Here is a 72,089-nt window from a genome sequence, read left to right as displayed (position 1 = left end):
CCCAGAAATAATAAAAACACTATAGGCTAGTCTCCTCCTCTCTGGTTTTCTGTTTTCTGCTAGCCACATTAGGTGAGGGGTGGCGGAAGATACAGATTTTATATGTAGAGAACAATATGCTTAGTATTATTTTCATTCAATAGTTGAATTTTAAAAAACATTTATGGATTCCTACTTGATACGTTCTGTGAGAATTTGATAGCACAACTCTCTTCCATTTGGGGAAACATTTCTCTTTATTGCTTTAAAATGAGAATGCACTGAGTGACCCCATGTTTTTCTGTCTCACAGTCATGCACACAGAAAGCTCACTGTCCTGGTGTTCACTGAATCCTCTGTAATTTTATTTCTTCTATCTATTTCCATTCTCCGGCCCCAAACAGATGAGTTTTAAGGCCAAGGAAGCCTAGGTTGTGCGTATAGAGCCTGTTTATGCTCTTATTTTTAGTTATGGGATTCCCCCCCGCCTCTTTCTCTCTCTCTTTTACCGTACAGGGGGAAAACAAAACCCTCCTTTATGGCCTGGTGGGTATTTATAGCACCTCTGTTCCAATAGCTACAGCTGGTTTTGTTTTACCTCTTTAAAAAGATATGTGGACGAGGGCTTTTTTTTTCTTTTCTTCTTTTTTTTTTAAACTCTTCAAATAGAGCAAATGCCAAACTCTGCAAAAATGCTCAGTCTTGTGAGAAATCAAAGCTTGCTCTCTGTGGCCATGAAATGCATTCTCTTTGCCTCTCGTAAGTTGGGGGGGCCATTGGTACATCTCTTTATGGGGCTTCATTCCAGAGAGGGCAAAAGTGTGAAAAGTGAGAAGGTCTAAATGATGAGAGGAAAGATAAAATCCTAGACTTTCCCCCTCCATGCCATAAAACAGACAGAAGAGAAAGCATCTCTTAAACAGAGGTTCCACGGAGGTGGCCTTGGGTTGGGGACTTAGCTGCCCGCCATGACTCTGTCTGGTAGAACCTGGCAAAGTTACCTCACGATTTGGGGTTTGGGATATGAAATGTAAACTGAATTCAGACTTACTGCCAAGATGGGAATACGGGTTATCATCACAGCTCTGACATGTAACCACCTACGACATCACGGTAGACTAATTACTTCACCTCTATGAGCCCCCCATCCTCCAACAGGTGGAAATAATAATAATAATAATAATAATAATAATAATAAAAAACATTTATATAGTATAACTAAGTGCCAGGCACTATGCTAAGCACCTTACAAATAGTTCCTTTGGTCCTCAGGACAACTTTGAGAAATACTATTGTTAAGCCCATTTTACAGATAAGGAAATGGGGACAAATAAAGCTTTCCTGACCTGCCCAAGGCCACAAAGAGAGTAAGTGTCTAAGGCTAGATTTAAACCAGTCTTTCTGATTCCACGCACCAGGACACACAGTTTTTGCATTATCTGAATAGAGGACAAGATTGTATTTATACTTCTGCATCTTTGCAGTAGCTCAAAGTTCTCTAATAGAAATTGACCATCTAAAAACTTTGCCTGTGGCCAATTAATGCAGTCCATCAGGACCTAAAGCCAATGAGGTCATTCGTTATCAATTTCATTCCACAACTGTACATTATTGGATTCTCAATTCAAGTCAATTGTTTTGCAAGTACATCTGATGTGGAAAATAGGGCAAGACTATTGTCAACAACACAAAAATTACATACAACTAAATAGAGTTTTCCCAACATTTTAAAGGTTATAAGAAGAGAGCTGAGGGGTAAGGATTGTCCTCTACAGTATATCCATAAAGTTTGGGCTCATTAGACAACTAAAAGAGTCCTCAGGGGTTCAGTCAGGTGGCTCAGTGGATTGAGAGCCAGATTTATAATCTGTTTTTATTTTATTTGTAGATTATTAACATTCAAACCAATCCTCTCCCCTCACATTAGTATTTCAAATTTACCTAGTTTTTTAAAAATATTATTTAAGTAGCAGTGACAATTGTTTGTGGCATTTTCCCTTTCTATTCTCTCTCTATTACAACTGAGTAAGGGATTAACGATAACTTTCTCAATTCTTGAAATAAAGAATATCTTTTATGGAAGGTTTTCTTTTTTGTTTTGTTTTGTTTTGTTTTTAATCAGCAGTTTGTCCTTGTGTGTAAAATAGCTCATCTTTTTTTTTTAAACCCTTACTTTTCCTCTTGGAATCAATGCTGTGTACTGGTTCCAAGGCAGAAAATCAGTAAGGACTAAGAAATGGGAGTTAAGGGACTTGCCCAGGGTCACACAGTTGGGAAGTGTCTGAGGTCAGATTATAACCTAGAACCTCCCATCTCTAGGCCTGTTTTTCAACCCACTGAGCTACTCAGATGCCCCCTAAAATAATTTATCTTTAAAAATCTAAAGTTACTTCCTTGTCCCCTTTTGCCCATGCACATCAATAAAAACCTGGAGAAGAAAATTTGTTAAAATAGAACTGTATCAATTGAAATTGAGCTATATCTTTCAGGGTTATGCTAGAGTTGGCTCGAACCAGCTCTCTAAAGATGATTTTTAAATTTTCAGACAATGTGAAAGCAATGGAGAAAACTTTAATAATGTAAATTAAACTTTAAAATGTGCCATGGGTCTTCTTTTTCTTCTCAGAGAGCTGACTGTTAAACATTTACCATTATATCCCTTATTATTACCTTAGTGGGTCAAAAATAGAAGCATCTAATTGTCACTAAAACATTTATAGCAATGCCCCATCAACTCATCTCTGGCCATTGAACCCCTTTTGTCAAAAGGGTATAAGAATGCCAAACTCATCTCTTCTAGGAGGCAGTGTCTCCACCTGCACCTACCTTCCAGTCATTCAACTCAATAAACCAACTTACATTCAACTGAATTTTTTTTTTCTATTCTTAAGCTACCCATTGGAGTCAGTCATTCCTGAGGGAGTCTCCCTTCCTGGCCCCAGGTTTTCTCTCTAGCTCCCCCAAAACACAATGACCTAGATGACAAGCAAAAACACACTGTTTAGAGAGTTGCTAAATAAATTGGCATACATAAGGGTAATATGATATTTCTGTAACTTAGGAAATGAAAAGTATGAAGAATTCATAGAAAACCATGAAAACTTACATGAATTAATGAAAATGAAGAAATCAGAACCAGGAAAACAATTGTTACAATGACCACAAAATTGTCAATGGGAAGAAACCATAGATTGAATGCATTATAATTCCTAACCCTGACTTCAGAGAAGAGATGAAAAAATTCATTTTCTTACTTTTTTTGCAGAAGTGGAAAATGATATATCTGAAATATTACATCGAGTGTTGAACTTGGCTCATGTGTTGGTTACTTTTGCAGAGCTGTTTTTTCTTTCCACTATATTTTGTTGCTAAGGATAACTTAACAGCAAAAGAGAAGAGTGGATATATTCAGAACTAAAGGTGATCTAAAAACACAAGTTATAAATATTTTTAAAACCGATGTCTTAAATTTTGTTAATTAATTAAGGCATAGTCCATTTATGGAACATGTGAACATTTGTATTATGTAGGCATAAGTAATATGAAAGCATTTTTGCATTAAATGACAACTTTTTCCCTGTATTCAATAAGCATTGCAAGAGCAAGTCATGACTCCTCCTACACCTACCAGAAACAAATCGTAATCTAAAAATCCTTTTGCTTGCTTGTTTATCTTGTTGAAGAAACTGTTCTTTGTTCAGTTTATCTAAATTCCAAATGTGAGGTAAATAAAACTGAAAACTTCTCTCCCTTACTTAGAGATATGTTTGAGCAGAGATTTCTAAAAGTAACTAAATAGAATCCTATCCAAGTACAATTTCAATAGGTTTAATATATCATAAATCTATATATGTGTGCTTTATTATTTGTATGATTTCAGTTGGGAAAAAAACTTGCATTAGAATACGTAGAGTCTCCCTTCCCTCTTTTTCTTTTCTGTGTCTCTGTGCCTCCATCTCTAGATTTTCAAAATGCTCCAATGGCTTTTGGTTCTTCCTTTTGAAATCTTAAGATTGACAAGGTCTCTTTCTGGTTTCAATGATTGAAAAAACTTATGAGCTAATAAGTAAATTTATCCCTTCTTCTTGGGGCCCCTCAGCAGATGTCCTGTCCATTTAAGACCAAGGAGCAGTTGGTTGTATCCCAAAATTCTGTCTTTAAATTTGGCTTGGTATGATTGGGGATATACAACAAAACGAGCCCATTTAGAGAGTATTGTTTCTAAATGACAGGAAGACCAACTCGTAAGCCCTACTTCCTCAGTTCAGAAACCGTTAGTGGATCCCCATTGCATCTAGGATAAAATACAAATTCCTTGGCCATGCCTTGAAGCTAGTAGTGATTTTTCCTTTACTTCATCTGTGTTTTATTCCTGGCTCATCATAATGTCTTAGGCAAGTTACAATGGCTATGCATTGGCACAATTATTATGGCCATGTTCATACTAGGTTCCCACTCTTTGCAGAGCCTCGTTACCAAGGTATTGGGATTGTTTAGAGAAAATCTTTCAGCTCTGTTCTTATTTGCCTTAGTTATAGAATCTCAGCCCATGGGTATAAAGGAGCTTCTTGGGCAATTACACATGGGACAGTATGGCCTCTCATGAAGTCACTTCCAGCCCTGAGATCCTGGGGTTCCACACATGGATGATAAACTGTGGTGCATTCATTTGTGCTAAGAAACATGGAAGCTGGGCACATTTCTTTTCTAAAGCCTCCACTTCCGTCACCAGCAGAGGAAGAAGCAAAGTTTCTAGTCTTGCAGGCCAAAAGGAAAAAGCTTCCAGTCATGCATGAAATGGGGCTCTATGGAGCCTATGAACTTGCAGTTCTGATGGCAGACAGTCTAAGCTTTTGAAAACATATTGGCCTCTTGCGATCCCTTCCTTTTGACCCTGAAGGGCACCACATTCCACTGGTAAAATATGAGCTTCCTCGAGGCATTTGTAGAGGTGCAAAATATATTACTAAAAGCAATATTCAAATGGTTATTCTGGGTAAGAAAAACAAACTGAGTTTAAAGGTGAACAAAAAAAATCTCTTTTGTATATGTATATTTGTAATCTTGGAAGCATTACTGAGGTTCATATTTATTTACTTCTCCCTGTAATTAAAAGAAGAGATTGAAAAGTCATTCAGGGAATGCTTAAGATCAACTTCGGTCCTGAAAACCAGACTTGCATGGTCACATAAAAGTTGAGGGTGAGGCAACATTCTGGTCAGCTCATAACACTGAGATGGCCTAATAGTGATCAGCCTACCTAGAGTCTGGGAGCAAAATAGTTGATACCTTGAAGGTTTTTCCAGGCCAAAGTTTCTAGTAATCACTCCTTCATTCCTATGACAATGACCAAATTATGACAAGCCATCAGATAGTCTGTTAAATTAGACTACTATAATCCCATGGCCATGGGGTGTATGGGGTGCTCAGGGAGGTGTAATATCTCTGGTATGGAGGGCTTGTCGTGCCCTTCTAGGGCAGCTCTCCAGCCACTGACCCTCACCTGACACCCAGCTCTCACTTGTGGCTCCTAGTAGCTGCTAGCATGCAGCAGCGGCCACACCCTGGGCAACGGCTTGGACAGGCCGGCTAAACCTTGTGAGGGTAGCCGTCGGGTCGATGTCGACCCCTGGTGAACTAAGGCTTTGCTCACCCAGCATGTGAAGACTGCTTCGGCGGAACAGGCGGAAGAAACCAACAAGAAGGTTCAACGGCTGAGATGGCGATGCAGCAAGGCACTGTGGAGTGCTTAGGGCATGATGGAGCACAAAAGACAACACAGTCATCCAATGCAGCTGAGGAAGTCTCCAGGTGTAATGACTTTTCGTGCCAATGGACCCAGGCTTCCAACGCCAAGAGAGTGGGACTGTCTCTGTGCATCGAATTTTCCACTTAAATCTTCATGCACAGGTGTCTTTGTGCACAAAAACGCACAAAGACAATCGTCATCCTCGGTTTGAGAGACAACCAACAACAATGGCCATGTAATAGAAAAAGAAAAGACCTGGAGCTGGAAGTGAGTAGGAAGAGTAGAAAAAATTGATTTGCATATAGAAAATGATACAGTACTTTCTATGACCTCCAACTGTTGGTTATTCAAAAGTCTACCTCCTTATGACTACCACCTATGGAACTTCACAATTCCAGAATAATGAAAACTGTAAATATTCCAAAGAAAAATAGAAAGACACCTAATGGGCAGAAGCCAGCTACCACATTTTTCCAATGATAAATTCCATGCCTAAATTTGCCTAAGAAATGTACAAATGGAACACAGGTTGTGTCAATCAACATATAAATGAAGTACCTACTATGTGCCATGAATTACCATGTATTTATTAAGCACTTACTCTGTGCCATGCATTATGATGGACTATTTACCTTACTCTGCAGCATTGAGCCTCAACAGAAGATGGCTTTCACAAACAAAACCCTCCTTGACAGTTTTGGAATTTATGAGGATCAGAAAGAAATGGGGTATGCAAAATAGAAAGGTCTCCAAGTAGACTCTGGAATTGAGGTCTCTATTCTCAGAGACATGCGTCTAACCTGCAGAAATGGTAGTAGCCCAAGCTTTGTCATTTCATGGCCTGGATGGGTCAAATTTCAACTCTCTTCCATGTCTTCTTGATTACATAATTCTTTTATAGGTTTATAGAAATCATTGATGATAAAAAAGAAAGGTAGCACATTATAGTAGACAGAGCATTGGTCTTGCCATCAGAAAGTCCTAGGTTCAAGTCCTGACTCAGAAAATTCTCTCTGATACTATGAGTTACTCAACAGTTGCCCATCATCATTGGCAGATTCTTTCATGGAACTCTTTAGGTGAGTGAAATCATAGGTCTAGGCAATAAGAGCAGATAAACCAGTTATGTAATGAGATAGAGAACCAATGGGTTAACAGTTTGAGTGGAACACATAAAGTCTCAGTGCTCAGGGGTAAAGCTTCTATGGATAAATTAAGAGAAAACATGGAAAAGAATCATATAAACAAGAAGATTTGGAGGAGATTTGAACCTGAATTGATGAAGATAATAATTCTTCCTAGGAAAGCATGAAGCCTTCAATGTGTCAAAGTAAATGCTCCTGAATTATCCAAGTAATTTGATCTATGCAGCCCATGTAATGGCAAAGTTTGGGCTGCTACCATTTCTGCAGGTTAGGTGCATATGTGTGAAAATGGAGACCTCAACTCCTCCAGAGTCATCTTGGAGACCTTGCTATTTTGCACAGCCCATTTCTTTCTGATCCTCATAAATTCCAAGGTTGTCAAGAAGGGTTTTGTTTGGGAAAGCCAGCTTCTGGTGAGGCCTCAGTGCTGTAGACCAAAGTAAATAGCTCATCATAATATATTTAGCATATGATAATATGCACTATGGAAACCATGAGACAGGAAAGAAAAAGAGATGCCCTGGTGGAAACCTGCTAAACGTTGTAGACATTTGGAAGGGAGATTTCCCTGCCTTCTGTGGTGACCAATAAATCACAACTGGGCTCCAGCTCATATGGAGATACTTCATCCATTGAAAATTCAGGCAGGCAAAATAGTAGTGTGGAATTAGGAGGGTGGTAAGATCAAATCTAGACATCTATGGTGAACACAAATGCATCTTTAGGGTATTTTAGCCTAGCCCTTATTTTACTCATCCCACTAATAAGCTCAGAAACTCAATGTCTTCCCCATAAATCACTCCCAATTCACTGCTGAGTAATTAAGTTCTTATGGAACACTTAGATCCCTTCTATCAGAATCATATTTCCCTTCTCTGCTATGGACCCACATAGGTGTTCTATGGACTATTCTGCTGGCTAGACTAAGTGAGAAACTGGCCAACTTTGCAGAATCGTTCAACAGAGAAACATAAACACACACACACACACACATTCCCGACAAATGCCAGGTGAACTAGTCCTGATGTAGCTAGAATGGCAGTCCATCTTTCACCATAGTGAGGGTCTATGACTTCTCAAACCCAAGCCTAGGCATTATGTTAGGTTATTTGGGTTTCAAGATCAGTTCTATTAAATAAATAATAATTAAATGGATTTTTATGTACAAGGCACCTTACAAGATGCTTTTAAGGTATTTCTTGAAATGAATAGATCCCCAATTCCATGCCTATAACTGTGTGGTAAATTGGAAAGTGTGGTAAATTGTTGAATTTGATGTTGCAAGACCCAAGTTCAAATTTCTATTAAAAATAATTGTCTATGGGACCTTGGATGAATAACTTCAACTAGCCCTTAGTTTCCTCATCTGTAAAATTCATGGGTAGGAGTGGATGACCTTTGAGATGTCTTCCACATCTAGGACTGTAAACCTATGATCCTTGCTGCCTTCATTCCTGGAAAAAAAAGTAAGATGATATGAATAGCTCTACTTACAGAGTTTATTCACATTTCCACTACTTTGCTATTTATTCATTCATTCATTTATTCATACACTATAATTTTCTATTAGTCCTTATAGTCCCTATATATATATATATATATGTATATATATATATATATAAATCACCTAAATTCTTTGGACTGTAGTTTCCTTATCTATAAAATACCTGAGTTAGACTAGAACCCCAGAGGCCCTTCTCATTCTAGAGTCTATGATCTGATGGCCAATTGAGATTCAATTAATTTCAATAAATATTTATTAAGAGTCAGATACTCAGGAGGACCTGAGTTCATATTATATCTAGACACTTCCTAATCATGTGACCATGAGCAAATCACTTCTGCTTACCTGTTTCCTCATCTGTAAAAATAGAAATAATAATAACATCTACCTCTCCAGATTGTTGTAAGGATAAAATAACTCTTTGCAAACCTTAAATTACTACATAAATGCTAACTATTGTTTTTATTAAATACAAAGAATAATTAGTATGGGATAGATAACAAATGTGAGGATCAAGAAAGGCCTCATGTAGGAGATGGCCTTTGAGATGGCCACATCTTTTTTTTAAACCCTTACCTTCCATTGAAGAATCAATACTGTGTATTGGCTCCAAGGCAGAAGAGTAGTAAGGGCTAGGCAATGGGGGTCAAGTGATTTGCCCAGAGTCACACAGCTAGGAAGTAGCTGAGGCCAGATTTGAACCTAGAACCTCCCGTCTCTAGGTCTGGTTCTCAATCCACTGAGCTATCCAGATGCCCTCAAGATGGCTAAATCTTGAAAAATGATATAGCCCCAAATAGATCCATGGATGGAGTTAGACATGAGCTAGGGCTAAGGATGCCTCATAACACAGGATGAAGTTAATTAAATTAGTCTCTTCTAAGAGAGAAAACATTTTCAGGCTGGGCATGGTGTGTCAAGGGTCATTAACTAGAGATGGGAAAATAAGCAAAACACACAGATGTGAAAGGCTAGCTCCAAATCAGAAGCTGGATTCAGTATCAGAAGAAATCTTGAGTCAACCTTACAATCAACAAAGACTACTAGCATTTATTAGGGCTTTATCATGTGGCCAATGGCAAAGTGGCACAGTGGACAGAATGTCAAGTTTGAAATAAGAAAGACTCATCTTCCTGAGTTTAAATCTGACTTCACACACTAACTAGCTGGATGATCCTGGGCAAGTCACTTAATCCTGCTTGCCTCAGTTTCCCACACCTATAAAATTATCTGGAGAAGTAATACAATCTAGTATCTTTGCTAAGAAATCCCCAAATGGGGTCATGAAGAATTGGATGTGCCCCCAAATAACTGAACAATAACAATAAATATACACCAAAAACAATACTGATTTGAGCCATACTTATAGTTTATAATCAACATATTCAATGTGGTATTCTCTTTTTTTCCCCCATGGACATAAATTCAGTAAGAAATGCAGCCAAGAGAGATTACTTTTGCCAAGCAAATTTAAGCAGGCATACTTGATGTCCTTTGCTCAAACTTCAACTGGTTCAAATATGAAGGAAATCCAGGTCTTGACTACAGCCCAAGGTATTGGATATACGGTCTTGGGTGTTCCCTCTGTTTTCCTTTGGCTTTGTTTTTCTAGCTGTGGATAAAAGTCCTGGAACTTGGCTAGCAAATTATGTTCTAGTTAACATGAAAATATTGATTCAGAGATAAGATAGACAAAGTACCCTCTTCTTCCTATGATGTGACAAAGGTGGTGCCTGATTATAAGTAAGAATTAACTTGCCATGAAATTACATTAATAAGCAAAGAAGCTGTCATTTCATGGCCTTGGGGAACTCCCAACATGAGAAATCTCTTTAACAACACAGATGACAACCTATATATTCAGTGGAGAACCAACAGCCTAATGTTTAGAGTTTAAACTATCTTGTTTAGGAATATATAGCTAATGCAACATATAGACAGCAGTTATATGACTTGTATAAAAATATATACCCAAGTAGTAAGTATTAAATTTGAAGTAGGATACTTCTAGATCTATGCTCCATGCCAGACTCCTATTGTCTTTGACTTAAGGCAATGAATGTGCTCAAGAGATGGAAGGCAAAATGTGTAAAGGTATATTCAAAAAGTCAGGAAAATTCAATTTGCAAAGAAAAACTTAGATGATGTGGCAAAATTTGGAGACAAAAACAATGTGGCTATCATTTGCGCACTAGTTCTCTCCATACCCTCACTTTGTCATATGGCCTTGAGCAAACTTTCCAAGTCTTTTCCCTCATCTTTCAAATAAAAGTGTTAAATTAAGTGATTTTTTAAGTTTCTCTCTAGGTCCAACAGGTCTATGAGGAATCTAACTGATACTTATGATAGGTTTTCTTGATAGATTCCTGAAAAATGGAAGATAAACTTTGGGTAGCATGGGGGGAAAAAGTAGATGGAAAATTTGCCCTTATGTTTTGTTTTTACATTTAAAATGATGTGATGCTTTAGAATGCTAACAGCATAAAATTCAAATCTCTAAGATATTTATTTTTTGCCTTCTATGAATTAAATAAAAATAATATAACATCAGTGGAGCTAACAGTCCTGTCTTTTTATGAAATGAAGGAAAAGTGACTGGATTCTCTACTGTTATCCAATTCCTATCATACAATGAGACTTCCAGGACTTCTGATACCCCCACATAATGGAGAGGAAATCATTCAGTAGCAGTGGGAATAACCTGTTGATGTAGACAAGGCTTCCTGTGGCATGGTCCGCTGTCAGCAATAATTTTCTCTCATCTACTGAAGGAGACAGATCCATAAGAGTGAGGAATTATGCCTTGGCATTTCTTTAATTCAGATCTGTCTTCCTATGTCATACAACTCATTTCTGTTGTCTCTCCCATCAATTATGTGGGTATGTATTTAAGGAATGACAATTCCTCTTGAAAGTGGATTTAGAGGGGGCACCTATGTGACTCAGTGGATGGATAGCCAGGCCCAAAGATGGGAGGTCCTGGGTTCAAAATTGGCCTTAGACACTTACTAGCTGTGTGACCCTGCGCAAATCATTTAACCCCCATTGACTAGCCCTTACTGCTCTTCTGCCTTAGAACCAAGACATAGTCCAGATTCTAAGATGGAAGGTGAGGGTGTTTTAAAAAGTGGATTTAGTAGCATGTAATTAGAAAGGTGAACTAGTATCCCCAAATCAAGTAATGTAGTATATTACAAGGAAAAACGTTAATGACTCCATTAGGTTTTGGCTACTAATTTACTGTTGCTAGAAACTACTTACATCTACTGCTTAGATTTTAATTCTCACATTGAGTACAATGCTTGTACCAGATAACAAGAAAGAACTTCAGCAAACCCTCTTTCTTCATTATCTTTCAGTTCATTTAATATTTTTTTATTTTCTTTTTTAAAATATTTTTTAAATTTCTTGTCTAGTTTAGATTGACTTTTAGAATAATGGATGGAATTCGATTAGAAAGTGAAGCCATTAACTAAAGCAAGACATACTGGAGGCCCACAGTGGAAAATTCAGAAGGTACAAATCCTGCCATCTTTGGGATCCTTCCTTGGCTGTCTGTCCTCCCCCCATAATAGCAATGGTAGTGACTTCATTCTAAGGGTACTTCCTATCCTCTTGTAGCTTGGAAATTTCATGATGCTGATGGATATGCTTTCTTCTTCTAATAGCCTCTCCCAAAATAAGTTTCCTCCTCTCTTCCACTCCCATTATCCTGTTGCTCTCTCACCCCAGGAATAGAACTATCAAAGAATGGCTATTATACAATATAAGGATTTTTTCCCACCACAAAGATCAGGTGTGCTCAATGGAGAAATGCATGAAGAATGGATCCTGACTTTGTAGTGTGAGAGGAAAAAGAAATATGTATTAGCACTAAATGAATCTCTACCTTCTTGAGGTTCTTACAAGAATAACACATCAGTTGAAATCATAGTGGGAGTATAAGCATTCTTTGCAGACTGGAGAGGCAGACTATGGAATATTTCAAGCAGTATAATTATAAAAGTCTATTGATTTATTTCTCCTTTGTCTTGAGGTCTTCCCAAGACACTTCATCTATTTCAAGAAAACTTCTGAAGCAAGAAACTATAAAGACCGTGGCCTCCTTGAAGGGGACCTTCTGATTCAATAACTGCCAAACTCTTTGGAGGGAAGGTCTGTTCTTTAGGAAGATTTGGTGGCTGGGAAGTTCTACAGACATACATGCAGGCAGATATGGAATAGGTCTCTTGGCTCCTCTGAACATTAAATTGCATGGTGTGTGGTTTCTGCAACACCCTAGGTGTAGAAGAACACATATTATTTGTCCTTAATAATGAGAAACATCCCATGCTTGATTTGTTCTTGGCAAGGTCTCCTGGACATTACAAGGAGATCAGAATTAAGGCCTGAAACATGACAGCAATTCTTCATGTCTATGTCCCTTACATCAAGTGCCTTGACCAAGAAAATTTTCCTTAATGTTTAATAGGACACAGAATAAGAACTGTGGGTCAAATCTTAGTGACTTAATTATGTTCTGTGCTTAGAAGCATGTCAGTGTCTCAGGGGAGAAATATTGGGTCAAGTTTGGGATGAATGACAACATTCTTTTGGCATCCAAACACCAAAAGAAAAAAATCAATCAACAATCATTTATTATGTACTGATTATGTGCCAGTCACTGTACTAGACATTGAAGATACAAAGAATGAGATGATATCTATAAGAGTAGAAGATGTTTATACAGCTCCTTAAAGTTTACAAAGTACTTTATATATATTATCTCCTTTGACTCTCATGATGAGCCTATCAATATTGCAAGCATTATTATATCCATTTCAGAGCTGAGGAAACTGAGATCTATACAAATCCATTGATTTGCCCATAATCAGACTAAGAAGTAGAGATGGAATTCAAACAGAGCCCTGTCATGATCCCAAGTCTAGCATTCTTTCCATTATACCACACAATCTGATTCTAACCTACCTTTTCAGCCAGAACTCAAAATATTTCCTTTTGTGCTCCATCCAGATTGGACTAGAATACTCTTCCACAACTTATCTTCTATTTTTCTTCTCATGCTTGCAAATCACAGGAAGCTTCCTAAATGTTTGTGGAATTGGACTGCACTATAATGGGTTGAATGCCAAGTTCTGGCATCTGAGAAGATGGGAGCGTGGGTTATAATTTGAAAGAGCAAGGAGAGCCAAAATCTGGGGCAAAGGAGATTCCTCAATTAAAGCAAAGCTCCAAGCTACATTAGATTCAGAGAGCTTGTACATCATCAAAGTCATCAATAGCATGTAAGTTCTCATATATATATATATATATATATATGTATATATATATATATATATATATATATATATATATACCAAAATATTTATAGGAATGATTATCTCAGAGGAGAATAGTCATTGTGTGACAAGGCATCATCTTGCAATAAATCTGATGGTAAGTTGGCACATGCTGGCTACATTGACCCTTCATCTTAAAAGGACTAGATGCCTGTCCAAAAGCCAAAAAAGGCCATAGGCCTGAGGCCAATAAATTGTTTCTGAATGTAGCACTTCAAATTCAGTGAGTGAGCAGAGAGTGCAGACCTTGGGAAAGTGCCTGAATAAATAGTATTCAGTAGATTCTAGCTAAGGGCAGCAAGCTGGTGCAGTGGATAGAGTGAAGGACATGAAGTCAGGAAAACTCATCTTCCTGAGTTCAAATCTAGCCTCTGACACTTATAGCTATGTGACCCTGAGAAAGACACTTAATATGATTTGCCTCAGTTTCCTCATCTGTAAAAGTAATCTAAAGAAGGAAATGGTGAGCAACTCCAGTCTCCTTGCCAAGAAAACCTCAAAGAGTTGTGAATGGTTGACTGTGACTGAAACAATTGAGCAGACTCTAGCAGGACAGGAAATACTTGGTAGTTAACTAGAAGGAATATAGCCCTTTCTTGTTCTTTAAATTGCTGATACCTCATAAAATGTGGACATTGAACATAAATTTGCCAAGCCACTATATGGAAAAGTAAAATGAGATGCAAACTAGTTACCAATATGACCTCCTCATCATGACTTCACCAAAAGCAGACCTCATGAGTCAATGGTATATAACTGCTAGATGCACCTGTGTTGGCACGACTCTCCTTTATTCTCTCTTCCTAATCCAGCCAACTGACAGCCCAAAGAATTTTAAAGTTAAATTACAGAAGTTATTTTCCAATGGCCTCAAGCAGATACTCTGAGTACAAAAATGGCTTCAGGTTAGGCATGGAGGAGGTTGCAGGTTGATTACTTAATGTAAATTCACTGATCTTCCAGAAAGTAAAATATTTTTAGACCATTCAAGAATGTATAATAAATTGTGTCCATAGAGGAGGTGAGACCCATAGGGTCTTGTAAAAGGGGTATTCAGGAAGTTGGAAAAGGCTGGGCACCCTGCCTGACCAGGGATTAACTCTAGAGGGTTTCAGAAGACTACTGTAAATGATGACATAAGCTTCTCTGTCCCACCTTCCTAGAGACACCATAATTAAAATACACAGCCTAACCTTGCTGTCAGAAAAGACATCATCCCCAGCCAAAATTCTTTCAAGGGATTTGGACGTATCCCAAAATACCTCCTAGGGAAAGGGGGAGGGAACTTCTATAACATTTTTCCATAGCCCCATTCATTTGAGAAGCCCAATGGGGCTGTTTATTGGGAAAGGAGGAGGGGAAGAGAAGATGTATAGGGCTTCTCTATGAAGGCAGGAAGAATAATGTCAGCATAGCCACCTCCTCTTGGGTTTACTTAACCAGAAGAGTCATATGAAAAATGGCATCTTGTACTTAATCCATTACGGGAATCTGGATGAGACATTGCCTTTATCATGCCCCAGAAGGTCTAAACATGAACAATTGGGTTATATATTGTAGAGTTATGGAACATGGGAATTGAACTGGTGGGCATTAGAGAAATTGTATTCAGATCATGCCAGATGCTTTGCAGATTGTTATGAAACTAAATAAAAATATCCTTGGCATGTAATCCAACTGAACTCTCTCCACATTCCTTTCCAAACAACTTTTAAAATAGAGTCTGAAATCAAATTTTGAAATTGCAGAGCGAACAAAAGATCAAAGTGATACATTTTTCCAGACTAAGGCAATATAAGAAGACTAGAGAAGAGATCTGTGACATCCAGGTGAAAGCTGGCCTGAGCATGGCAGCAGGACTAGTGGTGGGATTTGGAAGTGGCTGCAATAAGGGCAATATCAACAGCAACACTGGGAGCTCTCAACCCAGAGAAAGGAAGAGGATTAGACAATTGGTCAGAAAAATATTAAGGAGGATGTTTTGTTGAAACTGGTATAGCTGGTACTAACTGGCAACTCTACTGCCATATGTGTTGTAGTTCTATGGTGGAGAGAAACACTTGTGGTCAGTCACAAGGGAGAAGAAGTCATGGTCACAGTTCCAAGGCAGAGCAGAGTGCTAGTGCTTATGTTTATAGGAAAGCAGGGAACTTTGCCACAGTTTCAGTTCCAAGTGCACTAACACTTGTGGCTATAGGGGATCAGGGGCCTTTCCTGGATAAATATCAGATCTCAGACCAGGAGAGCAATAACCACATCTCTCCCTATATCATTCCATCTTGGAAGCACTGAAAACTAGAAGAATCTCAGAACTAGCTCTAAAAACAGCAATGTGAATAAGCCTGAAGTTTGGTACAGTGTCTCTTAATTCCCAGATAAGCAGAGCCCAACATTAACATAAAGTTCAAAGTCAAGAAATAGTTTGGAAATGAGCAAACAATATAAAACAACTTGACCAGAAAAAGTTACTACAGTGTCAAGGAAGATCAAGATGTAAATGCAGAAGATAATGTGAAAAGAACTTCAAGAAAAGCCTCAAAAAAGACAATTGGATTTAAGCCCAATGAGACTTCCTGAGGATTTTAAGAGATGTATGGTAGAGGGAAAATTGCAAAGAGAAATGAGAATTAACAATTTTGTAAAATAAGCTCAAAATACAAAAGGAAATAACATGTTAAAAATACAAAATTGAATAGTTAAAAATGGTACAAAATTCACTGAAGAAAAGAACTTAAATGACAGAATTGGCCAAATGAGAAAAAAGACACAAAAACCTTATTGAATAAAATAATTTCTTAAAAATTAAAATTGGGCAAATGGAAACTTATTCCAGGAGAAAGCAAGGAAAAATAAAACAAAGTCAAAAATAGAAGAAATTTTGAAATATCCCATTAGAAAAACAATTGATATGGAAAATAAATCAAGGAGAAATAACTTGAGAATTATTGGAAAACTGGCAGCAGTCATAAAAAAATGGCTAGATATCATGTCAAGAAATTATGAAGGAGAATTGATCCAATGTCATAGATCTAAAAGGTAAAATAAAAACTGAAAAAATCTACTATAGTAGTCCAAGATGGCAGATTAGTGGCAATTAAGGTGGACTGTTTCAACATTATACTGTAACTAACTTTAAAATAAGTGGTCAAATCAAATTATGGAGCAGGAAAGCAAACAAAAGTCCAAGGTGAGCCATTTTTCTACCCAACAAAAACTTAGGAGATCAGTAGAAGTTTACGATGCCAAGGTGGAGGACTATCCAGAGCAAACACATGGTGGCAGCAGCTTCAGAAACTCTTGGCCCAGAGACAGTAAAGGGGACAAAAATTATTAGAAAGGGATAGCAACAGAGATTGATTAGCAAATCTATTGAGCATACACAGTTCTGAATCTCAGCTTCAAGACAGAAAAGAAAGCTAGGGGTCAATCACAAAGAAATAGGAGCATTGGTCTCTGTTCTAAGGCAAATAGATACAGTCCTGTATCTTCAGTGGAGCAAGGATTATTGTCTGGGTAAAGACCAGAGCATAGAAGAACAGTGACCAAACCTTTCCCTACATCATGCCACCTTGGAGGCTCCAAAAATTTATAGACTCTCAAAACAAGTTCTGAAAAACAGCAGCATCAAGTCTGAAACTTAGGATAGTAACTCTCCAACCTAATGTAAGCAGAGCTCAACTTTAACAAATGATCAAATTCAAAATGAAATAGAAAAAATGATCAAACAGCAACAAAGAATTTAACCATTAATGGCAGTGGCAGGGAATAAGAAGACATAAACTCAGGAGTCGATGGGAATGTGAAGACATCTGCAAAGAAAACCTTAAAGAAAAATGCTACTTGGAAAAAGCACAAAAAGAATTCTTAGAAGAGTTAAAGAAAGAGATAAGAGTGGTAGATGAAAAATTAGGAAAAGAAATGATAATAATGAAAGAAAATTATGAAAAGAAAATTAACAGTTTGGTATAAAAAATAAAAAATACTAAAGAAAATAACACCTAAAAAAAGCAGAATTGGCCTTCTGGTAAAATTGGCATAAAAACTCACTGAAGAAAGAACTTCTTAAAAGTAGAATAGGCAAATGGGGTAGGAGGGGAAGGGCAGAACCCTCACTGAAGAAAATAAATCATTAAAAATTAGAATTGGTCAAATGGAAGCTAGTGATTTTATGAAAGAATGGTAAACAATAAAACAAAGTAAAATGAATAGAAAAATAATAAAATGTGAAATATTTCATCAGCAAAATAACTGACCTGAAAAATAAGTTAAGGAAAGATCATTTTAACATTATTGGACTAAACTGAAAGTCATGATTTAAAAAAGAAGTTTATTCATCATATTTCAAAAGATTCAAAAACTGTCTTGATATCTTAGAACCAGATTTTAAAATAAAAACTTTAGGAATCCACTGATTATCTTCTGAAATAGATCCTAATTCCATAGATCACAGGTCAAAGAGAAAATACTTCAAGCAGTAAGAAACAATCCACATATTATGAAGCTACATACAGGATCACACAAGATTGAGTGGCCTCCATTTTAAGGAGTAGAGGACTTGGAATATGATATTCTGCAACATAAACAAGTTGTGATTACAACCAAGAATCACTACCAAACATAACTGAGTCTAATGGCTTAAGAGAAAATATGAGTATTTAATGATGTGGTGGATGTTCAAACATTCCTGATGAAAACATCAGAAATAACATAATTTTTTACATTCAAACAGAAGACTCAAGTGTTGCTTATTTTAAAAATGTAAGCATTAAATAGTCACTATACAGATCTCAATATGGTTAATCTATTTACATTCCTCTATAGAAAGATGATACATATTGTGCTAAAAGGAATAATAAAGTGGAGGAATTCCATGGAGACTGGAACGACCTCCAGGAAGTGATGCAGAGCGAGAGGAGCAGAACCAGGAGAACATTGTACACAGAGACTAATACACTGTGGTATAATCGAACGTAATGGACTTCTCCATTAGTGGCAGTGTAATGTCCCTGAACAATTTGCAGGGATCTAGGAGAAAAAAACACCATTCATAAGCAGAGGATAAACTGTGGGAGTAGAAACACCGAGGAAAAGCAACTGCCTGACTACAGCGGTTGAGGGGGCATGACAGAGGAGAGACTCTAAACAAACACTCTAATGCAAATATTAACAACATGGGAATGGGTTCGAATCAAGAACACATGTGAAACCCAGTGGAATCACGTGTCGGCTATGAGAGGTGGGGGGAAGGAAAAGAAAATGATCTTTGTCTTTAATGAATAATGCTTGGAAATGATCAAATAAAATATTATAAAATTAATTAAAAAAAAGAAAGATGATACATATAACTGCTAAGTTAAAATGAGTTTCCATAAACAGAGAGTATGGAAGTGAATTGAACATATCAGAATGATCTCAAAAAAAGGAAGGAGAGAGAAAAAGAATGCATTGGGAGAAAAGGGAAGGGAGAGGTAGAAGAGAGAATTTTTTCTAACAAAAAAGTGGGGCACTACCAAAAGCTTTTACACTGTAGTATAAATGGGGAGTGGGTAGGCAATGCTTGAACTTCACTGATCAGAATTACTTAAAAGAAAGAATTTTTATATATGTAATATACATACTCATGAGTATACACATACACACTGAAATAGAAAAGTAAACTGAGGGAAACTATTTCTTGTTGAAATAGAGAAGGTAAACTGAGGGGAACGGTTTCTTCTGCAATGACTGCTGTCCTCTGGATGGCTGTGACTAGAGAGAGCTGATAAGGGAACCTGAAGCTGCTTATTTGTAATGGAGGTAGGAATGAGAAATGCTGAGGGATGCTGGTACACAGGGATGCTTCCACACAGGGGAATTGCTACACAAGGGAACTGCTCTAGGGTTTGCCTACTGATCCCTACTGATGGCTGATGGATCAATATATCCTTCTAACCTCCTCCCCCCCCCCCCACTCCCACCTGTTTCCAACCCTCTCCTCCCAGTTCTTCTTGAAGCCTTTGGCTTCTTCCCTCCCTCCCCCCCCCCCTGCCCCGAGTCAACTATAAAGATACTCTTTTCTTTTACTTTTTCAAGTCACGGGGTTTATTGGGATAACAGGATGGGAAACTGACGTAAGAGGGATGAGGATTTTCCCTAAACTACAAGGAGAAATTTAGGAGGGTTTGAGGAAGTAATCCAGTCACAAACTGTGACTCTAAGACAGTTAGGGAGATGGAGTACAACAGCAGTTCAAAATCTTCTTTCTTCTTCTTCACAAAAAATCAACAAGGTCTCTCAGCTTAATTTCTGAAGCACCCCCAAGGGTCAATCTGAGACAACTTCTCAAGAGCAAAAACAAAGTCCAAAATGTCTCCTTCAACCTGGCTTGTCTCCTTTCTCAGCTTCAACCCCAGAGAGAAAAACAAAGTTCAAAGTCTCTCAGTTTCTCCTGGCCAGCTCAACTCTCAAATAGACCACCAACTCAAAATCCAAATTTCTCCTTCTTGTCAACTTCAACTGTCCAAAACCAGAGAACCCCAAAATCAAGCCAGTACCACCAGGGTCTTTCAGCTAGGTTTTCCAACTTCCAGAGAGAGAGTGAACCCAAGTCCATACCCGTCCCTCTGGTCATCTCAACTGCCAACTCCTGGGAACATTCCGTTTTGGAAACTCCTTCTTTTGATTGACAAATTGTTATGTCCCCAGCCTTGGTTCTTGCATCTTGGCTTACAAGCTCTCTCTGCCTCTACCACAATCCCCCCCCCTTTTATTAGAAAAAAATGCAACATACATCCTCACTTGTGTATAGAAACTTAATTCACCCAACAGGGAAATAGAGGAATAACAGAAAAGGGTGAGGGATAATAAAAAAAGGAGAAAAAGTTAAGTCAGGCAGTAGTTGAAAACAAGATTTTTGAGAAGGGATAGATAAAAAGAGAGGAAGAGATGAAGGGAAAATACAATTAATAATAATAACTGTTAATATTAATAGGATGAATCCACCCATAAAATGGGAGAGGATAGCAAAATGAATTAGAAACCAGAATCCAACAATATATTATTTATAAGAGATACAAAAACAACACAACACAAAGATTTAAAACAAAGGACTGGAACAGAATTTAATACTGTAAAAGAGGAAGAAATGAAAGGATATTCTTCTCTTACTAATGGAGAGGGATGAAGAGGTTTTACCCCGCTGGATAGATATGTTTCTCCAGTGAGAGGTTGAAGGGAGATGTAAAAGAAAAGGGATATGGGGAAGACTGAAGACCTGAGGAAAATGGCTATGTCTCTCTTTCCCCAAGTTTAGCTAACCTTAGAGTTGTGGCTTACTCTAAGAGACAGAAGAAATCTGTCTGCCTCTCTGCCCAAAGATACACTACAAACTATATCTTTGAACTTTGAAATGTAGGCTCAGCTGCTGAATTCCAGACAGTCCTTTCAAAGGGTAAGGACTTTTGTTTTTGAAACCTTCCCTATAAACTCTGTGGCAAGCTGGATTTTTGCTTGTCCCAGATGAAACAAGATTTTACCCTCGATCTTGTTCCCTACACACCCAACCTCTAACTTCTCAAGAAATCCCCAAATGGACATAAACTGAAATTTATTTGGAGAGCTGGGAATAAAGGGTTTGGAGGGTTAAGGCAGCAGGATGGAGGAATTAGGGATGCCCTAATATCTATATCCAACAGTTGTTGGAAATCAAAGGTCCTGAGCCAGAGGCTGTGCCTCAAGCCTTTTTCCCAACACCCTGTTCCTTATCACTTAACTCTACAGTAATTTATACTAATATCTCAATTATTTAAGCAGGGAAAGGTAAGAAAGGGAGAGACCCAAAGGAAAGGACAGTTTGGCTCTGGCCGAAGAGTCCAACTGCCTCCTTGTAAGTCTTGAGTGGCAGGAGACCAGTGAAAGGAGGTTGTGGAGGATTTTCTAGCTGGAGACAGGTATATAACAAAGTGGAAATCAGGTTCTTTGTCCTCCTGGCTTCAGATATTTCTCTGACCCTCAGAAAATGCTCCTCACAGTATCCTTCTAAGGTTGGAAGTGAGTCTGTTGCTCAGAATTCTCTACGCTGTCAGTTCTCTTTCTCAGAATCCTCAGCTGACTCTTCCCTGCCCCAGGCTAGTCTCTCCATCAGACTGCAGGATCCTATTAGGATCTTTTCTCAAACCTTACATTATGCCTCAGTTAAACTAAAAAAAAAAGTCAAGGGTAGGAATCATGACCTCAGACAAAGCAAAAGCAAAAACAGAGCTAATGAAAGGGAATAATCAGGGGGAAAGTTTTGATATTTTGATAAAAGTTAATATAGACTCACTTTTCAAATATATACTTGTAGGACTGAGACAAATTTATAAAAATATTTCTTCATTGTACCAAATCATAGTCTTCCTCTCCCTTAAAAACTCTGCACTCATCCTTAGGAATTTCAATATATGCCTTGCATCAGCATAATTCTTGATGTCTCCTCATTCTGGCCTCTTAGTTCATCACCTTTGGTGTCCATGACTTTCATCTTTTTCATTCATGTGACTGTTAACTGTTTCAGCCATACATTCATGCTATCTAATTTCAACTGGGCTCTCACTGCTACAAAGTAATTCTTTTATTCTTTCCCTATTGATTTTCCATTTAAAGGCTCCACAGAGACCGATTATTTAGATGAAAGTTCTGCAATCATTTGAAATCACCAAGAGAGAATGTGCAGGCAGGTGAAGAGGAAAAAGCCCAATATTGATTCATAAAGCACAATTATACATAAAGAGCAGGACATGGATGAAAATCTAGCTTTGAAGATTGAAGTTGAGCAGTCAGATGGAAATTAAGAAAACTGAAGAAGGAAGAAGAAGGAGGAGAAGGAGAAGAAAGAGGAGAAGGAGGAGGAAGAGGAGGAGAAGGAGATGAGGAGGAGGAGGAAGAGGAGAAGGAGAAGGAAAGGGAAGAGTAGAAGAAGGAGGAGGAGAAGGAGAAGTAGGAGGAGGAGGAGAAGGAAAAGGAAGAGTAGAAGAAGGAGGAGGAGAAGAAGGAGGAGGAGAAGAAGGAGGAGGAGGAAGAGGAGCAGGAGGGGGAGAAGGAGAAGTAGAAGGAGGAGAAGGAGAAGGAGAAGGAGAAGGAGAAGGAGAAGGAGAAGGAGGAGGAGGAGGAGGAGGAGGAGGAGGTGGAGGAGGAGGAGGAGGTGGAGGAGGAGGAGGAGGAGGAGGAGGAGAAGGAGAAGAAGGAGAAGGAGAAGGAGAAGAAGAAGAAGAAGAAGAAGAAGAAGAAGAAGAAGAAGAAGAAGAAGAAGAAGAAGAAGAAGAAGAAGAAGAAGAAGAAGAAGAAGAAGAAGAAGAAGAAGAAGAAGAAGAAGAAGAAGAAGAAGAAGAAGAAGAAGAAGAAGAAGAAGAAGAAGAAGAAGAAGAAGAAGAAGAAGAAGAAGAAGAAGAAGAAGAAGAAGAAGAAGAAGAAGAAGAAGAAGAAGAAGAACCACCGACAATAATACCCCAGAGAAAAGAATATCAAGGAGCAGAGGATGGTCAAAAGCATACTATACTTCAGAAAGATAAAACCAATGAGGTCTAAGAAAAAGGCCATTGGGTTTAGCAGTTTAAAGATTGTTGTTACTACCTGAGAAAGTTACAGTTGAGGAATAAAGTCAGAAGTTAGGTTGCAAGGTAATGAAAAGAGAACAAGAAGCTAAAAAGAGGAGGCAGCAAATGTAAATTTCTTTTTTAAGTGTTTAGCTATTTAAAAAATAAAGATAGGGTGATAGCTTGACAGGATCATAAAAGGGTGGGAAAGAACTGGGCATTTTTCAAAGAGGGTCAACAAATGGACTTAAAGAGCTGCAATCCAAGAGGAAGCAGAAAAGAGATGCTCAGTGGCTATGACATTTACAGGAATGCCCAATAGAGACAACATGTTGCTCAGCAGACATCATCTAAGAGAGGTAACATGATTAGAAAACAGAAGGATTGTCCAAGAGGATTCTGACAGCCCTGAAGCACTGGGGTTTGAATTACTCTAGACACACATTATACTGGACTGGTCATACTTCTACCCCACATGTGTCATTGCATATATGGGTTCCTGGCATATATACCCCTAATATTTTCACTGTTCTTATGTATTCTTTATATGATTGCCCTCTCTAGTAGTTTTCTGATGATGTGTGTGTTTTTGCCCTGCCTGTCTTTCCCCACTGGTGGTATGAAAATCCATGTGAGATTTGACCCCACATGTGAATGTGAGAATCTTTTCTTGTCATTTTATTTGAAATGCTATTTGAAAAATGTCTTTTGTTTTGAATTAACATGTCTTCCAGATGGCTGTTGAAAATAAATACACTGGGTATAACCTTGTAAGAGAGGGCATGCCTCAGAGGCTATAATTAGATGACCTCTAAGGTCTCTTCTATCTCTAAATTTAAATGTTGTAATATTCTATTTCCCAATTTATAGTGTCTAAGTTTAAAGATTTAGAGACAGAAGGAATGTTGAAGGTCAGTTATTCCTATCCCCTCTTCTTGCAAATGAAGAAAATGAGGCTCAGAGATGTTAAATAAGTTGTCCAGGATCACTGTTTGGTTGATATCAAAGATATTTTTTTATTTTGATAATAAATGCTAAGGTTTTGAGTAGATGCTGCTGCACAACTTATTTCCACTCTTGGGAAGGTAAACTTGTAAGAGAGGGCATGGCCCAGAAATTATAATTAGATGGCCTTCTAGCTCCAAATCTATATGCTGTCATCTATTTCCCAACTTACAGCATCTAAGATGAATGATTTAGAGAGATTTAGAGATTTAGAAAGAAGTGTTGGAGTAGACTAAAGATGTTTAGTAAGTTCCCCAAGATCATGCATCTTGTAGATAACTGAGGGACATCTTTCTGGCTCCACTTCCAACATGATCCACTATTCAAATCTTGCTTTATATTCAATAAATACTTAAAGGGCTGTTTGATAGAGCCTCTGAAAACTTAAGAAAATCAGCCATCTCTGTCTATTCAATATTGTCTGTAGAAAGGTTCTAGAAGCAGGGAGCATTGTCTAATTGTCTTTTTTTTCTTCTTCTTTTAACATTCTCCCCAGGGAATAGTCCCTCTTCATTCATGTCAGGATTAGTATATACCTTCATGCACCAGTTGAAAATGCCCTTTGTTCAGTATGAGCCTGGTAATAATTATTGCAAGTAAATTGGACAAGAATAGTAGTTAAAAGATGCTGCTGACAAGGGGATTGTCTGGTTGATGTCAGAGTTTTGTTGGTGGTGGTGGTGGTGGTTTTCTTTTGCTTTGATGACAAATGCTAAAGGTTGAGGAATATAACTGAGGAGCTGAGGATATAAGCTGCCCTACTACAAGCATAATGGCTGAAATTCACATGAAATTTTATTCTATTAAGGCTGATTTCTTCTGCCACTTGATTTTGTCATTTGAAAGTGATTATTAGACTGTAGCTTTCATTTAATCAAAGTGATATCCAGCTCCCTAAGATGACAACCTTTAGAATTCTGGGGTATTTTTAAAAGACTCACACTCAATTTCCTATAGTACGAATCTGACCATGTCAACCTCCCCCCCCCCCAACACACACACACACACACACACACACACACACACACACACACACACAAATAACTTCTAGATTCAGATATAAAATCCTGTTTGTCATTGGAAGCCCTTATAACCTAGCCACTTCACACATCTTTCAAGTCTTCTTACACCATAAGCCACCCCTTCCCCATACCTCCTGTATTCTTCAATCTGGTGACATTGACTTCCTTACTGTCTTGCTGTTTCTCAAGCAATGCATTCCATTTCTTGGCTTCGTGCCTTTGCACTGTTCAATGTCAGTCCCTGAAACATTTGCTTTTCTCATCTCTATCTCCTTGTTTCTCTGGCTTCCTTCAAGTTTCAGATAAAATTTCACCTTCTTCTGGACGCCTTTTGCAACCCCTCTTAATTCTAATGCCTTCATTCTATTGATTATTTACTAAGTATCCTGTCTCTAACCTTAATTGTACATTGTTATTTGCATCTTTTCTCCCCCCATTAGATTGTGAGCTTCTTGAGGGCAATGCCTGTCTTTTGTATTTCTTTGTGTCCAAAGCACTTAATACATGTTCATTAACTAACGGACCCAGGTTGAAAGAAATCCCCCCAAAAAGTCAGATCTTTGGCCAACTTGTCCCAACACCTATCTCTCTATCCATACACACTATAGCATAACCTATGGTTTCATTACACAAAGGTTACCAGTAAGCTGAATTCTGTATCAACCACAAAGAGGATAAGATATACATACACACACAAGTGCATACATGTATATAGACATGTATATATGTTTATGTATGTATGTACATATATCCACATGGATGTATGCCAAATATATTTACATACATACACACGTGTATTAAAATATATGTGTAAATATGTAAAGATTACATAGAGAACCCAATCTTTGTCTACACGGTAGGATTTTCCTAAACTGGAAGAATTTTTCAGTCTCCCAGACATAGAGGACACACCAAAATTTATTTTTTATGTTGTCATTCCCTTATGTCTGAAGAGAATTGAGGTCTATTGAACACTATGGTAGATGATGAACATACAAAAAAAATGAAATATCCCTGCCCTCAAGAAGATGGATTTTTAAGGGGACAACTGGGTAGCTCAGTGGATTGAGAGCCAGAACTAGAGACGGGAGGTCCTGGGTTCAAATCTGGACTCAGACACTTTCTAGCTGTGTGACCCTGGGCAAGTCATTTGACCCCCATTGCCCAGCCCTTACCAATACACAGTATTGATTCCAAGATGGAAGGTAAGGGTTTTTAAAAAAAAAGAAGATGGACTTTTACTGAGAGGACATAACATGTCTATAGATGCATAATACAAAGTAACATGAATTAATTTCAGGAGAAGAATACTACTAACTTGTTGAGAATGGTTATTGAAGGACTTTTTAGAAAAGCTGTGGTTTTTTTGTTTTTTTTGTTTTTTTCCTCAGCAAAAGTCACTCATTTTTTTTCTTCACCAAACCTGAAAAGTAATATATTTACAATAAATTCTGGACACTTTAAAAAGTAAACATAATTTAAAATTGATCATTATCCTTATTATTAACAATAATCTAGACCATTATTATTTCTTAGCCATGCAGTGGATGACCCCGAGCTCCTATTGTCTTGCTGAGGTCACTTGCCCCAAGTCTATTCCACTGATCCTCCTTTCTGTCTTTCAGCCAGTACCAAATTGTTTTGATGACTGCTGCTTTGTAGTATAGTTTGAGATCTGGGACTGCAAGGCCCCCTTCCTTTGTATTTTTTTTTCATTATTTCCCTGGATATCCTTGATCCTTTGTTCTTCCAAATGAACTTTGTTATGGTTTTTTCTAAATCAGTAAAGAAATTTTTTGGAAGTTCCATGGGTACGGCACTAAATAGATAGATAAGTTTGGGTAGGATGGCCATTTTTACGTACTATATTGGCTCATCCTACCCATGAGCAGTTAATGTTTTTCCAATTGCTCAAGTCTAGTTTTAGTTGTGTGGCGGGTGTTTTGTAGTTGAGTTCATATAGTTCCTGTGTTTGTCTCTGGAGATAGATTCCTAGGTATTTTATTTTGTCTAAGGTGATTTTGAATGGGATTTCTCTTTCTAGTTTTTGCTGCTGAGCTGTGTTGGAAAAGCTGTGGTTTTCAAGGATACTAGGGAGTCTAAAAGGTGAGAAAGGAATCCATTCTAAATGGTAAGCCACCTCTTGTTTAGACTACAGTTTCATCAAAGATAGTTATTATTTCTTTTTTTGTATTTTGTGTCGATAGCACTTTCTCACAGTGTCATACATAAAATGAGCATTCAACAAATTATGAACACAATCACCATCATTAAATAGTAGGTTCATAGATTTAGATTTGGAAGGAACGTATATGCTAAATAAAGCCTTCTAGAATAACCATTCATTTTATAGATAAAGAAACTGAAGCCCAGAATAGTTAAGTAACTTGCCCAAAATCACAGAGATAATAAATATTTGAGGTAAGATTTGAAACCATGTTTTTCCTGATTCCAAATTCAACATTTACTACACCACAATACCAAGTATTAATTAGAAGTCACTACATACTCAGAATCATGGAATCTCAGTGTAAGGGATCTCAGAAACCATCTGTTATTCCATCCAAAGTTGAAAAAAGAATTCAGTCCCCAATATACTTAAAGCAATCATTCAACCTTCAACTGTAGACCTTTTGACAGGGAATTCACTACATATTCCGGCCGTCCATTCTATTCTTGGGTAGTTTTATTTATTGGGGAAAATTTCCTTAAATTGAGGCAATATCTGTCTCACTATAACTAACACCCATTTTCTCTAGTTTTGCCCTTTGAACCAAGTAGAGCCCAATAGATCCCCCTTCCATATAAACTTTCACATGCTTGACAGAAGCTATCACATCATCCCACCAAACCTTTTCTTCCAGTCTGGATACCCCTAGCTCATTTAACTCTTCCTCATAGTGCACTGTCATACAAAGACTCATTGTCAGAGTGAACTTCCTCTGGATTCATCCTCATCCTCATCCAGCCTACTAAAATGCTGTGCTCAAAACTGAATGAGATATTCCAGTGAATTCTGCCCAAAGCAGAGGATGTCAGCACTCTTCTTGGATCAAGCACTATGAAAAGTAAGTTAAAGGCTCGGTCATGATCCTCAAAGGAATGGCTGTATATGATAGCTCTACTTTGATCCTAAAGATGAATGAAAATTTCCGACCCTCCTATTGTGGGTGATCAGGAACTTTATTGTTACCCACTCTGGTAAAGCTGTGTTTGCTGCCCTTTCCCACTGTCAAAGAAAGTCGAGTGTTTTAGAGACTCTTACAAGAATTCCTGTGTTAGCAAGGGGAGTGAACTAGATGACCTCTATGGTCCCTCCCACCTCCAGAATTCTATTATGTGCAAAAGAAATACACTTGGATCCTTTTTGGTCCATTAATTCAGCTTTGGCTCAATTGCACCCACTGGAGGGAAAGCCAGGAATTATAAGACTCGACAGGATGCAATAAAAGTTCGTATTAATCTCTCACTGGGTGTTTGGGGAGTATAGTCCTTGATTGCTTGAAATGTAGAGACATTCTTAAAATGGTGATTTATTAACTCTTTGACTAAATTTGGATAAATCCTGAGCAGCTGAGGGACAAGGAATGCTGTTGCTGCTTCTGCTAGATATTGAATCCATCCACAGGCAACCAGAAAAACCTATTGTAGGAAATGGAGTTGATCATGAGTGAAATTTATCAAAGCATGGTTGGGCCATGTGGGAATCTAAAGAAAAATCATGATTTATTCATAGGAGGGAATCAGGAACATTTATACTTTCAAACTCGCTATTTTCTGGTCAGCAATTTTCTATTAGAAATGCTATTGGAGAGATGGATTTTTCCCTCATCCTCAGCATGATGGGTGAAGTATGGTAACATTTCCTCCATATCTACCAATTCAAAGTGTTTCAATTTGCCTGAAATGTTGAGTGTATAATTATATCCATGTCTCAAGACAAATTCTAAGACAGAATTCAAATGGATGATTTCTCAGTTGGTTTCTCCTTCAGGTAATGCTGGTCTATGAAGGCAGCCTGGCACCATGGAACAATAAATGGACTGGGAATCCGAATAGTTGAATCCAAACACTTCCTTGGATATTTTCTATTTGTTTGACTTCGGGAAAGTCAGTTCACTTATCTCAATGTCAATTTTCTCATCTATGAAATGAGATAGTTGAGCTACGTCATCGCCGAGGTCCCTTCCAATGCTACATTTATAATCCCTACCCAGGTTTCTCACTGTTTTGATCTAGATCAACCCGACTCTCTAAATTCAGAGAAAATGCAACACAAACTAGGAAACTAAGGCTACGAAGGGGAATGGCACACTAAGCAACAGCAATGCCCACTCAGAAGTTCACTCTTGGGGCCAATGCTTTCAGCCTAATGTTTTGGAAAATCTCCAGAATGCTAAAATATGCATCTTGCTACCAGCATGGGGCTTAGTCAAACAGAGAGATGGGAGTAACTTCTGGATAACTCTTAGTTATTGCCTAACCACAAGACAGAATACACAACCAGCCCTGGAGCGGACAAACATTAACACAGACTTCTGCTGATTTCTCCTGAGAAGCCTTTATGGGCACATTTACAAAAAGTCCTTTCCCAGTACTTTCATAAACACGATGCTGTATTTTTTTTAGCATTTCATACAGGTTAATGGCCTATAAACATTGATTTTTTTAAAATGCAGAAGACTGAAGCCTTGGACGTGTTAAAAAAAAAAGAACTCATAACCACAGATTTTTGACTGGGTGGAAACCTGTTCTGCGTCTCTTTAAGTCAACCAAGTGCTCCAGGAGTTGAGATGTAACTAAGGAAAAACATTGTTCTTTCCTCTTAATTTCTGCTGTTCATTGTAGAAGCAAAGTCCAGGAAATGGAGACATATTTTCAAATAAACAATAGCAGTAAGTAAATTCATCTTCTGTCCAGGAAACTCATATTTCAATATTTGGAAGGAATTAAAACCTCGACACTGTGAACACTCCTAACATAGATGCAAGTTATACATCCTCACCTTGGTTAATGACTAAAAACCTTAGACAAGTCACTTTTATTCTTTTTATCTCAATTTACTCACTGGTAAATGACAAGCCTGAAGTCATGGGATCACAGCATTTGGAGTTGGAAAGGACTTCAGAAGAGTGCTAGTCCAGTCCCTTCTTTTTACAGAAGAGTAAATTGAAATCCATAGAGATTAGTGACTTGCCCAAGGCGACATGGATATCCCCAAAGATTCATTTAGCTCTATGATTCTAACAGTTGGTTAACTTTGGAGATTCCAAGAATGTCCTGTTTCAGGCTAAATATTATTTGTATTTGGTGTATCAGGGAGTCTCTGTTTCAAATGGCAAGAAGTTACACCCAAAAAAGAAAGAGTCACAAGAGAGATGTATTTAAAAAAGAACCAGAAAGGGAAGCAAGTCATTCTGTATATTAAAAATGGTTGCTGTCAACCTTGGCTTTGTCTGACCTTTTCTTCTAGTTCCAAGTAAAGCCACATTGCACAAGGAGGAAAAAAATCCCTCTAGGTTGCAAATTCTCAATGTGTAACATATTTTGAGTGGTCCTGGATACCTGATTCTAAACTGTAAATAACTGAGACTTGGACATGTTTTAGACCTAATTAAAACTCAACTTTTCTTTGGGGAGCCAGTCTTTAACAAAGACACGTATGCATTAGATTCAGTAACAGAATGTCAGAGTTGAGCATCTGAACAACCATCATGTTTTGTTTCAAAGTGCAAATAACTCTGACCCCGAGAGAAGGAAAGAACAAAAATCACTTTATTTATTATGGAACCATCTTGGCGGAGAGACTGGAAAACAGTGCATGGGTCTAAAAATCATGTTCCATTAGCCTTTATCTCTGAGGAATAGGGATACTGCCAAAATCTACAAAGAGCAGTTTGGAGAGCAACAACAAAGAGGTGTGATGAAAAGTATACTGGCTCTCGAGTCAGGGGACCTGTGTTAGAATTCCACCTCCACCACTTACTACCTCTGTGACTTTGGCCAAGTCATTCAATCTCTGTGCCTCAGTTTCCTCATCTATAAATTGAGGTACTTATACTAGAACAGTCTCTAAAAGTTCTTTTTGATAATATATTTCCTGTCCTTTGAGTCTTGTCCTATCTTGAAACTACAACAAGAAATATTTATGAACTATCTCCAGCAATTAGAGTGGACAGTGGACAGAGGACTAAACATGAAATCAGAAAGACTCACCTTCATGCATTCAAATCAGATCTCAGGCACTTACTAGCTATGTAACCCTGGGCAAGTCACTTAACCCTGTCAGCCTCAGTTTCCTCATGTGTAGAATAAACTAAAGAACTAACTAGCCAGCCACACAAGTAACTCAGCCAAGAAATCACAAATGGGGTCAACAACCACAACAACACAACAAAAAACATTTACCTTTAACAGAGAATGGCATTAGACTCTGAGGATTATTACATTTAGACAAACTATGGTTTCTGCCCTCAATGAGCTTACATTCTAGAATGAGGATTTAGGGGCAGAGAGCAGTTTGATTGAAACACAGGGTGCATAGAGAGAAGCAATGAAATATGGCTGCCAAAAAAAGAATATTACCACATCATGAAAGACTTTGAATATCAGATTAAGGAGTACAACCTCCCTAAAGAGGGTCATACAAAGTCAATAAATATTTGGGAATAAAGAAGTGACATGACTAAATCTATGCATAAGAACGATTGTTCTGTTGAGAGGAAAGAACAGAGATATAAGACTTTTAAGAAAGCTATTGTAATATAAATATAATATAGTATAACATAAATATAATAAAACCCAGAAGGTGGGAATGAAGGTCTGTACTAGATTGACTAATAGGCAAATGAAGAGCACTAAATGGATACCAGAGATATTGGAGAGATGGAATTAAGGGAAGACAGAAAGGAAAAAGTTGCAAATGGAAGCAGGAACATTAGAGGAGAGGGAAAGGGGAGATGCCAAGTTTAGTCAAATGCTTTAAATGTGAATAACTGGGAAGTGCTATGAAAAGAAAGAGCAAAGTTAGAAGGAAGTGCAAGGAGAAAACTGATAAACTCAATTTGGACATGTTGGGTTTCAGATGACATTGTGAAATCCAGGGAGATATTTCTGGAGGCAACAGGAGGAATGGCTCTGGAACTCAGAAGGACATCAAAAGATGTGTTAATTATTTTTATAGACATGGCAGGTCAAGTGGTGGTAATGAAAGAGACTGCAAAGGAAGAGAGAAGAGAGAAAAGGGTAGATCCCTGAAGCTTACTCACTTGAAGGAGCTGGGAAGAAGATAAGGACTTAGTGAAAGAAGCAGACAGAGTAATTGGTGAGAAGAACAGAATCAGTGGTAGATGATGCTCCCAAAGTCAAGTGAGGATAAAGTATCCCCCAGGCAGGGAGAAGGAGTCAAGGGTCTAAAACTAGAGAAAGCTCCAAGAATTTTTGATTCAGTCTTTGAATGTAGTTTTTTTCTTTATATTGAGCATCCTAAACCTGCCTAACTTAAGCTTCTAGCCATTTCTTTAATTCTTGTATATCTCAATCAGTAAATGTTTATTATTTATTTATTTATTATTTATTTCATGCCGAGAATTTTGCTAGGTGCTATGAATACAAAGACAATAATGAAGTGGTCTTTACTGTCAATGAGTTTACATCATTTAAGGAAGAATAGAGAAAATATATCTAACTATATAAAATAAATAATAGATGATTTATATGTGGCAGCATGAAAGAGGAATAGAGATCACATATACAAGGTAGCACATGAACAGAGTTGAGGACCAGAAAAATGAGCCTAATCACTTACACCAATGACAATCCTCCAAATGTTTGAAGGTAGCTTCATGGCTCCTTTAAGATTTTTCTTCCTATTTTAAATAATAATAATAATTTATTTATTTTAGCCTTTTTTCTTTTTAAATTTTGAGTTCCAAATTCTCTCCTTTACTGCCACCTCTTCCCCACCCATTTAAATGGCATGCAAAATGACAGCAGTCATACAAGTGACAATCATGCAAAACATTTTAATATAAGCCACAACACCAAAAATCAAGAAAGATATTTAAAAGGTGAAAAATTATACTCAAAATTCCACTCAGAGTTAATCATTTTTTTCTCTAGGATTGGGTTGGATTTTTTTTTTTCATCCTGGGTCCTGTCTTGGATCATTGTACTGCTCAGGGTAACTAAGTCTTTCACAGTTGATCATCATTGTAATATTGCTATTACCGTGTACAATGATCTCCTTGTTCTATTCACGCCACTTTGCAGTAGTTCATCTAGATTTTCACATGTATTTTTCTGAAACTCTCCCTATTGTCATTTCTTATAGGACAACGGTACTCCAGCAAAATATATGCCACATCTTGTTTAACCACTCCTTGATTGATGATTCCTCAATTTCCAATTCTTTGGCACCACCAAAATATCTCCTATAAATATTTTTATACACCTGAATCATTTTCCCTTTTCTATGATCTCTTTGGAATATACACCTAGTAGAGGTATTGCCGTGTCAAAAGGTATGCACAAGTATAGTCCTTTAGGCAGTTGTTCTCCAGAATGATCGGACTAGTTCAGATCTCCACCATTAGTATATCTATTTTCCCTCTTCCCCATTAGTCATTTCTGATAGATGTGAAGTGATACTTCTAGAGTTGTTTTAATCTGCATTTCATAAATCAATAGTGACACAGAGCATTTTTTCATATAAAATAGATCATTTTGGTTTCCTCTTCTGAACACTTCATGTTTATATCCTTTGACCATTTATCATTTGGGGAATGGCTCTGATTTTATAAAAATATGACTCGGTAACATATATATCAGAGATGAACCTTCATTAAAACTTGTACCTAAAATGGAGCTATTGCTTCATTGACTATGTTACCTATTAGCAAATATAGTTTCACAGATTCTCTCTTAATTAGGTTTACCTTTGCTTTTACTTTGTCTGAAATCATGGTTGCTATCCCTGCCTTTTTTAACTTTAGCTAAAGCATAGTAGATTCTGCCCTGGCCCCTTATTTGAACTCTCTGTGTGTTCACTTACATTTTGAGGGTGTCTCTTTTGAACACGTTGTTGGATTCTGGTTTCTAATGTGTTACATTTCTTACTCTCACCACATATCCCTCTATTGCTTTTGGATGCTATATCATTTCATTTCATCAGAGGTAGTAGTAGTCTATGCCTCTCAATCAGAAAATTTATTGGTAGATATTTGTGTTAAAATGGATATCTATTTCAGAGAGACTTTGGGAGACAAATGCATTGATTCATAGGATAATAATAAATAATATTTATGTACTTAAAGGTTTTCAAAATATTTTTCATATGTGCTATTATTACACCTATATTATAGATGAAGAAACAGACTGCAAAGGCTTAAGCAACTCACCTAGGATCACACAGGTAGAAAATGAATGATCAGGATTTGAATCCAAGTCTTCATAACTCCAAGTCAAAGACTGTTCACCAAACCACCTAACTTCCTCTTCACAAATTATAAATTTTAGATGTAGGAAGGACTTTTCCTCTAGTTCAAATTGCCCAGTTAATTAAACCATAAGATACAAAGAAGTTGCAGGTAAATGTTTTCACAATGAAGAGAGTTATAAATAATAAAGAAATAGAGAAATTCTATGAAAAGCTAAATGAGTCATAGCCTTGAAGATAAACTAATATGGCACATAATTTCATGCTTGGTGAATTACAGTTAGAGGTGAGCCAAGAAGAGGATGGAAATGAATATATCAGAAATGATGAAAAGTTTCTTTCAGAGTAAGAAAAGGAGGCTGATATTGTAATCACTAAGAAATATTTTTCTGATGATGATATGTAGCATTTATATTGCACTATAAAGTTTACCAAGTGCCTTATAATATTATTTCATTTGATCCTTGCAACAATTCTGAGAGATAGCTGCTATTATTATCCTCATTTTATAAATGAAGAAACTAGCTAAAAAAACAAACAAGTGACTAGCCAAGGATCACACAGTTAATTGTCTGAGGCTGGATTTGAACTCATATCTTCCTGACTGCAATACAGTAATTTATGATGTATATCATACAATAACATATTTAAAGCCAGAGGTCCAGAGACCTAAGAAGCAAACTAGTCTAAACCCTTCATTTAATAAATGAGGAAACCAAAGCACTACTTACAAAGGACATACAAGAAGTAGATAGTAAAGCTGGGATTCAAAATAAGACCTCTTGATCCAAATTCCATCTTTTCCTCATAATAATGCCATGCTCACATTCTTTAAGAAGAAAGTTGGAAGGGTTAGAGGCATGATGAGCACTGATCAGCACTGCAAAAAAGGAGGAAGGAATTTTATTCTAATTGATAAAATAATTATTTCTTGATTTATGGGTAATTTCTGGATAAGTTATCTATTTTAACTGTCATCATTGGTACAGGCAATGGTAACATCAACACCAAATTGGTAAATTGGATAAAGATCAGGGGAAAGTGTTGCATTTTTTTGTAATCATTTCAAACTGCCTATAATTAACTAATTGTATTTTTGGTTTGGAACAAAAACTAGACCTATTAGTTAAAGAAACAATTAGTTTTTATTCATTATAAAGGAAAGACAACTCATCAATTTTCAAATCATTCCTCCTTCTTTGGGCATTAGCCAATATTTTCTGACATTTATGCAACTTGTGTTCTCTCAGGACAGAGCTATATTAATAATAACTGACACTTTTATTGTGCTTTAAAATTTGAAAACCTCTTTATATACAGTATGTTATCTCATTTCTTTTCTCGGACTTTGACTTCAGTGGTGGAGGGAATGATCAGTGAGATGATGCCTTCTGACTAGTGTAGATCAGCATCCTGCCAGCCATTTACAAAATTAAAGAGTTGCTTAAAGCACCGAGATATCAGGGGAATTGCACGAGTCCCATGCCTAGTATTTGTAAGAGATAGGATTTGAGCATAGAACTACCAGGTTTCAAAGCTAAGATCTCTGTCTACTCCGCCATGTTACTTCTTCTAATTACATTATGGGTGAAAAATTATACACTATTCATGTTAAACAATACCTAATCATATCAAGTTACTTGTAACCTCAATCAGCAATAATTTCATGCATAACTTGAATGTAATTGTTACATTTCGAGGCTGAAAATCCATATGTGTGAATTTGTTTCTAGTTAATTTGGTTAGAAGTAACCTAAGCATTAAAGCTCTAAGAAATCTCCTTGAGATTTTCTCCTTCAACTACTAATAACCCTTAATTCTCCTTGTGTGGATAGATGATACTAAACTATGGAGTTCAGTAGTTTTGTTCCCACATACTGAGCAGCCCAATCATGAAGTGTGGCTAGGGTGCTGTTAATAAACCCAAGGTCCCTGGATTCCTCTGACACTTTGAAATTGTCCACAAGTCTGATTTTACGAGGAGAGAAATCTTCCAGATTTCAGTTATTGCAGCAAACTTCCTCGTAGATTTGTGGAGAATGTTGCCAAAATGTTCAGTTACGATGAAATGCTATCCTTTGGGGTTCCAAATTTGCTTTGGGAAAATTTCCATTGGAAGGATGAGCTGAAAAGAATTCAGACATCTTCAGATCTCTGGATCTGGTCCAAGTTGTACACAGGTCCATTTGGCACCATTTGGACTCTGTCTTTCCCACCAGTTTTTGGAGGGACTCCAGCACCTCATTTAGACCTTACTTCCACGATGGCTTCACTTCAACTTCATCACTAAAAAAGAAGCATTTCCAAAGCATACAGAAAAAAAATAGTAGCAGAAAACCAAGTGAGAAAACAGGCTGGATGTGAAGGCATTATGCAAAGTGACTAGGTGAGGCAGGCATGTGGCCAGAGATGTCAAAATGTATTGTCAGTCTAATACCAAATAAAGTCATCGTTCTAGAGGGAAAATCTGCTGTGATACATGCTTTCAGTGGGAGCACAGTAGTGGGGAATTCTTCATGTTCTGTGCCAGCACAGTCACATAAGTCTATTTGGTGAATTAAGGTAGGTGTGGCTTCTGATAAATGATGACACTGATCTCGAAATGGCCAAATCAGCAACTTCTGCTCCATCCACAGAGTATATTCATTGTATCTCAGAATCCCCAGAACACAAAATAGAGATGGATACTTGTGGTCACCTAATCCAATCAATGGTATCACACTCAAGTAGAAATGAAGCTAATAAACCATATCAGGATCTCTGCAGGCCACGTAGGGATATAGAAAATGATACATTATTATTATTTCATTCTATTCTGACCTGGATTTTATTTTTATTTATTTTGTTAAAATTTTCCCAATTATATTTCAATGTGGTTTAGCTGTAGGTACTAGTGTTGTACTTGATAGGGTAATGATCTTGGAAACCAGGAAGATCTCTGTTCAAGCCCAACCTTAAACTCTTTTTTGAGACCAAATGTCTTTCACCAATGCTGGGAATATAGCGACCATTCATGGGCCAAAACCACTAATGACCATTTCAAAAGTTTTCATCTGTTTCATTTCAACCTGACGTTATTCAATTCTCTTTAGGCCACCTGGTGTACTTCTACTTTCCTAAAGCTCACCATATTGAAAGCAGACTTATTGTGGACATTCAACTGGCCAAGCCCACAATAGGTTAGAACTCTTAAGCTCAAACAATCCATCAGCTTCAGAGTCCTCAGTGACATCATTTACAGACATAAGCTACCACTTCTAGCTTTAGGCACTTACTTTGTTCAAAGCTTTCTCAGTATTGAAGTCATTTTTTTCTTCTTTATGGCACTAATCTCATCACAGGATCATCGATCTAAGGCTGATAAGGGTTTAACAGACCATCTAGTTCCATCCCCTTTTTTTTACCAAGGCTGACTTTGACCAAGGCTACAACAATAACAGCCATCAGAGGTGAGATTAAAAACCAAATTCTCTGAATCCAGAATTAGTTCATTTTTACTCATGGGTATTTGGTTTCCATTAGTTTGGGAGACCCTTTGGGGCCACTAAAATCTCATCACCTATGCTTCATGTATTCTCCAAGCTTCATTCCCAACTCTGGACATTTCCACCTCTGCCTCAGCAACCTGATCACTTTGAAAATGCCTCTACTCTTAAGGCCCCTTCCTCTGATGGGTCAGTCCCTGACAAGAACTACGCTTCAAAAAAGTGCTTGTGATGACAGCCTGAGGTCTCCATCAGGCAAAGCTCTGGAAAGCCTAAAAATCCCCCCAGCAACAATGCTCTGGGGTAGCCATAGTTCAGTTAAAGCCAGACATGTAGCTCACTCTTCACCTGAGGCTTCAACCTCTCTTTCTCTTCCCCTTTGCTGAAACTCTATGTTCTTACCAAAACTCAGTGATGTGTGAATTCTCTGGGAATCTGGGTTAGATGGGTTAGACATATTGATTTTTCAGCCTATAGAAAACTCTGTCTAGATTTGATGATAAAATCCATTGTACAGAACTGGTAAATCATTACCATCCATTGTGTATGTGAAAAGTTTACCTAGTCCCTCAGTATGCTCAGATCTCTCTATAAATTAGAAGATGTGATCAATAAATTTATCAGTGATTTGCTGCCAGCTTGTCTCTGGTCCTCCTGATCCCAAAACCTATTTTCTCATCTCCCTCACCCCATCCTGGGGTCCCTTAAATTATTAGAAAGAGCTGGCCTCTGTCAGAACATCTATGCTTACTTCTTTCTCAGTTCCATTCCTTCCTCTCTGGACTTTTCCATTTTAATGGCAAGCAGGCAAGCACTCCTCTTCATCCCACTTGTAAGCTCTTTTTTATGTGTTGATTTTCCCTATTAAGATGTAAGTCCTTTGAGAGTAAAAGAATGCCTTTTCCCCCTTTTATTTGAATCTTCAGTACTTAATGAATGATTTACACATTTTTCTTTCTATATCTATCTCTCTTTCTTCTTTTCACCCAATGTGTTTATCTATCTATGTATAGAGATAGATATAGATACAGAGAAAGAGAGAGAGAGAGAGAGAGAGAGAGAGAGAGAGAGAGAGAGAGAGAGAGAGAGAGAGAGAGAGAGAGAGAGAGAGGGAAGGAGGGAGGGAGAGAAGAAGGGAGTGTTGAAGGGAGGGAGGGAGGAAGGGAGAGAGAGAGAGATTTGATGTTTCATGATAATTTTAAAAATTCACTTGGGAACAGTACAGAATAATAACTATATTTTCCTACATCACCCCCAATAAATAGGATGAGACTATGCTACGGTCCATTTTAAAATAGGAACTGCCATATTTTTGTCATTTTATACCCAGTGCCTACAAATAGCCATTGGTGTCATGGATTGAGAATTGGCATAGAAGCAAGATGAGCTGAGATCAACTCTTATTTCTGTCATATACTAATGGGCTAGTCACTGAACCTCTCAGATCTCTAGGTAACTATTTAGAATGATAAATTGCAGAGAAGTTTGTGACCTGTATTGTTGAATCAAGCTTCCCTATCCAGAAGGGAATTGAAAACATAGATCCATTCTTGATCTCTGTCCTCATCCACTGTTCCTAGAATTCAAATAACAGAAACTTAATAAATGTTTGCTGATAGGTTGATTGGTTATATAAAGAATCCGCATGGTATCAAATCATCTTCAAGGAAAGGAAATCAACAATCAACAGATCCAGCAGCTAATTCATTAGTAGAGAATTCCTAGATCTTCTAATAGCTCAGCTAAGATCTAAAACTAGCATGGAAGAACTCTGATAGTCCTCTGTGATAAGAACTTAAGTATCCTGGAGGAGGTCGCTTTGAAGGATATGATGGAATCTTTTCTCTGATCTCACCCAACAATGTGTTCCACCAAAGGAAGAGTGAACCCTAGAGCCCTTTAACTGTCTGCTCACATCAGCCCCACTTTTCTTGTTACCTTGGATCATCAATAGAATGCTCCATTCAAGCCCATACAGCTTGAGAAGGACCTTTCCCAGAGTAACCCTTGCAGAAGAGATATAGGACCTAGAGAAGGGTTAATTCCTATTTCTTGAGCCAAAGGCCTCGGGGCTTGTTTAGAAACTTTCTTTTAATACTGTAGAAGACCCTACTTAAAGCCTTTCTTTTGAATCCAAGTTATTTGCTTTTTTGTAGCCTCTTCATGGATTAGAAGCAATACCATCACCTAACAGCAACACCCTTAATTCTTCTGATCTTTCTATTTCCCAAAATTATCTACCTCCAATTCACATGAAGCAGGTCAGGAAATTGTCTGTCATATAAAATATAATCTTGGAGAATGACTCTAGGGCACTGAGAGGTTAAGGGCCTAGAACAGGAACACATAACCAGTATGTGACAAAGATAGGAGTTAAAGCTAAGTTTACCCGACTCCATTTCTAGCCTCCTACTTGCTATCCTATGTTTCCTTTGAATTTTATCTAGCACCGATATTACAAAAACAAAGTCTCAATGGGGTCTATATTTTAATTAAACTCTAAGATCAGTTGAATACTCAGGCTCATAGAAGACTGAAAAGATTTATCTGGAGCTCCATAAGGCAACCAGAGGCTAAAAGGGAGGAGAAGTAAGTTCAGACAATATTTGTTCCAGTTGGCTCCATAATAAGTAGAATACATTAAAAAACCATAAGCACCTCTGAGGAAGTGTCAAACTGGAAGGTCCCCAGAAACCTGGAAATCAAAAGGACACACTAGACTTAGCTAGGGGTAAAGTAGGCAAGGCAGAAGTCACTGGAGGGCAAAATGGAGTCCACCCACCTTTATCTCCTTATATCCTGGTGTATGCCTAAAAGTTTTCAATTATAAAAGTCTCTCATAGTCTCCTTTAATTCTTGGCAATAAAACAGGCAAATATAAAATAAAAGGGGCTTCATAACTGAAGAGGACCTCAGTAATACTGGATATTTAGGTTTCAGAAGTTCACCACTGATCAACAAATATTTGACACCCCAGAACTACTTTAGAAGTTTTGAGTTAGAATGGGATTCCTAAAACATATTGGCATTTCCTCCATCTTCATATCCCACAACCAGTACTTCTTTAGATTTTTAAACCTGTCAGGCCACCCATCTTTGGGACAACCCCTTTATCCATCAATTTCCTCTCTATCTCCATTTGTCATTGACTTTTCTCCTAATAAGAGCTTCTCAAGCTCCAAAACATTCCATTTAGCTTTTTCAAGTCCTTCCCAGCCTGTCCCCATCTACCTTTCCAACTTTCCATGAACCCAGTTACCTAGTATTTTTACTGTTCCTCAGATACACTCCATCACTCATTCTCTTGCTTTTACATTGATTGACCCAGCTGTATATTCCATGCCTAGAATATCAATTCCACTTTCCTCAATAATCTTTAAAAAAAAAAAACTTAACTTCTGTCTTTAAATTAATACTAAGCAATAGTTCCAAGACAGAAGGGTGGTAAGGGCTGGCCAACTGGGGTTAAGTGACTTTCCCAGGGATATACAACTTAGAAATAAGTCTAGATTTGAACCCAGGACCTTTCATCTTTAGGCTTGGCTCTCTGTCCATTTAGCCACATAGCTGCCCCCTCCCATTAATCTTAAAAATTCTACCTAACGGACTTCTTCATGTTTGTTTTTCTTATCCCCCCAGCTTTTAGTACTCCTAAAAAAACAACCAAAAAACCTTACCTCTTCTTTATTTTGTGTACATCTTATATATGTTTATATACATATTAGTTCCCCCAGTATAATGTAAGGTCTTTGAGGGAAAGGTCTATTTCATTTTCATCCCTGAATACTCTGCATCTGGCACTTACTGTTTGTTGTTCAGTTGTTTTAGTTGTGCCTGATCCTTCATGACCCCATTTGGGGTATTTTTGGCAAAGATACTGGAGTGCTTTGCTATTTCCTCTTCAACTCATTTTACAGATGAGGGAAATTAGGTAAACATGGTTAAGAAACTTGCCCCGAGTCACATAGCTAGTAAATGTCTGAGGCTAGATTTGAACTCAGAAAGATGACTTCTATCTCCAGGCTTGGCACTTTAACCATCAAACAACCTAGCTGCTCACTTGGTACATACTGAGTTCTTAATATATGTTTTGTTGATTGATTGATTCTCTAGCAATGAAAGTTCTGAGAAAAATGATAAATGATACCAGAAATTCCTAGATTTAACTTTGGGCACTCAGTTGCAGTTTACACAAAGAACTAGTATTTAGTACAATATTGGCACACAGTAGGTAACTAATAAATGTTGGATCCCTTCATTCTTACTGATACTGTACTTACTACCCATAAAACCTTTGAAAATTCACTACATCTCTATAAGCCTCAGTTTCCTTATCTATAAAATGAAGTGGTTAGAATACATGATATTGAATGTTCTTTACAGCTCTAAATCAAAAATGATGTCATGAAAGACTGAGGGCCCAGCTGAGATTAGATCATTTGAATTTTAAGAGGACCCAAGCCAGAGAGTCTTATGACTTCTTCCCATGGTGCTCACCTTCATAGATGTTGAAGTCAAAATGTAGGTGTTAGAAGATACCCAGGATTGAATGCTGTTAAAATAAGATTGGTAATAAATTGATTCCCAAGTGTAAGTTGATATGTTGGGATATAGTGGGTTCCCTCTCGCTACACCTTTTCAAGTAGAACTGGAATGATTCATTGTCCAGCATAATGAAGAGGGGCCTTTTGTTCAAGGATATGTTGGTCTATGTAGTCTCAGAAGCACTTCTCAGTTTTTATATTTTATTATTCTATAAAATAAGGAGATAAAGGTGAAAGGATGCCAGTTTTGAAAATCTATCCATATTATAAAGGAAATCGTTAACAAATTGCTAAATGAATTTAAGAGAAAAACAATACTAGTGGAAAATTTCAATACCAACAGAGACAGCTAGGTGATAGAGTGCTGGACCTGGAATTAAGAAGACTCATCTTCCTGAGTTCAGACCTAGTCTCAGACACCAAGTAGCTGGATGACCCTGAACAACTCACGTAGCTCTCTTTGTCCCAGTTTCTTCATCTGTAAAATGAGCTTGAAAAGAAAATGGCAACCCACTCCTCTATCTTTGCTAAGGAAAACCCAAAATGGGATCATGAAATGTCAACATAACTGAAAAACAATTCAACAACAAATGTAACAGAAGATGATAAGCCAAAATATAAATAAGAAAGAAGTTATAGACTTGAATTGGGTAGTTTTGAAGAAATTGGATTTTATAGAAGGAAATTGAATAGGAAACAGGAGAATTATATACATGAGATGAAATTTGACCTGTGATTTCATTGGTATTTCTCATAAAGAAAATCCAGCTATCAATTCAAATCAGAACTTGATCTTCAATTTAGAGTCTTGGGAAATTATCTGAGTGTTGAGAAGGTAATTGACTTGCCTGGTATCACATAAACACCTGTATTAAATGTAAGACCTGAACACAGTTTTCCTGATTCCAAGGCAAATTCTCTCTTCATTGCAGCTCTGTCTCTGTCTCTGTCTCTGTCTCTGTCTCTCTCTCTCTTTCTCTCTCTCTCTGTTTATTCATCTATCTCACAATCTCTCTCCCCTCCTTTTATTTCAATATATATGTATATATGTATAAACATATATATATATATACATAAATATTTTAAGTATATGTGGAAGTCACCTAAATTGATCATGAGTCAAAGAAATTAGAAATAAGTTTAGAAGGGATTTGGAAATCAAGAAATCATGTCCTTTAATGGGGTACTGAAATACATTATCCCCACCATAAGTGTGGGGAGTAGAGACCAGTTTTCTCCGAGTCATGTAGCAAATAGGTGGTGATGATGTGGAGTCAGTAAGTGTAAGCTACTTTTTTTTCCTAGTAGTTTAGCAGCAAAGAGAATGGAAAGTATTTGCTAGTTACTTTAAGATGGCAGCATCAAGGGGGTGGGGGAAGCTGAGATAGAGAAAGCTAACTTTCTTCATGAGTTTAAATATGGTTTCAGGGGGCAGCTGGGTAGCTCAGTGGATTGAGAGTCAGTCCTAGAGACAGGAGGTCCTAGGTTCAAATCTGGCCTCAGACACTTCCCAGCTGTGTGACCCTGGGCAAATCACTTGACCCCCATTGCCTAGCCCTTACCACTTTTCTGCCTTGGAGCCAATACATAGTATTGACTCCAAGATGGAAGGTAAGGGTTTTAAAAAAATTAAATATGGTTTCATACAGTTAACTAGCTCTGCAACCATGGGCAAATCACTTCACCCTGTTTGCCTCAGTACCACATCTGCAAAATGAACTGGAGAAGGAAATGGCAGACAAATCCAGTATCTCTGCCAAGAAAACCCCAAATGGGGTCATGAAGAGTCTGATATGACTGAAATGACCAAATAACAACAATGATTATTCAAGGACTGTTCCTTCACCTGTTTCCCTCCCATCTCTGAGACTGGTAATAGTAATTTGTCTGAAAAATGAGACAATGATTAGATTTGTAGGTAACAGGAAAGGAGTCAATATATAGGCAGTGACAGAGGATGGAATACTCAAGGAATTATCTGATAACAAAAACTTAAACAGGTATAAAGGAATGGCACAAAGGGCATATGTAGAAGAGTTTGCCTTGACAAATGGAAGGACCACTTGATCCTCTAAGATGAAAGAAAAGGAGGACTGCCTGAAGACTGAGAGGCTTTAAGAGTGTGGAAGAAGGGAAATGAGAGATATAAGAGATGACCTCAATCTCCCAAACCAGAAGGTAGATGCCGAATTCTGTGTTGTACTCCTAAAGGGTATCTTGCAGATATAGAGCACTGTGTAGTTGTTTAGTGAATCTTTCTGGTCCCAAAGCATTGTGAGAATATGGAGGTCCTCCAGAGTGTTAAATTTTATTTTGTTTGGTGGTTGGACTTACTATATTAATTAGGTGATCTCCAGGGATTTAATTTCTAAATCCCAAAATGAATTACTAAAGTAAAATGTAATTTATGGTGGTTTTATTTACAATAGAGAGAAGATATTAAGGAATGAGAGAGAGAGAGATAGAAAACTCCAGCTTCCTCTGAGCCAGGTAGAAATTCTAAGGTCCTAATCAGGGAAAAAAGTCTCAAGATGATGGGCCTAAGGCAGGGTTACTAAGTTAGACTTTTACTCACCAATGGTGACCTTCTAAAAAGAAAGCAAGTCTGAGGTCTCCTGCATGAGCTCCTCCAGGGGTCCAGTTCACAGCCAAGTCCCAGTGTCTATCTTCCAGTCTCTCCTTCGACTGAGAGTTCTTTGATCTAACTTGAATTGAATCTAATATCTCCTCTTCTGTCCTCTGGTCCTCTAAATATTTTTCTCTTGTGTCACCTCCCCTAAATTTCACATATACCAATCACAGCAGACACTCCTCTCCAGGACTGCCTACTCTTTAGTTCATACCTTCTTTGGATAGATTATACCTTTTTTGGTTACTTACCTTTTTTTGGTTATTTCACCTTTTGTAGTTAACACCTTTTTGTAGTTTAAATGGGTAGATATATTTTAAATACTGAGTTACTAGTTTTGGGGGATTAAAATCTAAAAATAAATTGTGGATTATAATTCAATCTTCCCAATAAAGGAAGAGCTAAGTACCTTCATTGTTACAATCAGGAAATAACTAAATCCAATCTTCACAAAAGGAACTTCATATATAATTGTGGTATTATTATAAGCCAGTATTATAACATTTTTATTTTTGAGCCCAGCTAATGATTATAGATTCCATAGACACTTGAACATGTCTCCCTTAGCAGGTACCTCTCATATACCTCTCAATATCCCCCATTTGAGTCTATCTTTCATTCACATGTTTTGACTATCCCCATTTTCCATTTCATTTAAGATTACCATTTATATCCTTATTTTAATCTGCCCTTCCCAATGATGTAACCTGTGTCAGCATCTTTGGTAGCCTCAACAGCCCATTAAGCAGAGGATTATATCAGGGCCATTCTGCTGCTCTCGAGGATAATTGGGAACAGATTCAGAAATTGAACATATATTAATGTTATGAAAGTGGTTGAAAAATGACACAGCCCAGCTTTTGGGGGGAGTTGGATGGGGTAAAGGGTAATATGAACTGCCAGGCACTTTCTTCATGAAGAGTGAGTCCTGAGCTTTTCAAGAATTCCATTTGGATAATGGTAATTGAATTGAAAGGTTAAAGGTAAGACTATTTATGCACATGTGGACTTCTTTAAGTCTGAGAATTATTGTTGAAACATCCTGAAGCTTTCTCATGAGAGTCTATGTAGCCAGATTTTCCTCATCCCTATTGCAACCAGGATGCATGTTATGGCCTGCTTTCCTGCTGAAATATAATAGTGAATAAGACTGAGCAAAGTTCTTCAAAAGATGTGGCCAAATGACTCTGAGAGCCTCAATTTCCCAATCAGAGAAGTTCCAGTGTTGATCAGGGATGCTAACCCATTCTTCAGAAGCATACTTTTGGACATAGTGTTGCCTACTAGAATTAAAGTTGAACCTACCCAGAGCCTTGTCCAAATGTACTATTGTCACATGCCTTTCTGACATCTTTTCTGAGATTCTACCTTAAGCTTTCTTACCTTTTCACCCTTGGAGTAACCAAAGATGAGGTTAGATATTCTGCTTCATCAGTACACTTTACCAATTCCACCCCAATCCTGCCATGTTTTGGAACTATGAACTATAATTAAATCACCTCAAATTGTCCCTACATGTAAGGTGTCAGTCCACTCTAATGCCCAACTCTCAGGGCACTGTAAATTTCTGAGTCAAGCAGCTCCTTCCTGGTGATCACTCCTTCATTCCTTTTTTTTTTTGGGGGGGGGGATGTTGTTTCTCTCATTAGGCAGTAAGTTGTTAGGAAAAGGGACTATCTTGGCTTTTTTGCATTTACATCCTAGTATTTAACACAATGTTCTGCATATGAAAAATGTTCATTCATTCATTTTTTCATTTACTTATATATTCATTCGTATACTCTGTTACAGAAGGCTTGCAACTTGGACCAAATATCTCTACGTATGGATACACAGATGGTGGAAATTTTGGCCTTTTAGTATATTATTCTACAGTTCTACATTGTGTCACTCTCAGTTTCTGTTCCCTTTTTCCTCCCACCTTGCCTGGTCCTGAAATCAGATTATTCTTTTTCTTACAACAGCTCTGGTTCTCATTACCCCAAGACTCCTTGAAGTTCTGGCCATGCTACTCCGCTTCTCAATAAGCTCCCAAAGCTTCCTATTCATTGCTTCTAAGTTAAAATACAAATTCATCTGTTTGGCATGTAAAGTCCTTTGGAATACAGCTCCTACTTTTCTAGACCACTATCCTTCATGCAATCTACATTGCAGTCATACCAGGCTACATGCTATTCTCCCATTGATGACATTCTGTGTCCTGTTTCCATGCCTATGTACAGTTTGTCCCTCAAGTCTAAAATACATTTATCTGCCCTTGTAGATGTTAATTGATTGATAGATTATTTGATAGAATCCCTTCTCTCCTTAAAGACTTATCTCACCATTTCCTACTTAAGATTTATCCTGATTTTCCCAGTTTCTGGTGTGCTCATCCTGGAAGTTACTCTGTTTTTATTTTCCTATGTAAGTGATGCTTCCCCCTCATAGAATGGAAACTCCTAGAGGACAGGGATTGTTTCTTTTGAGTCTATGTAGCCTAATATTAAGGATAGTGCCTAGAACATAGGAAATGTTTAATAAATATTTTTGCATGAATGAACTGATCCACAAAAGGATTAAAAAGAGAAGATGAAGTTTCATTAAGCCTATTTAGACTACTTTTAGAACCTGGGAACATGGACCACTGCTTTTCTTTTTCTTTTGAATTTGCTCTACAAAATAGTTGACAAGACTAGTGACTAAAAGTAATAATGAGCCTTCCCAGAGCACCCAAGGTTCCCAGTGAATGGTAGGGACACAAAGCGAGTTTGGCACTATTTCTGATGATGCAGAAGAACCACTCATGTTTATATATAACCCACATGCCTCAGTTCAAGCAATACAATACTACTTTTTTTCTTTTGTTGACTTGAGGAACTTATAAACATCAATACATTCCTTACTTGTTGTACATATCCAAATTCTACATTTGATATTTATCCATTCATAATTAGAATTATCTATTATTGCCCTGAAAATCTTCAGTCCTTTGGCTTACAGACAAGATAACAATGCAAAATATAAATAAATGACACATAACACATAGCTCTCGATATCATGCTAATCTACAACATGGTTTTTATCCTCAGTTCTTAAGGCCAGATTCTGTTTTCAGTCAAGATGATGAATGCAGGATGTAGTTATCTGTGGGTTTTTATCCAATGTGTTTAATATTTTTATTAGTTTCAGAATGCCAGAAATAAATAGATAAACATATGTCTGTAAATATGTACTTAGAACAGACATAGTTGGGCTATCTCTATAAAAATGAGTTTTGGCAAGCCTTCTATGACCATTTAGCATTTATAAGGATGGAGGTATCTCATGATCATTAAATCAAATTGCTCAATTCTTTATTTCTCTTCCTGCAAAACAATATATCTTGAGTAGCTGAGACAAGGGAATTTTCCTCTCTCTTCTTTGAGAGCCTGCTCCATTCATCTCACAATAGAAAATTATTATTATTAAATGGAATAATCTTGAGGCCCAGTGAGAAGAGCACCTCCTTTAGAATCAAAGATTGATTTCAAATCTCTGCTCTACCATTTGTTGTTTACAACATCTCAAACTCTTCAGATGTGTGTATTTAAAAATCAAGATATCATATCCATGTCCTTAGTCTTTTAACTTTGAACTCTTCCCTTTTGTCTGAGACTCCTCAAGAGTTGTTAAGAGTTACTCAGTGATAGTAGCTGTTATTACACCTTTTATACACCTATTACATCTTTTATATATTTAAATAATTTAATAAATTAATAATATTAATAATTAATTAATTATTTTGACCTTATTTTAGTATGTGGTGTGAGATGTTGGTCTATATCTATTATCTTCTAAATGGCTTTCTAGTTTTCCAATCAACTTTTGGCAAGTGGTGAATCCTTAACACAAAAGTTTGGATCTTTGGTTTATCAAATACTAGATTACTATTTTACTTTAATCATTTATTACTCTATATTTCATTCTTATCTATTACTCTGATCCACCACTCTATTTCTTAGCCAATGCTATATTGTTTAGGTGATTATTGCTTCATAATATAGTTTATAGTCTCACTGCTAAGTTGCCTTCCTTTACATATAAGATAAGATAGATAGATAGATAGATAGATAGATAGATAGATAGATAGATAGATAGATATTCAGTTAAGTACTCTTTGGCCATATACCACAAGTTATGGCATATTGTCTCCTTGTTGTGAGTCTCTTTAATGAAATTATTGATTATTTATATAATTTGTTCTTTGACCCACTCATTCTGTGGGATTATTTAGTTTTAATTAATTTTTAATCTATGTTCCCATAGCCCTTTAACAAATGCAATTTTATTGCATTATGGTCTAAAAAGGTATATTTAATATTTCTGCTTTTCTGCATTTGCTTGTGATGTTTTTATACTAGAAAATAGTATCAATTTTTGAGGAGGTACCAAGTATAGCTGAAGAAAGTTATAAACCTTTCTCCTCCCATTCAATTTTCTCTAGAGATCTATTGTCTCATGTGGAAGAAGCATGAAGAAACAGAGGATTTGCAGGACAAGCCAAGCATACAGACCAAGCTGGGGAACTGAACTGCAAAATCAAGGTGAAGATTCCAAATGGAATGTTCCCAGGAGGAGGCGGTTGAGAGTCTGGCCAGAGGAGAGAAAACTTGGACTTTGGCTCTCTGGGGGTGACTGACCAGGGGAGAAATCTCTTTTCTGGGTTCCTGATCAAAGGAGACTGGCTTTCCTGACTTAGGAGAGAGAGAGGAGAGAGGAGAGAGGAGAGAGCAGAGAGAGAGAGAGAGAGAGAGAGAGAGAGAGACAGACAGACAGACAGACAGACAGACAGACAGACACCTTTGGGGTTTGACAGAGTCCAGACTTGAATTACTCAAGCAGAGATTATCTGACTGAAGAAAGAAGAAAAGAAGAAAAATACTTGTCCTCCATCTCTCTGGCTGACTCTGAGTCACTACTGTGACTAGACTGACATTTCCATAATCTTCATTACCCTTCCTTATAGATTAGAGACACCCTCATCCCTCTCACCTCAGTTCTGCATCCTGTTTCCCAATAAACCCCTTTACTTGAGAAAAGAAGAGTGAAGAATATTTCTTTGAAATCTCATAGTTCCCCTGAATTACTTAGAAGGTGGCTGACTAAGACTGGGGGAGGGGAAAGAGAGGCAAAAGGGTGTGGGTGGAGACTGGGAGGTGAAGGAAGGAGGGTAGGAGTTGATTTATTAGCCATTAGGGATCAATAGGCAGCTCCAGAGTACCCCTTTAGCAATATCTATCTCTCAAGTAGCATCTCTCATCTAGCCCCATTATAACTAGGCAGCCTCAGGTGTCCCCTAGTAGCATCCCTCTAATCAGCCAAAGTACATTTCAGTCATCACAACCAGTAACAGTTCCACACAGATCATCATTTTTATTACACTAACTTTTCTAAGATTCTATTTTTCTCTTAACTCATTACTTTGGAATTTATTTTATGGTTGGATTTATCTAGCTTTGGGGAAGAAAGTTGAGTTCTTCTATTAGAATAATTTTACGGTTTTCATCTTTCTGCAATTCATTTAAGGTTTAAGAATTTGCTATACCACTTGGCACATAAATGTTTAGTATTGATATCATTTCATGGTCTTTGGTGCCTTTTAGAAAGATGTGTATCTTTAGACAGAGGAGGTAAAATATAGTAGAGAGCTAAAATAACTAGATTATAAACCTAGATTGTTGGAATGATTGTGATATCTCCAATAGAGAAGTTAAAAAGAAATTAGGATTTTTTAAAATTTGGATTTACTCCATTTATGAAGGTCAAAATCCCCTTAAATTTTTGCCTCCAAGAACAGTTTTGACTAAAAATGACATGCCTCTATGACCAACCTGATAAAGAATTTTTTTAACTTAGTTGAGCCAGCCAATTGCATCAATTCCATCTAATCAAGCATGTATTTATTAATCCTTTATTATTAAGCCAAGATATCTACTTTATTATTTTATTGCTTTATTATTTTATTTATATAATATTAATATTATTTATTATTATTAATTTGTAATTATTATTAATCCTCTCGATCACTGAGAGACTACCACTAGTAAGCCAAGAAATCTGCTTATGCTGGGTGACAGAAAGGCAAAAATAAAATGTTACTGTATATCCTCAAGTAGTTTATATTCTACTAGATGGATTGGATTACATATATACAAATAAATAATATGAAATATTTTCTCAAAAGTATGAAGCAATTTAGAGGAGGGAGAAAATGAATAATAAAGGGAATCAGAAAGAGTTTCTTATAGAATATGTTACTTGAATTGATCCTTAAAGACAAACAGAGGCTCCTTGATCCTTATACAGCACACATAGAGTTCATTAAGAGCCAATTTGGGCATTTTCCATCTTGGAGATACCTACTGTACATACTGCTCTCATAACTCGCATGAACCCTCGGCATGGCCGTGTCACAGTGAGACTTTGGCATTGACCCCAAATGAAAGACTGAAGGAAAAGTAACCTGGCACCTTAAAATTAATGTCAGAAAATCACAAAAGAAGCTGAGCATAAAATGGGATGCTATTCCCGGGAAGCAGCTGTTTTCACTTATTCCTGGCCTCCCACAAAACTTATCTAAGAATTTATTGTTTGGTTCTGAAAGCAAACACTAGCTTTTAATGTTCTAGAAGCTCTCTGTTTTTCCAAAACAGTAAAAGGAGCGAATTTCAGTGGCTAATTGGAGGGGATTGGAGCATTAGCTTTAGTACACATCAAAAGGCAAGCACTGGGTCAATAAGGTGATTTGAAGAAGACTGCCTTTGAAAGGGAAAACTCATTCAAAAATACTACAAGGTTGTCCTGACAGCACAGGGAAGGAGAGCCAACTGTAGGTACTGCTTGGAGTCTAGAGATCTGGGAAAGCAAAATGAAAATATAACAGGAAAAGCAGGATTTAGCATTAGGCAAAGGGGTGACTTGTATAGATTTTCACTGTTTTCAAGTCAGAAATGGAGTAGGGAATAAGGTCTCCAAGGAAAGAGGTCTCTTATTTCTTGGACAGAGGGTCTATTAAATGATGGGTTACATGGACTTTGTACAGATATTAGAAAATAATGGGCCCAATGCATAGATAGACCATATCCTCTGGATTTTATTTTTCATTTGGTAGTAAAATAGTAGTTTGAATATCAATACTAATTGTTAATATGGACTAAATGGAATTAATGTCTCTCTTTAATATATATTATATATGTGTGTATAATAAATAATAATTTATTTTTGTATGATTAGCATACATATAGGCTTACAAATATAAATGAATTTTATGGTGTGTGTGTGTGTGTATGTGTGTGTGTGTGTGTGTGTATCCACATAAATCATTTAAGATTCCTTGCCCAGCAGATTTGGGCAGGCAAGAAATCAACCAAGTTTTCTCCTACAAGCCAATAAGCACCTGTTGGGAGAGGGTCCAATCTAAATTATTAAGAAAGGAGATGCTTTTGGACAAGAGCCTTGGGTCATGTATTTGGAGGAAAAATACTGTTGAAAGGATAGAAGGAGAGATGAAAAGCAGAAGTTTCCTGCAATTATGAGTTATTGGACAAAGGGCTTCTGGGTTCTTTGGGAAAGAACACATATGTAGCTGATGGGCATGTTTGCAGAACTGTTAAGTAGAATGGACTAGCTTGATCTTGGGGTGACTTCCTGAATTCCTCCTTCCTTGCCTTCAGTTTCTCAACTTTACTGTCAGCTTTACATTCTTTCCTCATCAAGATCATCTGCCTTTGTAGTCTCAGTTGCATTTTATAGATAGTCAGGAATTCTGCACCTTTTGTTTTGTCTCCCCTAAATGTATTCCACTACTTTGTGGCACTTAGAGCTGAGAGGATCCAGGGAGATCATTGAAGTCAATCTCTTTTATAGATGAAGAAGTTGAGGCACAGATAGCTGGTGATTTCAGATAGTCAACAAGCTTTTATTAAGCTAAGACTTAATAAATAAAGACTAGGAATACAAATAAAAACAAGACAATCCCTGCCTTTAAGGAACTTTAATGGGAGAAGACCACCATTTTTAAAAAGTTGGAGGGGATAGAGGGAGGGAAAGATAAGCAACTGATGTGGGGAACTCTAGAGAGAATGGAACCTGGTAAGAAATGAAGAAATTGTTGATCTGGGCTGCTCTCCTTAAAAGGATGTTCTAAGAGGAGCCATTGAATCAGAGGGAAGGGCCACGGAGATGGAGGGTACTTCCAAGGGGTGAATTCCAAGGCTGAAATTGTCTTTGAGGTTAAAGAAGTTATAGGGACATGGTGAAAAGTCAACAATGAGTGCCGCCCCATGAGAAATGAAGGATTTGCCCAGGTCACATAACATGTATGTACCCAAGGCATGATTTGAAACTAAGACTTCCTGACTCCAAGTTCACAGTTCTTTGTGAATTCAAGTTTTGGCTCTTATTAATTGTATGACTCTGAGAAATTCATTTCCCCTTTTTTCTCAGTGAACCTTTTTATGGGTAAAATGAAGAGGTTACTAAAGACAGTCTTTTAAAGTCATATTGTTATGATATTCTCTGATATATTTAAAGGAACTACTTCCTCTTCTGCCTCAAATTCCTTGAGTTTTTGAGGGCTAACTTTTTGTTTTGTTTTGTTTTAATATCCAGGAACTAAGAAAAATTTTTATTCCCAGAAACTTGTAAAATCACAGGGTTAGAATTAACTTCAAAAATCATGTAGTCAAACATGTGTCTAACCAAGAATTCTTCCACAATACACCCCTAAAGAATTCATTCAGCCTTTGCTTGAACACTCTCAGTGAAGATAACTAAGATAACTTAAAGTAGCCCATTCTGTGTGTGGATAGTTTGAATTCTTAAGGAACCTCTGCCACCCATGAAGAGAGAGAGGGAAGGTGACCAAAAAGAAATAGAAAGCTAGTGGATTAGTAATCTCTAGCAGACTTTAGAGTTGGGAAGAAATTCTTCCTTGAATTCCCTTTGGTAGTTGCCATTTTCCTGGATGGCCATCCTCTGTAGCAAGATTTGGCCATCTTGTTTGGCGTTTCGCGGATCTAACAATTTTCTCCAAAAGCTTAAGAACCTCATCATATGTGGTAGGGCAAATTATCTATAAACTAGAAATCAGTCACTGCTATGCTTCTGAATATTGTTGACTCTACACACTTGGGTAGAGTGAAATAGGTCTAGCTTCATCATGTTATCCCATATAGAGAAGACTGTTTCAGAGATCAACAGCTCAGATACATACTCTATTGTAGTCAATGGAATTTGAAGTCTGAAAGCAGATCTATTGTTTATGTTTATGGGTATTTGGGGAATTCTTTTCATGTCTTATATTTGATCAAAATGAAATAATTCGTGCATGGAGAAACAATGTCAGTATGCAACAGGAATTGTGGTCTGTAAATTAATTTACTGGTAAAGAGAATTTGTTTTCCTTCCAAATTTTTAATTTTATTCAAAAAGTATTTCTTGAACAGCTTATGATTGGTTATGTATTACATGCTCTGAGGGATATAAAAAAAGAGAGATGCTTTTGTATGCATTATCATCTCTGTTCTTAAAATAAGTATTCCAAAGTCCATAACGGATAGGTAATTTGCCTTAAGTCATGCAGTTAAAGCAGATTTAATCAGGATTTGAACTCAGGTCCTCTGATCCTATATCCAGCCCTTTTCAGTCATACCATTGCTTCCTAAAATACAATTCCTTCTCATATGTGATTAACAGAAATGTAATGACCCATGGGTTTTCTGTCAAAGGTGAAGAATAGACACCTCTCCAATTTTAATGTAAGTGACTCTTGGTCACTGATCACACAATGGAAAAATAGTTGGATTTAGAGCAGTGAAATGCTGATAAATGTTTAACAACTGGCTCCCTGAAGGAAAAAAAATGCACTCATGCTACACTTTTAATTTATATTAACATTTTCTCCATCATTTTCTTAAGCCTAGAAAATCAACAAAACAATAAATCAAACCCTAATTTGTAATGGTTACCAATTTTCAAAGTATAAATACTCACACTGAAAATCTAATCTGCTCTTGTGAACCAACTTGAGCTAGTTTTGTGGCCAGATGATCTTTTTATATCCCTCTCTTATCTCAAGAAAGTTACTTTTTATCTTTGGAGCTATTTTCTCATTTAGGACATCATGATCTTGTGAAAACTGAATGACTACTTGTTGGGAATGTTGTAGGGGGGATTCTTGCTTAAAACTGGATGGCCTCTGAGGTCCCTTCTAATTCTGAGATTCACTTAATCCATAAGAATCATTCAATTTCTCCTGAAACATCCAAGCCAGGAAGTACCTGACCAGTCATGTAGCTCAACCCCTACCTGAACAAGAATCTCCTCTATAATAGTTCAGGCAAGTGATTATCTAGCATCCACTTGGAGAGCTGCAATACTAAGGAAGCCACTGCATGCTAAGGGAAGCCTAAGAAAATTGTTAGGAAGTTTTCTTTAATTGAACCAAAATCTTCCTCCCTGTTGGTTCTACTTCTGAGTTCTGGGATCATCCTTCATTGGACAAATTCAATTAAAATTGAAATATTTGAAGTCAAAAATCATGTCCTAATCACATTTCTTCTTCACAGGATATAAGGCAGCCTATGATGTTGTTCAGACCTGTCCAACTCTTCAGGATCCCATTTTAGGGTTTTCTTGACAAAGATATTAGTCATTTCCCATTTCCTTATCGAGATCAATCTATAAATGAAGAAACTGAGGCAAATAGAGTCAAATCGCTTGCCCAGGGTTCCACAGCTAGTAAGTATCTGAAGCTAGATTTCAACTTAGTTTTTCCTGATTCCAGGTCCAGTGCTCCATCTAGCTGCCCAAAGGAGTCTATAGTAGCACACACAGGGCTCTCATAATATGAATATTTTGAGGTATAGAAGGAGCTTGGAGAGTTTCTGGAAACTGGTCATGGAATGCACTCTAACTCTATTAGCAATGCAAGAGAATGTAGTTGATGGCATGCAAACCACCACAACTCTAAATAAGGAAAGTGAGAGCCACAGGACCATTCTATGAGCCTTAGAGTCCAAGATCTGGATCTTCCACTTCTTTCTCATCCAGAGTGTTTAACCTGATGTCCTCCTCACTGATTAGCTTTGACTGATGCCATCTACAATTCATAGCCAGGATTATAGGAAGAAATGGTTAACCTTAGTAGCCCAGAATATAGATCCCAGAAAAAGAGTTTCCCAAACTCCAGCAAAAATGTCTTGTCTTGTCTCCTACCTGCTGGTGTCTCCCTGCAATAACTATTCCCTTGGTATCATGCTTCTCTCTACCAGCTGAGTTACTTGGGTTTTGAGTAGAAACAGAAGGTCCCAATTAGATTTCCTCATATAAAAGCCTTTAATGTAAAATAAAGTTGAGGTTTGATTTCTAAGCTTGATAAAATTCAGCTACAGTTTGATGACTCAGTAATTTTATGACTGCATATATCTACATACATAGACCCCATCAGGAATGAGGTCTCTTTATTTGCCCCAGGCTTACTGGGAAACATACTAGACATAGTGATCAATATTCCTATCTGCCACAGTTGAGGCCAGAATTCAATTCCCTGAAGAAGAGGCAGGATTTCATGTTTTAGACAGTGTGGTATAATGGAAGGAGGCATCAGACACACATTTGAATCCTGACTCTACATACTTCCTTGAAAAAGTAACTCAATTTTAGTTAGAAGGACATGGGGGCATCCTCATATAACCCATTCTAAACCAACATTCTCCTCCACTTGAATATTGAAAATGTGAGAGAAACCTTACATCCTGAGAAGTTATATTATATTTTTGAATATATTTATGATCCAGTTACATTACGTTGAAATCTACTCCCTAGCACCGTAGCAGATTGTTCCTGGTTCTCCCTTCTTGGGTCAAGAAGAATGAACCTAATTACCCTTCTTTAGGTCAGTTCCCCAAATGAAGAGGCAAAGGTGGAAAGAACATAGAGTTTAAAGATAAAATACTGGTTTAGATCTCAACCATGTCCCTGAGTGACACAGAAGCAAGTCATTTTAGCCTCTCTGAATTCTAGATTCCTTATGTAGAGCCAGAGGACTTCTAAGGTCCCTTCCAATTGTGAATCCATGACACTATGAAATATTTTAAAACCATTATCCTGTCTCTTCATTTTTTCAGGCTTAATATTCCCTATTCCTTTCAATGATCCTCCTACGCCAGTGATGGCAAAACTATGGGACGTGTACCAAAAAGGGCACACAGAACTCTCTCTGTGGGCACAACTGCAGTTGCCCTCCAGAGTTTGTTATTAGAAAACCAGAGGGACTCAGAGTGGAATTGTTCCCCTCTCCTTCTCCATGTGCCTGAGGATATTCCTCACTTCACCAACCCCTCTGCCCAGAAGCCCAATGGGAGCGATTCCTTCCCCCTGTCTGGGGTAAGGTGTTTGGGGGTTTGGGGAATGGCAATTGGTCTCTGGGAGGGTTTGGCACAGCACTCAGTCTGGGGGGATGGGGTGAGGCCAGGTCCAGCACTATGTCTCTAAAAGGTTTGCCATCACTGTCCTAGGCCATTGTCTCCAGTTAATTCATTTTTCCTGGTTACTCTCCTGCAGGGCTCCCTCCAATTTTTTAATACAGTTCCTAGAGTTTAGTGGCTAGAATTGAGCTCAAAATATCATCTAGCTAGAGCAAAGGACAGTAAGACCATCTGATCCTTTTCTCCAAATATCATACCTCATTTACTGAATTTTTAACACTGTATTAATATGGGAAGAAATGCTGTCAGGTTGCACTATTTATGCATATTAAGGCTACATTCTACTAACCTCATCCCTCCATATTTTATTATTTTTGGATAGTCATGGATAGACTTGGTTATATTTCTTTTATATTTGGGATATCCATGGTGACCAAATAATTAACCTAGTTTAGGTCACAACACTAAATTATCCTTTTCAGCAGTCTGGTGAAATCTACCACTTCTCAGAATCATATTTTTAAATGCATGAAATAAAATGCATAGTGATACAAAGGAAATCAATACAAGTAATGAAATATTTTTTAAGTACCAATCTTTGCCATTTGATTTCATGGTCCCTTCAAATCTATCCAAAGACGCCTTGAAATTCAAGGAACCCAGGATAAGAAGAACTAGCATACTATCTTAGTAAATCTGCAGTCTTTAAAAATAATCTAAGTCTGAATGACTAATTTACATATATGTCTGTGTAGAGGTGTTTGTGTGTGTGATGCATGTGAATGTGTGTATATGCATACACACACATGCACATATTTGCTTTCAATTTTGTTATTTCTTTAATTTTAAGAATTCCTATTTTGGTCTTCAAATGAATTACTTTAATTTCTTGATTCTTTGCATTTTTCATTTTAGTTGCGTGTTCAATTCATTGATTTATCTTTCTTTAGTTGAAAAAGGCTTAGAAATATAATTTTTACCCTAGAGACTGCTTTGGATACATTCCAAAATTTGGCATGTTATTGCATTTTTGTCATCTTTTATCAATTATCTAATATTTCTATAATTTATTCTTGGACCCATCAATTCTATAGGAATGAGTTATTTACTTTCTGGTGAAGCTTAATCTTTCTTCAGTGGATTTTTATTTAATCCATTTTTCAATGTATTTAGGTGGCTAAGGGATGCATTTAATATTTCTACTTTTCTTCATTTATTTATGAGGGTTTTACATCTTAATAAGTAGTTAATTTTTTAAAGATACTATCTAAAACTAAAATATATATGTACATATATGTCATACATCTGTAGATAGATAGATTTTCCTCAGTTCTTTATATTTATTTCATAACTTTTACTGCTTGCCAAGAAGAGGAGAGTAGTTAGAGGGGAGATTGTAATGCTCTAGGTTTCCAACAATCTGCTTCATTTCATCAATGACATAATTTCAATTAAAAATTAATTCATTTCTTCTAGGAATTCTGATTAACTGTGTAACCAAGCTGGGTTTTTCTTTGAGGCTTTGCTTGTAGATATTTTAGTCTTATATCTTTGATATCTTCAATAAAATAGTTTCCTCTCCTGTGAGTGCTTATTTGTTAACTCATTCTTGAAGCCTTGTTATCTCGATTGGGACTTTGCTTTAGAACCAGGGTCTGTATATTTCTGGAGTGCCAGGAAGGTGTTAGTCCTGATTTTTATGCTCTGGGATCCTGCTGCCATTCTTTTCTCAGGTATTAAGTACTGTGTTTGTTTGTTTGTTTTTTGTTTTTACTCAGGGAGGCTTAGGTTAGAGATCTAAAACTTAAAATACCCCATAGCATTTCTCATCTAGAATGGCATTTCATCTTTGCAAATTCCTTAACTGAGTTTGAATCTGGGTAGCACCAATGCAATATTTTCTCTGGTTAGAACTCCAACAAATTGCTGCTAGACCCATCCAATCTTAGCTAGCTGAAAGGCTCTTCAGATTTAGAGTTATAGAACTACTGGCTTCCCACTTTATCTGAGCTCCCTACTCTGATCACTCAACTGCAGGCTATGGACAAATATGTGATTGTGCTCTGGAGGTCAATGTCACACAACAGCTGCTTGCTTCCATCCCTGCTCCTGGTCCTGTTATACAGCTGTAAGTGGGACCCCTGACCTAGCAACAAGTCTCCTCCTCAGTCCATGCTGGTTTAAGACTCAGCTCTGAGGACAGAGTGCCTCAGCCACAAGATGGTTCTTCGTACTTCTTCCTTGGATGATACCCAATACCTGTTGGATCCTGCTACTCAAGCTCAGGTTCAAGTTAATTGCCCATGCTAGAAGGCTCTCCATGGGGCCTTCTTGGATAGACCCTTCTCCAGTTCTTCTGGGCATCTGCTCTACTATCCTGAACATGACTGAAAAATTATTCCCAGTCGACTTTCCATGAAGATCCTGGTCACCACTCAGTCTAGGACCCTTTCTAGATCTTCATTGGAGTAGTCATGGGAGAGCAAGGCTATACTGCTTCTCTCTACTCTATTTTCCCTGCCTCCTTATGGTATCATGTCCTTACAATGAACTCGATGCCCTCTAGCATCCTGGTTGCCCTCAGCTGGATGCTCCTAAGATTGCCAAAACCTTTTTGGTGCAATGTAAACCCTTCAAGGGGGTGGACTGTTTCATTTTCGTCACTGTATCCATAACAACTAGCACAGAACCTGGAAGATAAAAAGCATTTAATAAATGTTTGTTGCTTTTTTAGCTTGATTCCTACATGGTGAAACCAAGAATTAAAGCATGTTACAAATATGGGCTAACCAAGCTGGAGTACAGCAGGACCATCACGTCCTTATTCCCACAAGTTATCCTTCTCTTAACATAATTCAGGATTATTTTAATTTTTTTTAATTCAGCACAAAATTGATGAAAAGGTTTCGGAAGCTGAAGTCTACAGAATTAGACTAAAATTACGAGCAGTTGATAGAAGTCTAAGTTCTTGGACACAGAACATGGCATTGGTGGTATGGCTGCCTTGTGATTCAATGGATGTTCTTTATGTGCCCTTGGGGTTTGTAACAAGTTGGCTGAGAGAAGCGGTTTGACTCCCATGTTTATAAAAAGTCTAGCAAGAGAAGGCATCAGGGATACATCATGCCTTCTGAGTCTGCAATGTTAACTGCACACAGGATAATAGAGTCACTGTGAAGCCTTTAAAAAGCTTGATCTCGTCTTTCAACAGAATTGTAAAGAAAGTGGGTAAAAAGAGCATGTTCAGTCTGAGGTTCTTTCATCTTCTACATTGAAGAAATATAAATTTAGTAGCAAAAAAAAGAATATGTGGTGATGTGCTGGTGAATGGTTAATAACCGGTGGTTTGGATAAAATCTCTCTCTCTCTCTCTCTCTCTCTCTCTCTCTCTCTCTCTCTCTCTCTCTCTCTCTCTCTCTCTCTCTCTGTTTCTCTGTTTCTCTCTCTCTCTCTCTGTCTGTCTGTCTGTCTGCCTCTCAATTTTACTTATATAATTAATGACATGAATGATTTCTTTGCTGAACTGGACAATAGTTTTAAAATACTGAAAGAATAAGTGCACAATTTTTGTGCTATTCAGAATGTAATGACATTTACAGTTTAATCTACACTACTGACAATGTCTTCATTACTTTCTTAAGTCTAGACAATCAAAAAAACTATGACGCATGTTTTGTAGCATTTCTCAATTTCTATGATATAAATATTCCCAGCATAGCTGATTTTAAGCTACCAAAGCAATGCCACTAAACTTAGAGTGGGGGAATAGCACACCATTGTATAGTATTTCTACTATCCAGGTATAATGTATGTAAATAAGATTAAGAGCAAAGATAATAGTAAAATGCAATAAATTAATTAGGAAGTGATGAATTTGGAGTATAGATTTTCCTTATTTTTAAAATAATACATTTAATTATGTTTATATGATTTAATTTTTAATAATGGCTCTTTAGCTAATATCTCACAAAATTCATGAAAATTAAACAATCAGCTCAAGGAAGACAGAAGAGCTGCCAGGAATTCATGATGAAATCAATGAGAAAACCTAATTAAAATAATTATACAAACTGCTGTTTTTCCTTATTATTCTTCTCTTATTAGCCTAACATGGGTTTTCTTCATTGAATTCCAAACTGATACCACAGTCTTAGAGGGCACAGAATACAGGTCTAAGCATCTTAAGCCCTGGACTAATCGTTTAACTTCTCTGATTCTCAGTTTCCTTCTTCATAACATGCAAATAAAGATCCTTGCTCTCCCTGCCTCAAAGGGATGTTTTGAACATCGTACAAGATATTATCTGTGACAGTACAGAAACAAATTTTGTGTTAAGTATCTGTAAGCTATTATTGCTTGAATATGATTCTTTGAATGCAGTTCTCATCTTCTCCTCTCCTCTCCTCTTCTCTCCTCTCCTCTTCTCCTTTTTCATTTTTTAACTTTGGACTTCCAGTGCCAAGCACAGTAAGGTGATTGTCCGTACTACAACACTCTGTTGGATAAGCAAACCCACTGAATTAGTCCATCAGTCCCACCATTTTAGATAGGCCATACAAGTGGTTTGGGAAACTGAGCAGGGCTATCAAGGATTATAAATTGTTCCCTTACAAAAACACACAAATGGATTTTAACCCCAATATCCCCCTTCTATTATGATTATTATTGTTGTCTCTTTATATTGTTCAATGTTTCTAGTCCACAATAAGTCATCAAAACAATATGTTCATCAAGGTGGTGCTACTTTATCATGTTGGGAGGAATCCTATAATGCAAGTACCATATCAGTAGATAAATTATTGGTATCCAGTTTGCCTTAGATTGTCACATCTAACTGCTCTCGTTCCATTTGTTTTCTTTCTTAATTCCAGTTTCTACTAAGCAACCTTTGCTATTACAGAAGGACATTCTTTTTGGATTCTCTAACTATAATTAAAACCAGTGAAGGGATGTAGGTGCAAAGAAATTACAGAGTTCAACTCTGTGTATATGTTTTTGTCTTTTTCAATAATATTATTATTTGTCCATATTTTTGTCCACTGTAAAATCAGAAACTTCAAAGAATACAATAATTATATACACAGTTCTATCATTTATAGCCTAATATAGACTTATCAACCAGAAATGTGCTATTAATTACCATTCAAGAACAGAATGTTATGTTAGTTTATCAATTTAATCAACTTTGTTTTATAGATGTAAAATATGTACATAATAGTCATTGTACGCATAAATATGAATACTTGCAAAAATATATGCCATTAATTGAGCATTTCTTAGTCATTTCAATTCTATTTGAACATTAGCTAGCAATATGGCAATTCAATCTCATTATCTATTGTCACAGTATTTCTGAATTGATTGTTTTAAAAAGAATTGCTTTTTATTTATAAAGTTGAAATTCAATATACAAATCTATTTTGTTATGGTAAAATATATATCTAAATATTTCAATTACTTTTATTACAAAAGGTTGAATATTGAATATTCTATTTACTTTGCAAAATTAAAATTTACTTAAAATTTTATTCCTATTTCCTCTTACATTGTAAATAAATAAGTTCCCATGTCAATATCACATTTTAAAATTTTAATATTTAAGTGAAAAGTAAAAAAAAATCATTTGCAATTTGGAAGTAGTTCACTCTTAAGAAGTATATTTCACTACACAAATGTTGCATTTTGTGAAAAGTTATAATTTATGAAGTTGAATTTTGCATTTACTTCAATGCAAATTATGTGATATTTTAACAATGTGGCATTAAATGTATTTTTGATTTTTGTTTATTCCTTAATGTTATATGTTCTTTAAGAACTTTTTTCTCTATTCTGTGCCTTATTTTTATACCAGGCAGTGTTTACTTGTGGTTTACTTTTGCATATAAATACAAATCCTTGGAATTTATTGTTAGCCTGCTTTCCTGTCTTTCCCTCTCCTTTCTCCCTCTTCCTTTCTCTCTCTCTCCCCCTCTTCCTGCACCCCCTTTATTCCTCCTTATTCACCCTTGCTAGTTGCCTCCCCCTCCAACTCATCATTTTTACCTAGGACCCATCTAGCTTTTGGTGGCCCTGGCTATAATCTCCAAATTCACGTCACAGATGCTTTTCTACGCAACTTCCCACAGATTGAGCTGATTCTCATTTCCGGTTCTCATAATCTCACTTAAATGAACTTTCCCCAGTTTTAGCTTTTGGTTGATTCAATTCCTTCCTCCCTGAATTTTAAATCATCTCTGCCCTTGATTCGAAGATTTCATATCTAAACAGCCAAGTTATCCCTTTATCCAGACCCAAACCCATATGTTTCACTATTGGTATATTTCCCTTCCATTCATCTTTATGGTGCCCACTTACCCTACATGAATTTCCTCTTTCAGACAACCCACATATGTATAAAATAATGAATCTAAGGTCCAAAATGGGGACAGCCATTTTCCCACAACCAAAAATGTAATTTCTAAGACATCCAAATTTCACAAACATACAAAAAGGAAGTCTATATTTTCATCCATTTTTTAAAGGGGACAACTTTTTGTCACAACATGAGTCCTAATTTTTGGTTTTGAAAATATGGTCAGTGTGACTGGATTTCCTTTATAAATGCAGAACACTCATGGATCCATCTATGTCTTCTCCATCTCTACCCCATAGCATGTAGACATGTAGTAGGCATCTAATAAATACTGCATTAAATTAAAAACCAGACTAGAGAAGAAATGTCAAGCTATAATTCATACCTATAATCTTTCCATAATCTTAGATTTTCACTTAGAGTTGAAATCAGCATGAGTCAGGGTTCCCTCAGAGGATCCTCAGGAGAAAAACAACTTCATTTCTATAAGGGAGACACTAGATAAGAACAAATACCAGCACACAGAAGACACACAGAAGCATATATCACACATGTTCTGAAGCAACAATCACAACCCCCCCAGTTAACCTGATGAGTAAGTCCCCAGAGCTCAGAAACAATATCTTTTTGGTATTCTAGAGGTAGCTCTGAGGTATTTGGGGAATATTCATCAATGCTATTGGTTGGATCCCCCATTTCAAAGTATATTCCCCAATATCAATCACTAAAGATTAGTCCCCAGTTTAAATTAATCAATTAACTTATTAATAGGCTATTTACTAAAAAGGTATAATAATAGCAGAATTAGAAGCCATTCCCCTTGTTTTTCCCTCAAGTATATACAGATTCCAAAAGAAAGTGGGTTCAGCTTTACAGTGTGCATATGGCAAAGGGATAACTCACAGTGTTTGGTTGCTAGAAGTCCTTTCCATCTATTCCTGGAGAGTTCAAAAAGTTCCCCTTTGGCTCAATACTTTCCTTTGATGGGCCTATATCCAGGCCATTCTTGACTGCCAATGCAGATATTGCCATCAACTGATCTGAGGGAAGTGCCAGGATATGGACAAGAAGATGGGAAGTCCAAAATCCTCCCAATGCTTCTCAGCTTCACAAAGTGTTCTTCTTGCCAAATTGGGAAGGGGAGGATATTCAGGTTGGAGCCAAAGCCAGGACCTCTCCTCCCTGGCTCTCCTTGAAGCATTTTCTCCTAAAGGGTTTTACTAGAATGTCATAACTTGTTACAATCTCTGGAATGACTTTTCATATCTTAACTAACTTGTTATTTTATAGACAATGGTTAGGGCAAGACTAGGTTTCCTTAGCCAATTCAAATGTTATTCTTATGCAACATTACCCCAGCTCCAGTGAATTTTTAAACTTGGGGATAAAGCCTCTGATTAATTAATTGATTGAAGCTAAAATTCATAATTAAGGTTGATTGAGGCTTATTCTCATCTCATTAGTATAACAGGGAATATTATAATTTACTTTAAGTAGAATTGGATGATGATTAATTTACTCAATTAAGCCTTGGTTGATTTACTCAATTAACCCACCATTCTTAAACATATATCCATATGTACATACATCTGCCATCTATTTTCTCATCCTAAACACAAGACAATAGAAATCCCACTCAAATCCACTTCATTCCATTTTCTCATTGCCCCAGGCCACTGGGTAGCTGGTCCTTGGATAAGTACATCACTTGGGGATGCTCCTTTGACTATTATTCGGGAAACCTGGACACAATGTTTACATTCCAGACCACCCTTTCCCCTTCCTATGTAGAAGCAACTATGAAGCTCAGTGGACCTAGCACTGAGCTTGGAGTTAAGAAAAACTTAAGTTCAAATTCAGCCTCAGGCACTTAATAGCAGTGAGACTTGGGCAAGTTACTTAACCTCTGTTTGTCTCAGTTTCTACTTAATAATAATAAAGGATAATAATAGCACCTACATCACTAAGTTGTTATGAGTATCAAATGAAATAACATTGTGAAGAACTTGTGCTGTCTAAATGTTAGCTCTGATTATTATTATCACCATATGGCTTCTAAAGTGAAGATCAGGGAAGGTCGCCTGAGAGATAAAAGAAAAATAAAATAAAGTAAATGGGAACATAGATACATAAAAGATACCCTGCTTATTTCTTTTACAAAACAATAAGATTTAACTTCCCTGGAACTCAGTTTCCTCATCTGTAAAACAAAAGAGAGAGACAGAGAGAGAGAGAGAGAGAGAGAAAGAGAGAGAGAAGGAGAAAGAGAGAGAGAATTTGACTCTGAGATTCCCTCTAGATTTTATGATGTTTTCTTTTATTTGTTTATAAAATGTTCTGCTGCAATTTCTGTACCTTTCCGGGGGGGAAAGCTACCATGTCAATGATAACATATCAGTGGGATCTCATTCCAATGCACTTATTTTCTGTGAGTCTCTGGGAATTGGTATAAATAGCATGTGAATTCCATTAACTGGAGAGGTGTTACAAATCCCAGTGAGTACAAAACTACAATATAAAAAGATCCTGAGATGTTAGTACTATTGGTAAAAGATAAAATGAGCTGTTACTTGGAATTAGGACAATTCAGCAAAGGGAAACTGATCTGAAACAAATGTGAGAAGAACATGAAAAATAGGGAGGAGGTCAGATTTAGAATAAATCTCTCATGAAACGTGGCAGTGAAAGAGCTCTTCTTTAGAATGAGAATGTTATTGATGTTTGTGTTTAATATGTATTGTGTTCCCACAATGAGATGGATGATCATTGGTACAAGAGCACCATATGCTCCCTGTTCTCTTTATGTAGTCTCAGGCCCTCAATCCCAGGACAATGTCTCCACCACTAGAAGAATGACCTATGATGCAGATGGCAAAATGAGGAGAGATGGAGAATGGAATCAGAGAATCTTCAAGTTACAAGTGAGTCCATTCAGCAGTTTCTCAGATTTATTAGCCATGTGATCCTGGGCAAGTCATTTAATCACAGGTTCCTCTAATCCTCACAAAAACCCTAGAAGGTAGATGTTATTATCCCCATTTAAACTTTGTCTCCATTTCTTCATTTGTAAATAAAGGAAAATAATAGCACTTACCTCCCAGAGTTGTTGTGAGGCTCAAAACAGGGAATATTTATAAAAGCTTTTGAAAATCTTAAAGCATTATATATAAACACTAGCTATCATCCTCATTATTTTTATTACTGAATAGCAGATACATTCAGGGAAGCTCTTCATCACATCACATCAATAACCAATCATCATGGAAGTCTAGTTGGAATCTGTCATCCCATCAGTGTAGATGGATTCCAGCAAAGAAACTCCCTTCATCACTGCAGATCACCAATTGTTCACAAAAATAATATTTTATTAAAATTAATAAAATTAGTCATAATAATATAAAGTACTCATACTGCTTTAAGGTTTGCAGATCATTTCATGTTATCTCATTTAATTCTCACAAAAATCTTGTGACATAAATCCAATTATCTCCATTTTACAGATACAGAAAGTGAAGCTCAAAGAATTTAAATGACTTACCCAGTATTATAAAATTAATAATTATCTGAGGTATGACTTGAATTCAGGTTTTTCCTTACTTTGAGATCTTCTGTGCCATTCTGCTTCCCCATGGAAGCCTTGGGGAACTCATATTGGTTTTCTGATTGTTAGCATGGCTTTGGAGAAACAAGGGATAAGCAAAGGGAATAGTAAGAGCACATTACTTTAACTTGATGAAACTTTGCTCAAATTTAAAGAGGGCCAAAAGAATAGCTCTTAAAAAAAAAAGGTCAGTCAGTTTATGGGAAAAGAGCTGGCAAAGGGTAGTAAAACTATCCCTTTGACCCAGAAATACCATCACTTGGTCTGTATCCCAAAGAGTTCAGAAATAAGGGAAAAGGACTCACCTGTACAGAAGTATTTTTAACAGCTCTTCTTTTGTAATGGCAAAAAATTGGAAACTGAGGAGTTGAAAATCATTTGAGGAGTGACTGAACAAGCTGTGGTATATAGCTATAATGGAATATTATTGTGCCATAATAAATGATGAACAGGATGATTTTAGAAAAACTTGGAAAGATTCATATGAACTGATGCAAAGTGAAATGAGCAGAACCAGGAGAAAAATGTATATGGTAACAGAAATATTATACAGTGATCATCTGTGAAGGACTAAACTATCAGCAAAGGTTCCCAAAATGTCCACAAGGGACCCATGATGAAAAATGCTATCCACAGCAAGGAAGGAACTATTGGGGGAGTCTGATTACAGATCAAATGATGCCATCTTCCACTTTATTTCCTTCATGAGTGTATTAATATATGTATGAGATGTTTCTTCTGTCAGGGTATGAGCATTATAGAAATATGTATTACATGAAAGCACTGCTAAAATCTATATCATACCACTTACTGCCTAGGGGAAGGGAAAGGAAAGGAAAGGAAGGAAGAAGAAAACATGAATCCTAAGATGTCAGAAAACAATTGCCAAAAAATGTTTCTACGTGTAACTGAAAATTAAATACATTTTTTAATTAGCTTGCAAGATGCAACCCAAAGTGCATTCCTTATTCCTCTCCCTCAAACCTACCATGGCCCTTGATCATATAAGGTTTAGTGCCAACCACTCATTTGCCTGGGTAAAAAAGAAGCAAAATCAGAAGTCTGAATATACCACATAGCTAAAGGAATCATTCATTTAAAAGAAATCTGTGAAAAGGGGGTCCCTGTGGCTAGTAATGGGGATCATGGGAATATTTTGCAAAGGAATAAGAGAAAGAAAGGAATGGGCTCAAGACCAAAAGCCTGCATAATCAGAGGAATTCCATCAGTTTTTTCATCCACAGGATGATGGGATTGAACCAGATTTCCTTTAAAGTTCTTTACAGCTAGCTCTACATTTATGTCTCTACAGAAGCACACAGCAGTAAGACAAATGTTTAGGCTGGAGGGACAATGTATGTCAATCCAAATCTCCTGTAGGGAGAAGAGAGGATGTCTAGATCTTCTATACAGTATGATTCAAGAATTTAGCCTGCTAGCCAGGGAAGGGAGAATTCTAGGAGTTGGCTTGAGATTAACCCCAAGCTGAAGAGGCTAGAGAGAGAAGTCTCTGAGTATCATGCCTCTTGGAAAAAGCAAGCTCCCTGAAGGCAAGAACTTTTTTCCCCCTTTGAATCCCTAGCACTTAGTATAGTCTAAGCTTTAATATGATTATTGATGGAGTGAATATATTCCTTCAGCTTGGCCATTCCTTGACTCTTGTCTAGCCATGAGCAAAAAAACAAGGGAATGCTAGCCTGTGTCTGTAGGGAGATTGCAGTGCCCTATAGCTGGGATTGTCTCCAGAGAGACACCGAGTGCTGTCTGAGAACCCTAATTCCTATAAGCCAGTAACTTCACTTTCTAACCCAAGTAATGAGTACTTTTTCTCTTCATTGACTTCGATTTCAGATCATCAAATAGAGCTTTCAATGATCCATGATCACAGGAGCCAACAAGAAATTATTATAAGTCCTGAAGGACTCGAGGAACGGGATGGATTAACCTATCCTATCAATTGTTCATGCTCTGTGAATATATCAAGTTTTTTGGAAAAGAGGGAGCTTGTGTTAGCAAAGTCCTGACAAGAAGACAAGTACATTACTGATGGAGAAATAAGTAAAAGACTTGCCATGGAATCTCTGGGTAACTTAGCAAAGTACAGTGTTAACTCAGGGAAGGAACCTTTTGTCAGTTCTGCCTCCTGTGCTTTCAGTCATTCCCATTTGGGATGCCATCTTTGCCCTCCAACATCCTGGTCCTTTTACCTGTTCATCCCTTCTTCTTTGAGCTATATAATTTGGCTGCTATCATTGTAGGGCATGTTTTTTCCCCAGAAAGACTCAGGGACCAATCGAAGGACTGGAAACTGGTGACATTAACATATCCTGTGCATAGACATATAGTTCAGAGTTGAAAGTAGGCATGGGACCTTTCGTGAATCTCTGGCAGAGTTCCAGAGATGGATACCTTGCAAAGGGCTGACAGGAGGAGCTCTAAGATGAGGAAGGTAGTTACTTGTAGGACTCTTCATCTATTTTAATATATTAACCATAAACACCTGCTATTACAACCATCAAGATCACAGTGCCTTATACTTAATGGATGCTCAATAAGGGTATGTTGACTGATCTTCCAAAAACAGAGATTTAACCATGTCTTCTTCCCCCTCACTCAAAACTTTTCAGGGAACTCCATTGCCACTAGGATAAAATGCAAAATCCTCAGTCTGGTGTTCAAAACCTTCTGTAATGTGGCTCCCACCCACCTACATCCTTTCTGGTATTATTCATGTTATTCTTCCTCATGCACTCTCTTTTCCATTTTAAGGACTCTACTGGCTTTTCCCCATTAATGTCACATATTTCTTGTCTCTGGTCCTCTGTGAAGTCAGTGCTTAAATCTAGAACTCCTTCTCTCCTCATTTTCACCTCAAGAATACCTAGCTTCCTTCAAAGCCCAGCTCAGGCAAAATCTCCTACAGGAGCCCTGTCCTAATCTCACAGCTAGTGATTAGGTCTTTGCCTCTATTGAAATTACTTTTTTGGTCCTTTATGTATATTTTGTAATTGCTTATTTTGGGACGTGTCTTATACTCCCTCACCTAAGCAGAATGTAAGTTCCTTTGTTGTTGCTTTTTTTTTACCCCCCTAGCACCAACTACAGAGCTTTGCACATAGTTGGTGCTTAATAAATGCTTTTCAAATTGATTTAAACACCATAGTGCTTTTAAAAAATATTCTCATCCCACATAGAGGTGGTTATTAAATCCCCATAATAATTCCATTTTGAGGAAAGCTTTTAATGATAATTAACTCTCACTCCCATGATCTTTGCTAAGTGATGCCAGTCTGCCTGTATTTACAATCCCATTTTTTGTCTTTTTTGTTGCTTTCTGAATTATAATTTTTATTTATCCTTTTCCTGACTTTCTTTTACCAAACAGCTAACAGGATTTTCCTTCATCCTAGCAAAGGTTTCTGCTTTGGAGTTTTGGGGTTGAAAATATGGAAATTTCAACTAAAAAGAACAGCCCAATCAACAATGAGAGTCAGAAATGGGAATTGTTTGGGGACTCCAGTGACATCACTCATGCAAGTGCTAACAGATAGCACACCATCTCAGCTATGATTTATTGTTAATTGCTGTCATATGCCATCAATGCAGACTGAAGAAAAATGTTAAGGGAAGCCAGGGAGCTGACTTCATGAGCTATCGTGGTTATCACTCTTTCAATGTTTTGAAGTCATTGGATAGAATGGAACATCTGTTTCTAGGCATAGTAATGGAATTCCATTTGCCAGGATTACTATAGTTTCCTTATCCATGAGAACCTCTCAATTGAAAGAATGCATCAAACCAGGAATATATGGACATTCCATTTGCTGGGTAATGAAACATTCTTTTAGAAAATTTCCAAATGGAAGTTAACTTGGTAATACTCAACCTTCCTTGTCCTGAAAATCTACTAAAAGAAGAAAGTTAAAGATATATGTCACATGGTGATCAAATGCTTTTGAGTATGTGATAATGAACTATATGATATATATATATGAAATATATATGAACATATATGAAATATATGATAACGATGCTACAAAAAATTAGAGTTGTAAGGCAACTTACTGACCTATTTCTGTAATATGTGACGAAGAAATTCCTTTTTTACAAACTTGATTATTTCAGTCTTTGCTTGAAAATTGAATGGTATTTACATTTAGGCAGATTTAGAATAATTGTTAGAGGAATTTAAATAATGTCAAAGCTTAATTTGTCTCTACACAACTTCTAAACCATCTTGGTTCTATTCTTTTGGTTGAAACTAAACAAGCCTAATCCATCTTTTTTATAATATATATT

The 72,089-nt window shown here is 37.1% G+C and overlaps 1 long non-coding RNA gene across 1 annotated transcript; it reads left to right on the top strand.

Annotated features, from left to right (window-relative positions):
• Window positions 1–37,949: 37,949 nt before the first annotated feature.
• On the top strand, window positions 37,950–69,868 carry LOC107650807 (uncharacterized). The gene is made up of 3 exons (XR_001626916.2): window positions 37,950–38,179; window positions 66,998–67,110; window positions 69,642–69,868. It is a non-coding gene; the product is annotated as an uncharacterized LOC107650807 (long non-coding RNA).
• Window positions 69,869–72,089: the final 2,221 nt, after the last annotated feature.

The sequence above is a fragment of the Monodelphis domestica genome, chromosome 1 (genome assembly GCF_027887165.1).
Source record: "Monodelphis domestica isolate mMonDom1 chromosome 1, mMonDom1.pri, whole genome shotgun sequence".
NCBI lineage: Eukaryota > Metazoa > Chordata > Mammalia > Didelphimorphia > Didelphidae > Monodelphis > Monodelphis domestica.
This window is presented reverse-complemented; position numbering and strand designations above follow the sequence as displayed.